Below are 72089 nucleotides of genomic sequence, written 5' to 3'. Positions count from 1 at the left end.
GATCTCCGGAACGCCTACCATCTCGTTCGGATCCGGAAAGGGGACGAGTGGAAGACAGCCTTTAAGACTCCCCGTGGTCATTATGAGTACCTGGTAATGCCGTTCGGCCTCACCAACGCCCCGGCGGTGTTCCAGGCACTCATGAATGACATCCTTCGCGACATGCTCGACCAATTCGTCGTCGTCTACCTTGATGACATCCTCATCTTCTCCAGGTCCCTCGAGGAGCATGTCCAGCACGTGCGGCAGGTTCTCGAACGCCTCCTTCGTAACCGGCTGTTCGTCAAGGCTGAGAAATGCCTGTTCCATTCTGAGTCAGTGGACTACTTAGGTTTTATCGTGGAGGGAGGCAAGACTCGAGCTGATCCTCGCAAGATCAAAGCGGTGGTGGAATGGCCGGATCCTAAGTCACGTAAAGAACTGCAGAGCTTCCTCGGGTTCGCGAACTTTTACAGGAGGTTCGTCCGAAACTACAGCTCTGTAGCAGAACCCCTCACCCGTCTAACCTCCCCCTCTCAGCCGTTCGTCTGGTCCCCAGCTGCTCGCTCTGCATTTCTGTCGCTCAAGGAGAGGTTCAACAGTGCCCCCGTCCTACTCCATCCCGATCCCAAGAGGCAGTTCATAGTTGAGGTGGACGCTTCGGACACCGGATTGGGGGCTGTGCTCTCCCAACGATCAGAGGCCGACCAGAAGGTTCATCCTTGCGCGTTCTTCTCCCGCCGGTTCCTTCCCGCCGAGGAGAACTACGATGTTGGTAATCGGGAGCTTCTCGCTGTAGTGGCTGCACTTGAGGAATGGCGCCATTGGCTGGAGGGGGCAGAGCATCCATTTACCATCTGGACTGATCATAAGAACCTGACGTTCATCCGGGCAACCAAACGTCTCAATGGTCGGCAGGCACGGTGGGCCAGCTTCCTCAGTCGGTTCGACTTCACACTGACTTATCGTCCTGGCTCCCGCAACACCAAGGCAGATGCTCTGTCTCGTCAACACCTTAAGGAACCTGTAACGGTGGAACCAAGTCCCGTCCTCCCTGAGACCAAGGTCGTTGGCGTGGTGACCTGGGGCCTTGAAACGGTGGTCAAGCGCGCCTTGCGCTCCAGTCCAGCCCCGAGCAACGTGCCGCCTCGCCGACTGTTTGTTCCGGACTCAGTGAGGTCTCGGGTCCTCAAATGGGGCCACACCAGTCAGCTCGCTTGCCACCCTGGAGTCCACCGCACTTTCACTTTCATAGCTCGACGGTTCTGGTGGCCCACTATGAGGAGGGACGTCAAGGAGTTCGTCATGGCCTGCACCATCTGTGCCCGCAGCAAGGCCTCTCACCAGGCACCGGCTGGTCTGCTGCAGCCCCTTCCTATTCCCAGTCGGCCCTGGTCCCATGTGGCGTTGGATTTTGTCTCTGGACTTCCTCCGTCTCAGGGCAACACAGTGATCCTGACGGTGGTGGATCGCTTCAGCAAGGGTGTTCACCTGGTGGCTTTGCCTAAGCTTCCTTCTGCTTCAGAAACCGCTGACCTCCTGATGAGCCACGTCTTCCGTTTGCATGGACTTCCCAAGGACATTGTGTCAGACAGAGGGCCCCAGTTTGTTTCCCGTGTGTGGCGTGCTTTCTGCAAGGGGTTGGGCGCCTCGGTCAGCCTTTCGTCGGGATATCATCCGCAGACTAACGGACAGACTGAGAGGATGAACCAGAGTGTGGAATCTGCTCTCCGTTGCGTCGCTGCCAAGAAGCCAACCTCCTGGAGTCAGTTTCTCCCCTGGGTCGAGTATGCGGTCAACTCCCTGGTCAGCTCCGCCACCGGCCTCTCGCCCTTTGAGGCATCCCTGGGTTACCAGCCGCCCGTCTTCTCTGCACAGGAGTCCGAAGTGGAGGTTCCCTCCGTGCAGACTCATCTGGACCGCTGTCGTCGTGTCTGGGAGATCACCAGGGCTGCGCTGCTCCGTGCTACGGAACGTGCCAGACGAGGAGCTAACCGTCGCCGATCCACAGCACCAGCTTACCAACCCGGACAGAGAGTCTGGCTGTCCACCAAGGATCTCCCCCTTCAGTCCTCTGCCAAGAAGCTGAATCCCCGGTTCGTTGGACCCTTCGAGATCCAGGAAGTACCCAGTCCTGCAGTTGTGCGTCTTAAGCTCCCGGCCTCCATGAAGATCCATCCGGTTTTTCATGTGTCCCGAGTAAAGCCTGTCTCCGAGAGCCCCCTTATGCCTCCGGCCCCAGCTCCGCCTCCCCCTGAGATTGTGGATGGGCATCCACAGTGGAAGGTCCGTCGGCTGATGGACGTCCGACGCAGGGGACGGGGGTTCCAGTATTTGGTTGACTGGGAGGGCTATGGGGTGGAGGAACGAAGCTGGGTATCCCGCCAGCTCATCATGGACCCTGGTCTGCTCGCTGAGTTCTATCGCCGTCACCCTGACAAGCCTGGCAGGTCGCCTGGTGGCTCCCGTAGAGGGGGGGGGTACTGTTAGGGCTCGGTCTGTTGACCAACCTGGCAACCAGCAATGAGAGCGGGGGAGGGGCGCGTCTGAAACACCTGCAGCCTGCCTACTCGTTTACCACTCTAGTATAAGTTTGTTTGCTTTCCAGAACTCGTCGCGAGTTCGTCCTGAACAGTCCCGTGAGTAAATTCTTCGTCTCGAGTTTTGTGACATTTCTGTGTCTCCCGGTGGAGTACAGATTGTAGTATTCTCCGTGTTTTTGCTTGTTTGATTATTCCCTTGTGTCAGTTCTCCTTGAGAGCTTGTTCGGAGAAGAACTCTCTTTGTGTTTTCCCCATTGGATTTTCCCATCGTGATTTTCTAGTTGAGATCAAGTTTTTGATATTCTAATTTCTCCCCTCTCACCGTGGATCTTATTACTCGGTTGGACTTCTACCTTAAAGGAGCAGTTTGTGTTTTTTCCCCATTCGGACTTTAAAGGAGCAGTTTGTGTTTTTTCCCTTTCGGACTTTAAAGGAGCAGTTTACGTTTTTTCCCTTTCGGACTTTAAAGGAGCAGTTTACTTTTTTTCCTTTTCGGATTAAGGGGGCAGTTTACGTTTTCCCATTTTTAAGAAGCTATTCTCAAGTTCCGCCTGAAGCGCCTCCCCCTTCTGTCCAGGCCCGGCCGGCTCTCCTCTACGAGTCCTGCCAGGTTGGTGCTTTACTTTGTCTTGTGTTGTCGCTATTGGGATCGTTCTACAAACCTTAACAGCAATTTTTCTATGAAACCAATCATTGGTTTCGGTCATTGTGCCATTGCATTGTTTATAAGGGTGGGGATACCTGCTGTCAGCTTAGACTGAAGAGGTCACTTAGATGAGTGATGAAATGTTTCTCTCTCAATAAATGCTGTATTCAGATGAACTGATTCACCTTTCTGTGATTTTATTACCTGGACTATTGAGCATGCATGAAGACAGGTTGTGAAGTATTCAATTTAAAGAGAACTAACTGTATTTTAAGGCAAAAAGATGAGTTTTGAGTTTGGATTTAAAGGACTCAACAGACTCTGATTGTCTGATGGCAGCAGGCAGGTTATTCCACAAGAACGGGGCCAATAGGAAAAGGCCTTGCCACCAGCTGACTTCTTTTTAACTTTGGATACACGCATGAGTCTTGTATTTTGAGAGTGAAGAGTTCGAGATGGAATGTACGGTTTAAGGAGATCAGACAGGCAAGCCCATTTAGGATTTTATAAGTCAGGAGAAGCCTTGGGGCCAGAAGCCACCCCGTGGACCCACCACCCATGGGGATGAGCATTGGGGTAGGGTGCAATGCAGGCCAGGCAGCACGCAAAGGTAGGGACTGGGGTGTGCTGACTTCCAGCATCGCAGACTGGTCGAGGAGGACCAACTCAGAACTCGCTGGAGGGACTACATGTCCATTCTGGCCTGGGAACACCTTGGGGTGCCCCAAGAGGAGCTGGAGGGCGTTGCTGGGGGATAGGGACATCTGGAGTGCCCTACTTAGCTTGCTGCCTTGCGACCTGACCCCGGAGAAGATGAGAGAGAAGTAAGCAGAAGCACCTTGAAGTCTGATCTAACATGGATAGGGAACCAATGAAGGGAGGTGAGAATTGGTGTAATATGGTCAAATTTTCTAGTTTTAGTTAGGATTCTAGCTGCAGCATTCTGAGTCACCTGAAGACTTTTAGTACTAGCATGTGGTAGACCTGAAAACAACATTGCAGTAATCAAGTCTGGATAAAACAAATGCATGTGTTAGAGTCTCTACAACAGGAAAGACCCAATTTTAGCTATGCTACGAAAGAGAAAAAAAAGGCAGTCTCAGTGATTTCTTTAATGTGCTTATCAAAAGAAAGGCTGGGATCAAACACAACACCAAGATCTTTGACTACCACATTTTGTGAAATCATTATGGACTTTAGATACAAGGAGTCGTTTACTCTCTTCTGAGGGGGTCACATGAGGTTTTCACATATTTTTTTCATTATAGTCTTTCTGACCTCTGATCATATCTTACAGCAAAGGGTCATGCATAGTAATAATAATAATAATAATAATGATAATAATCCATCCATCCATTATCCAAACCGCTTATCCTGCTCTCAGGGTTGCAGGGTTGCTGGAGCCTATCACAGCAGTCATTGGGTGGCAGGCAGGGAGACACCCTGGACAGGCCACCAGGCCATCAAAGGGCCCACACACACACACACACACACACACACACACACACACACACACACACATTTATGGTGTTAATAATCAGGTTTAATTCACATTTTTGAATTTTCTTTTCACATATTAGACGGATGTCACTTTCATTTTGATGGTTTACACATTAATTTACCTTGAAGGCCATTGGCAGTTCAACGATATATAGGTCAACATAATCAAGCTGCAACACCTTCAGAGTTCACTCTAAAGCAGGATGCACCAATTCCGGTGGAAAATAATAATAATAATAATAATAATAGTAATAATCTTCATTTGTAAATGGGTTGGGTCTTCTTTTAGCCATTAACATCCCAGGGTCGCCTGCCTGCCACCCAGTGGCTGCTGGGATAAGCTCCAGCATCCCGTGACCCCAACTGGTATAAGCGGCTTGGATAATGGATGGATGGATGGAAAATAATAATAATAATAATAATATTTATATAGCATTTTCTAAAACAATGTTACAAGACCTATAATATCATCTGACATGGGCATGAGTAGGACAAGAATATTAGGCCATCAATGGTTTAGTTTTCAGTTATGAAGTATCTCTACGAGCTGTGCAGACATTGATGTTGGGTGTTCCAGCACACAAGTAAACAGGATAACTTAATGCAATGGGGTTCACTGAGAAGTATCCATCTCCATTTGCATAAAACGTATGGCCGTACTGTTATAAGTAACAGCAGCAAGTATACACAATACAGAATTCTATCTGGAATGGTTTGTCTATGACATCACAAAGAAATTACATTTATATGGTTCCATTACACAAACTGCCAACCAGCTAAGACAGACCTGCATATCACACAGACCAGGTATGGCCCATTCTGGACACAGCCCTGTAGCTTCATCCAACTCACTTCCAACTTGTCCTCTGGAGATGGACGTGGCCGATGACATCTGGCAGCTTATCAAGAATAAGGTTAGATGAGCTGGGAGAAAATATTGTTCAGTTTCTCACAGTAAAGAGAGACCCTCACTGTGGAAGGGCTGGGCTCCCACAGCCAAGGTAGACCTGAAACGGCACAGATAGATGGCTAGATAGAGATAGATAGATAGATAGATAGATAGATGGATATAGTATAGATGGATAGGGAGGGAGAGAGAGAGAGAGGGAAAACAAGGTTGAATTGAAGTATTCTTCATGATGATTGCTTTCATTGTATTTGATACTTGAATCACTGTATTGTTTCCCAAAAGAGTATCGCGTACTCTTATTACTTGTAGAAGTAAAGTCAGTTTAAAAGTCTGTTGTTGCAGTGTGTACTCGTTCTCAGCGAGCTTCTGCTCACACATGCATGTAATTTCAATGCCTGGTACTCGAGTTCCTCTTCGGTTTAACTAAAATAAAAGTGCAATCGCACAGCCTCTTTTTTAGTCCCCTGGGATGCATTTAAGTATTTGTTATATAGCTTCTCAATTTAGAGCATTTTGCTGAAAATATAATATTTTCTGGATCTCCTGTAGTTATTTGTGTTCAATAAGTGGCAATAGTTGAAGAAGCACGTTGTAGGCTATCACGTTTATTGTGCACACATCAGAACTTATTGTTGAAAGGTTTGAATAATAACTGTAATTATCATCATTGTGCTATCATAAATATAACACAATCTTTATTTTTATAGCACTTTTCAAAACTAATATCCAGTGTTTCACAGTGAATATGCATAACCAAGTGCAAAGAATTTATGTCACTAAGTGTATTACAAGAAATAAAATCAAACAATCAAAAAAGCATATAAAAAGAGTTAAAACAAGAAAATAGGTTACAACAGTGTAACAGAAGACACTTCATAAAAATGCTTTTTTACACGAGACCTAAGAGATGAAACTGATTTTGGCAGTCTGGGTTGGTCCACAGTATCTACTCAACAGCAGGGAAAACACTGTTCTGTTAAATTGCAGACTAACCTAGTGAGTTTCCTCCACCTTTTTTTTTTAATGTTAACCATATTGTTTTCCAGGTGGCCCCTGCATTGTGTGGCCCTGGCGTTACTCCTGTACCTCACTTTTGTGATGCCCACATGTTCCACCCTCTGTGTGTGATTGGCAAGCAAGTGGAGGGCTCTCTACCAATGAGAAAGGCCCGCACCCTGTTCCCTCTCAGACGCCTGCGGGATCTGCTGGACCCTCGAGCGGGCGCTCTAGAGGCTTACCTGCAAGTGAAGGAGGCTTCCCGCTGTGACTTCATCTACGAAGAATTTGTGAGCTGGGCGGGGCAGGTGAGAAACTATTATCTAACGATGCTAATCCCTGTTGATTGATATTTCTCAAGTCTTTCTCAAGCCAATGCCTCATTGTTTGTTCTCCTGTGAACACAGCAGACATTTCATCTATAAACAAGGTGATTTATAGTACCAATACTGGAAAAAAACCTATTTGAAAGTAACTGGGTACCCACTGTATTTTAAAAAGCCTTTCACAGGGTGTCTTAGACAAACGGCTTAATCAGTCAGATGTATATACCATGTAGGATCAGGCCTGATCATAATGTCCCAGGCAATGTCCCAACTTTGCTGCAAGTTTCCACGATCATACTGGTTGGCTCCTTCCCTTTCATGCATGCTAGCGCCTCCAATCTGTGACGCGGGCTCCTACCCCTGTATGCAGGTTGGCCCCTTTCCCATTATGCTGCATCCCCATCTTGTAATGCGGGCTGGCCCTGTTACACTGACCCCTCCCCCTTTATGCATGTTGGCTCAACCTGTCACAGGCTCTGCATATCTTTCCTGCTCTCTTCAGCCTGTGTTGTCTATCTGCCCTGTCCAATAAAGGCTAAAATGCCTTGGGTCCATGTAGAACTTCAAATGACACTCAGTGGAGCTCGATTTTCACATTTCCTCCTTCCTTATTTTGTGAATTGTCTGATTTTTCTCACAATTAAAAAGTCAAATTCCCTATTCCCCTGGGGTTCCACCACTGCACAACTCTGATGGTGGTTTGAGAGGGTCTAGATTACCAAGCATCCACCAAACATCCTTAAGTACAGATGGGGCCAGCTGACTACTTCTTTTTATTAGCTACCACTTTCAACCTGAGCCATGAACCTCAGTTTTGGGACACTTGGGTTTCGTGCTTCCTAAGTTTTTTTTTTCAAAGTTAGTTTAATTGAAACAGTTAAATTTAAACTGTTTGACCCTTAGTGAACTTCTACAGTTATTGGTTAAGAAATATGCACTTGGTGCACTTTTTTTTTTAAAGTATTTTTTTCCTTATTAATTGACAGATTAGGTGACTCATCTTTTTCTTCCAATAAGAAACAGTTTTTCTGTGATAATCCTGAATAAAGTGAAATGGGATGCTTAGAAGGTGTTCGGAGAAATTTGAGGCCATACCACGATGAGACCAAACCCTGTTTGGAGTCAAATCTTGATTTATTGTGAAAAGATCAGGAATTCTACAAACCTCAGCAAAATGTCAGACCGGTTCTCTTCAGCATTTTAAGTGAGTTCAGCATTTTTCCCCCTCTCAACTGGTAGGTGAGGATGCAAATTGGTCATCTGCGTAAAGAGATGGCTGTGTGCCCACTGGCACCACATAAACAGCTGACCCTGAGGGAGAACTTGCCGTGGCTGGACTCGGTGCGACGTCTGTATGTGGTAAGAGACAGAGGGCAGATGTGGATGGGGTGGCATTAGTCCTGGGGTCAGAGGAGCAGGCTTGTGATGAGAACATTGTACACTCAGATGTTTGCAGGAGGCCAGCATGTAATTGCTTGAACAAAACCCCTGGATGCTACAGCGGGAAGCTGTGTCCTCTTGCCAGTAGTAGAAAAACTTAAGATTTACTGAAGTTGGAAGTTTCTGGGAGTGATTATGGGGAATGATAAGGAAGAGACTTGAAACTTTCATGCCCAGCAAAACTTGCCAGGGCAAATAAAATCTCTAAATGAATACGCTAGCAGCTAAAGTTTTTCTAAAGCGCAAACACACTGAGGATAGGTACCCTATGATGTGCAAACCTATAAAACATGATACTTAGCAGTATGTTACTGCAATTAGTAGGTTATTACATTTAGTGTTAATTTCTTCATCTGATGTGTGTTAGATGCCAGTCAAAGATTCAGATTACTCACCAAGGACAACACCTCAAAGCTTGACCTTCAAAATCATTTAACTCGGGGCGTCCGGGTAGTGTAGCAGTCTATTCCGTTGCCTACCAACACGGGAATCGCCGGTTCGAATCCCTGTGTTACCTCCATCTTGGTCGGGTGTCCCTACAGACACAATTGGCCATATCTGTGGGTGGGAAGCCGGATGTGGATATGTGTCCTGGTCGCTGCATAGCGCCTACTCTGGTCGGTCAGGGCGCCTATTCAGGGGGGAGGGGGAACTGGGGGGAATAGCGTGATCCTCCCACGTGCTACGTCCCCCTGGTGAAACTCCTCACTGTCAGGTGAAAAGAAGCAGCTGGTGAGTGACGTCTCCACATGTATTGGAGGAGGCATGTGGTAGTCTGCAGCCCCCCCTGGATCAGCAGAGGGGGTGGAGCAGTGACCGGGACGGCTCGGAAAATAGGGTAATTGACCGAGTACAATTCAGGAGAGAAAGTCGGGGGGGGGGTGGATCATTTAACTCCTAATGTATTCCCTGGTTTGCTTCACTATTTTGTGTGTATTGTCATTCGACTGATGTCAGGTAAGTCAGACTTACTGCAGTTCAGAGGCACGCCTGTGTGTGATGGACACAGATTGTAAGACGGAGCTGTGGCTGGGACCAAACACGCCACTTGCTTTCTCCTGCATCAGGCTATCTGTCTCTCCGTCGGGCCGTGTGGAGGTGTGTGACAGCTGCGAGGGCAAAGACCTCCACCCCAGAGCCACATGGGCACCTTATGGCTCCCCGGAGCACGCTCGTCTGCTGGCGGGCACACGCTCTGGTCAACCCAAGGAGATGGGGTTGCTCTCCAAGCTGGGTGAGTGCACATTTACACACACACACACACACACACACACACACACACACACACACACACACACACACACACACACACACACACACACTCTCTCTCTCTCTCTCTCTCTCTCTCTCTCTCTCTCCGTGCGGGGGGGTGGGGTGGTGGTAGGGCCAAAAGCATAGCATATTGATTTTCCAAAAGGCTGGCAGAGAAGTTGATGATGGAAGGCTGCTGTTTTTCTATACTTGTGAAAAACCCTCATTGACTACATTCATTCCCCAAACCCCTCACTCCTTACCATAGATATAACCTAATCCTAGTTCTAATTTAAACCCTAAACCAAAGCCCTAAACCAAAAATCAGCCTCGTAGTCAAGACCACCCTAAGTGAAACCAAGTCCACCCAGAGTCTTGAAGGGTGACGAAGTCCAAGTCAAGTCCAAGACGACAAGTCCAACTCAAGACCAATAGGGCAAAATTTATCTGATTGAAATGTTTCTTTAGGCTTTTTTCCCCCATTGTGGAAAGAATGTTTCAAATTTGCAGTGTTTCAGAGGTCTAGATTAATGATAATAAAAAAGAAACAAATTATATTGCCCTTTATTGATCTCCTAAGGGGAAGTCTGATGTTAATTTCAAACATGAAGAAAAAAAATCATGTAAAATCTTGTACTTTCCTGGTCTTGTAAAATTATCATGAGTCTGCACTGTGCGTGACCTAGTCAAGTCTGAGTCATTATGCTGTGAAGTCCAAGACGAGACCGAGACGCTCGAAATTTAGACTTGAGATCGAGTACATACTGGAGTACCATGACCCCAAATAAAATATTCTCTTGATAAAATGAAGACCGGCCAAAGTGCCCTCACTTTCAAAAAAATATGTCGTCACTGTTATCATTAAAAACTCAAAATGGTCCTCAGAAATATAGCTGAACAAGAACACACACACACACACACACACACACACACACACACACACACACACACACACACACACACACACACACACACACACACACACACACACTCATTAAAGTGTGGTTAGGTGCCAGAGTTTCAGAGAGAGGAATGCATATTATGCTTATATACTTATATATGCTCTCTCATATATTTCCAGCTTGGTTCAAATGTGCTCTTATGTGCAAACAGGGAGGACCTGCAGCAGCAGCCCAGGTCTGGAAACACTAATTTGTCATGACCTGCTCATAAGATCAAACGCTGTTCCTTCTCTTTTCTCGATCCAAACCTTTAGCGTTCAGAATCTCCCACCCAACACTTCTGCTGTGTCGCCCGGACTCCCACAGCCAGGAGCTGCACAGCACCGCCACGGAGCAGCAGGAGATCTCCACCGAGCCCCTCCTGCCCATAGACGAGGATGACAGCCAGGGGGGTGACTATGGTTCGGCAGAGGGCAGATGAGGAGTGTGGGTGACAAATTGAAGAAATTATAGGTTGAGCAGCAGGTGAAGAGATGGGGAATTCAGGGGGAGGGGAAAAGAAGAGAAACAGGCTTTAAAAGACTGTAATGCAGAGACGAAAATCACACTCTGAGAGGAGCTGCCATTGCCTTTACTGATGCTAAATAAAACCATTTGATGATGTAGTATATCAAGAAGCATGTGTATTGACCTATGGACACTACAGAGGCTCTGTGAAGACCTCACACAGGCCAATATATCCAGGTTGTTTACAAATCTTTGCGTCCGGGTGGCGTGGCAGTCTATTTCATTGCCTACCAACATGGGGATCGCCGGTTTGAATCCTCGTGTTACCTCCAGCTTGGTCGGGCGTCCCTACAGACACAACTGGCCGTGTCTGCGGGTGGAAAGCTAGATGTGGGTATGTGTCCTGGTCGCTGCACTAGCGCCTCCTCTGGTCGGTTGGGGCTCCTGTTGAGGGGGCAGGGGGAACTGGAGGGGAATAGCGTGATCCTCCCACACGCTGCGTCCCCCTGGTGAAACTCCTCACTGTCAAGTGAAAAGAAGCGGCTGGTGACTCCACATGTATCGGAGGAGGCATGTGGTAGTCTGCAGCCCTCCCCAGCTCAGCAGAAGGGGTGCAGCAATGACCGGGACGGCTCGGAAGCGTCGGGTAATTAGCCAAGTACAATTAGGGAGAAAAAAAAAGAATGAAAATCTCTCAGGGAGTCAATCAAGGTTGCATCTACTTTATGGTACGGCCACCCCATTTTTAAGTAAAAGAAGATGCCAATTTTGTCTTAGTGGCCAGATTACAACAATAAGCTCTTCATAATAACCTTAATGGTCTCAGATAAGAAATCCTGTAGTTCTTAAAAGAGACCTTACAATGACAGGACAGATGTTTCTTCGCAGATCTTCCAGCAGAGAGCTGTCTGCAAAGGCCATGAACCACCGTACAGTAATGAGGGGCATATTCTAAATTCCCCGACTTCACACTGGATTCTTATGGTATCATATGCAATGGGATTTGCACTGATTGACCAAATTGTCTTTTCATCCTCTTGACTGCATATTGACACAAGATTCACTTGTAAAGCATAATTGTAAGAACAATTTGAGCATCCCCCCCACCTCAAAAAAAAATATCACAGGCCTCTTTTTGACTGCCCTAGAAATGTATGCTCATACCAGCGGAGTGAACAAAACAAATGTTACTCACTGGCAGTGTTGTCGTCGTTGACTGTGATGCAGCAGGACTTGCTCCCCTTTGTCATCCATGTGCGAATGACATTCAGTCACCTGGCGCGACAGGAAGTGATGCAGGTGATGATGAAGATGATGAAAGGGGGGAAGATGAGGGGCGAGTTGGAACAAAAGTGACTCAGCTGCCACCATCTCCACACCTACATCAGCACAGAGAGCGGGAGGAGAGGATGGGAAGGACAAAAAGAGGATGGAGGAAGAAGGGAGAGCTCTATGGTGGGTAGGACATCAAAGGCGGGTCATAAATCCCCCCCCCCCTTCACACCAACACTGGGGTGAAAATGCTGGGTGGTGGGTCTCCTGGCTTTCATTTGCTAAATTTACCGATGGTGTGTGAAACTCCCAACGCAGCCTCGGGTTGGATTTTGTTATCCGCCCTCATCCTCTCCAGTTGGGGAGCACGGCCTGCGGCGCTTACCCAGCACGGATAAGGGACTGCACTCCTTTGATGTGCTCGGTGACCATCCTGAACGGCACGGTGGCGTTTGTACGGATTAACGGAGATCAGACAACACCGTGCTGTTCCTCTCTCATCTTGCTCAGGGTCATATCTGACCCACTTCAAATAGGGGGGGTGGGGTCAGCTGTCATTGCACCTGGAGAGTCCAAACATGCTCATCTATAGCACTCTGTCTAGCACGCTCCAACATAGCGTTCATGGTTGAGGGTTTGGCTCAGATTAGCTGCTCTTCTGCCTGCCGTCGTTTATCTAGATTTAAGTGCCGTCATTATGCAGATGACAAGGAGCATATGCTGCCTATACCTCAAGGGATCCCTTCCATTTTCAAATGTGGCCCTGTTTCATTAATAAACATGCTAATTACTCCTACGCCACTTGGAAAGCATAATTACACTTTACCGATTTAAAATACTGCTAATGGTTTTTGGCAATTTAGGTCCCTATGTAATAAGACTTCCTGTATTATTATTGGGAGTGACCAGTGTCAGTGCTTTAGGAAAACTTGCTCAACAGCAAGGAGAGCATCTTCTGCCCTTTTTTTCCCGAGAAAATTTTCTTTATACAGTATGTTGGGAGCCATGAAAATGAATTTGCCATCAGTGGTAAACTAGACCCTCTGATATGATCCTCTGGGCCCTGGAAGGCCTATCGGGAGCAACGTGATGCTACATGAGCTGATGGTAGCTTCAGAAACTCAAGGCGGGATTTGCGGCCTCTACAGTGGCACTGCTGGTCTGTACAAATCAATTCATAATCTGCAGGAAACATTTAACAGTAAAACGCTGTGCACTACTTCCTCCATTCAACCCAAGGAGGTTTTTTTTTTAACCATGTTTGCGAAAACAGTGATGAGCATGATGTATTTTCAGCAACCTTGGATTTGCCTCTGGTATCGAGTGATGCCAAACGTGGCTGGTAAATCCCTACGGCTCCGTACTTTCAACTAATAACCATTCAGCGGGGGGAGCAAACGGAATTACATTTTTCTACCTTCACACCCGTACTCTACCTCTAATTTCAGCACCGCTTCGCATCTCCGGAGCAACAGCTGAAAGAAGAAGAAAAGATCACGCCAGCACACCTTGTGTGAAGAGATGAGTAAAAGATGGAGGGTCGGGTATGGCTGATGGCTGATACAGAAGGTCTCTTAGCGAGACAGAGAACCGCAGCGTCAGCGTCCTTGATGTCGTGCACCCGTCAGGGCGAGCGGAGCGTTTGTTCTGACGCAAACGCACATGACAAAACCACAAAAAGAGGCCACGACAAAAGCAGTATTGCTAAGTAAAACATTTATAAATTAATAAAAACATTCCCTTTTTAGTGTTTCTTACATTTTCCCACATTGTATTTTTCTCTTTTTTTTTAATGATTTTAAAATATAGAAAAATATTTCTGACGACATTCATTCAGTCCGGTTGGTTAATTCGGCTTCCCCTGCACTTCTTAAATCCATTGGTTTGTACATTATTTACATTTATTACTCAGTCCATCTCTTCTTTCAGCATCAGCCGAGGACACAGAGCATGTGTTGCATAGATTCCAAGGAGGAAAAAAAAAAGAGAAATCTCCGGTGGAGTGGATTAAGCTTTTCAAAGCAAAAGAGACGTGAGAAGAGGAGGCATAAATTACATAACAAAAATCACAAATCAACACCTGAAAAAAAAATCAAAAAAAATCTTAAAATGGCACAAACTTAACATGTAGAATCAAACAGAAATCAAGACAAATCGTCACAACAAACTGTCACCGAGCACGTCAGAGGAATAACCAGACGGTAGCTCTCGCTGTGCTGCAGGTTAAAGTCATTTGGATAGAGAACGTTAAGACAGCAATCAGCTTTACAACTGGATGAACAGCACTCAAACGTTAAGTCTTCAGGAAGCGTGAGGGGAAGACATCCCTCATCTGAGATCACTTGTAACTCCTGAATTTTCTCAATTCTTTTTTCATGCAAATGACTATTGTTATGCTTTCGATAAACCATGTTGCTTGGCTCCGTCTGGGTTTCGCCTTCATTAAGAGATGCCACGCCCAAAACCAAATCTCATCTTCCTCACATGCAGTCTGTGAAGCTGGTTTTTAGACAGTACTGGACAATCGCCTTATCCAATTTCTGCAATGGTGGAAATCTGTCTGAGGCATTACCTTTGTATGAAGAGGCTTCAAAGCAACATTAATATGATCTGAAAGACAATGAGGGGACTCATTTCAGTTGCTAAACCAAGGATAAGCTGATCCTCATAATGGAAAAACTTTGGAAAAACTAAACTGAATTACATTGTTATTCATCTTTTCTATGCAAGTCATTTTTCAGGGTTATGATCTACGGTGAGGTTCTCTCGCAGGCTTACAATATTCACACTGCAATACTACTGATGTGAGTGATGTTGAAATCCCAGAGATTCCTGTCAAAACTGAAAATTTTCAGTCATGACAGGTCAGCATGTTTCCTCCAATTACACATGGCGTGCTTTATTCAGATCTTAGACCGCCACTGACGCCTTGGATTAACCATACAGTTTGCATGATGCCTACTTTCATTGAGCTGTATTTGTCGGTAGAACCTAATGATGCCCTCATAATATCACACAGATTAATGTTGCCGAGATAATGCCAAGGACCAATATCAAATTTCCTCCAGCGCTGTGTGGACAAAACATGGTGCCTAGTTATTGACCCCGCATGCATCTCAACTTAGTGGCTGAGCCGTCTCTCGATTCTTTAACATATACTGATCATTTTGAATCCACAACTTTGTAGATATTTTGGCGCCATCTTTGATTCGCACTTAATCTTTGAACATCATAAAAGATGGTTCAGGCAGATTTTTAAATCAGCCTAGCGTTTCTTTTAACAACATTGACACATGTACATACTTTTTCTTAACTATCTGTACATCTCTATTCTCAAATCTAAATCATTAAGAGCATGGTACAGCTTCAGATTGTGCAGAATTCTGCTGCAAGGTTAGTGATGCAGTGCTTAGGCTTATTTTATCATCTTTACTGGTTGCCTCTTGGCTTTGGAATTGACTTGAACATTTAACAGAGTTTTTCAGGCCATGCTATGCCTAGCACCAAGCCCCAGCTTAGATCTCGCAGTGGCTCGAGAGTCGGAGTGAAGCCAGAGACCCTCCAGCAAAATGTTCCTGGCAATTCCATAGATTTGAGCTGAAGTCCAAAGACTGGGCCATGGACGTCTGAGTCCATAGACGTGGGAAAGACTAGAGCTGATAAAACATACGTAGTATCTCTTGGGTTTTTTTATGTGCTGCATTTGTCAATCCCTTTTTAATTGGTTTCTTGAGGTATGGATTTTTTACTGTTTACCCTTTTGGATTTCCCCCCCCCAATATTTTACAACTTTGCAACACTATTTTAAAGCAATATATAATCAAGCCGTGTTTAAGTAGGCCTATGTATATTTGGATCCAACTTTTCATTCACAATCTATGATTATTTTTTATAAATTGCATCACTTGTTAGCACATCCTCAGGGTTTTCTTCATCCTTGTAATGGTCTCTGGTGCCCATGAAACAAATCAGTCACACATACCAGACGATATATCACTGAGAAACAATATAAAGGCTGAAGTATCAAACGACTGGTTAAAATGCCTGGCTGTATTCTCAACAAGATAACCGCGCTGTGACTTTATTCTTCAGCATATGATCGTCATTTTTCAATAACCTTCAAATGCTGTTGACCCCCCCCCCCTAAAACAAAAGGTACTGCTGAAAGCATCAGTGGATTGAGACTTTTCTTTAAAACGGTCAGACATCGTGTAACATGGGAACCGAGAGAACACAGCAAGGCTATCCGTTTCCATTTTCTCACTAGGCAGAATCGAGCCATGAGAGAGGTGAGTCTGCTACTGAACAGATGACAGTGTGGATGGAAAGATGGATGGACTTTTAGTGCTGGGGCAAAAAAAAAAAAAAACTTTTCTCCATCTTTAATTAGTCGGTAGTTGTGATTTAAAGCAAACCACATGCTCACATAGTGTCACTGGGGGCCTGATAGCAATCCACTTATTACATGTTATTTATCTAAAACAATAAAAGAGTTTTCTTTTCTCTAGAAGTACTGACTTATTTCTTTAAAAATTGAATTAGCATATATATGTTATGGTGGGGAGAAACCAGAGAGGATTTTATCTAAAAAGCAAATCGTTCCATATCACAAAAGGAGACTCCTTACAAAAATGAGTAACTACAGTAACAAAACAAGGATAGAAGAGCAGAGGACCATGGCTATGGCTTTTCTGAGAAACTGACAAAGCGTGACATCTATCAGAAAAATGTGATGGCATATCTAATTTCCGCTTCAAAAATTAGATTGTGTCGGGTGGCCGGCCGGCAGTGGTTGGCGCCGCTGAAAGAAAACAGAGTGGCTAGTATGTGCAAAAGTGGAATCCCTTCAGAGAGGCTGGGTCATCGATGGACTTTCACATGCAGTCACACAACACATGCACAACCAGCACACATCAATTTAAAAACTTAAAATGGTTTCTTGTTTAGAAAAAAATTAAAGTGATTATAGTGTTTTGGCAACAAAAAAAAACAACAAAAAAAACCCCCTCCAAAACAGTATAGGTGCAATTTCCCTTAACTTTAAAAACAAATGGTATAAAGTAGGGGTGGGACGATACTGGATCGAATTCCGAATCGTTCGATATGGCCGTCACGGTTCGAGACCCTCCCCATTTCGCGAGAGCATGTTATTAACACTAGAACGACCGGGATTTCACTCCTACCTAATGACTGCCGGTTTTTAAACTCTACATTCTGTCAAGGTAAATACCCAGTTGAGATATATTAATGCATTACATATGTTAGTATACCTGTTAGGAAGCGACTGACACCAAAATGAACATTTTAATGACTATAATACCATAGCGAATTCAGAGGGCAGCCGGGAACCGCCGCAGCCGAGACGCGAACCCGGGTCTCCCGCACCACGGACGACTAAAGGGTCCGACCCATTAGCCAACGGGCTAGCGAGTCGACACATCCGTGATCGTTACAATACTATTTTTTCAAACAATTTGAAATCGCTGCTGTCCAACGCCTGTAAATACTGCGACGCCTCGGTGGTAGTCACAGTGTGTCTGAAATGGCGTTTGTAACTAGACATGTTGGAAATAATACCTGAAAAACAAAACGGAAAACGCATATTGTTAATCTAACAAACATAAAACATGAAATATAAACAAAGAACTGAACGTTGCGAAGGAAATGATGCGAACAACACACGTACGTCATAGTGACATGACGCGCACAATGACACAAATTACGCACGATCATTTTGACTGGTCATGGTTGTTTTAGGTAGATCTTATCATAACTTTTTTTTGTGCAATTGATTTAAAACTCATTTTAATGCAAATGTATGCAATTTTAGGAGCATTCAGTGGGCGGCAGGTCTGTATCTTTTCCCCCCCCACAAAGTTATTAAACTTTGAAAATCCAAAACGATCAAAATGACCTTGGTCGTTCTACTAGTTTTTAAAGTTCAAAGTAAAGCAATTGTGAAAAGATGGCACACAATTTTGTTAGAACTTTTGTACTTGCATTACGTTCGAATACGTGCCTTGATAATGCCAAATTGTTGGGCTAATTCTTAAAATAAACGAAAAATAGAGAACTGCAATGGTGTTTCATCTCTTGCTTACCAAGGCGTCCACTGTATCGTATGGAATCGAAATTGTGAGCCCGGAATTGTGAGACGTATCGAACCGTGAGATCTGTGAATCATCCCACCCCTAGTATAAAGTATCCACCAAGAGCAACCCTGGCATGGCCAGGTGATACTGACACCAGTACGTCCTCAAGACACATGACTGACACTTGGTACCTAAGAGCGAAACAGCAGCAACAGCTGTTCCCCCAACTGACATTTGATATTAGTGTTACGGAGACATAGCAGCATGGTTAAGTAACAAGATGAATGCCTCGTCCGCCTCAACCATCGATTTGGTCTTTGAGACAAAACCTTGAAGCCGGATAAAATGAGAGTGGGGCTAATTGAAATGGTAAACGCTATTTAAATGCTCCCTTTCAAGCTCACTGGCTGGAGACAAACATCAACTTCAAAAATAATAACAACAAAAATAACCGAACGCCTCAAGAGATTTCTTTCCAAAGTGTCGATTCCGAGAGAATGCGTTGCTTTTTGTTCCAATATGAACTATAAACATTCAATCCTACTTCAGATCTCAGACTCCGAGTACTTTCCACAGCGGGTTGATAAAACAATTATGGACTGTGAGAGCAAATCCACACTCTCTTCTATGGCAACTGGTGCATGGCTTAGTAGCCGAGTAAAGAGTTGGCATCAACTCTTGGGAGTCATTCGTTTTTACAAAGGAAAAAAAAAATCATCCACACATCTGTAATAAAACCACACAGACAAGCTGAGGACCACCTGCTCCCAATATGTCACTGATATGTCTAGAAAATGGTCCACTTACAAAAGAAAAACGTGTGTATTAAAACAAAACACAGAGATGATATAAAATCAAAAGCTGAATTACCCAAAAGGTTTTTTTCCCCCCCAGTGCATATTGAGGTGGTTACCGACTCTGGGGGAGGCGGGGGCGAAGGTGAATGCATTTCTGAATCACCTTCAGCCTTTCTCTCTTATCTTCTATTTTCCAGTTGTCCCCTCCATTCAGTGACAACCAGTCTTTCCAACAAATGAGGTGATGCATTTTGAAAACTGAAAAAAAAGAAAGACCACTTGAGATGTTCCGAGGTTACTGGTCAAACCCAGTGCTTCCTCTTTCAACCGTGCTGCTTCTCATCTGGTTAGTCCATGATGGAGGACAGACGGCTCTGTCCATGGCTGAGGTGATGTCGTGTAAAAGCGCCTGACCTACAGAGATGATCAAAGCTGATTGGGTACATCCAGAAAGAGTTGATTGAATAGATTATATTGTCAGTGCTCTTTTCTGCCAAAAACAAAAGGAGAAAGGATTTTTGGTCTTTTTTTTTAGATTTCCTAAAGGGAAAACCCTTCTATTTCACTGTGCCTGAAATATCTCCTGCAAGCACTCAATTTGAGTTTAAATAAAGAGTGCAGACTAGCACCAAGTATGTGCACCTATTTCTCTTAACTGTGGCTTTATTGTGCCACACTATACTATGGCATGGTATGTGTATTTACACGCTCCCAAATCTACAGCATCTATAGGGATTTTCTATGTATAATATATTTATATATACATAAATACTACATACATGATATGCAGAGTATCATACGGTTTTACGGGTAGGATGCAGAACTCCTTGTGTAGATATCCCAATCTTATTATGGAAAGTTCCAATGTTTTCAACTATTCCTATGGTTTCTATGGCAGCTATTCATCTGATCTGACATCCAGTCTCAGTGCTCTAGTCTGCCCTCAGGTGGGGGGGATGATATCTGTGCAAGTTTCCAGGTCAGTTAGAGCCAGCACTGTAATTCCTGCCCACTTGTGCTTAAGCAACTCTTGGCGGCCACACAAATGGGCTACAATGGAGGCTAAGAATTAGTGTTAGGAGTCTAGCTTTTACTCTCTACTCCTCTGCCCCCTGGCTCTGGGGGAAAGGGAGGCTGACGGCGTGCTCTTGGGCCAGGGCGGCCAGCTCCTTTAGGAATTCGCAGAAGATGACTGCACAGTAAACAGCATTCTTAATCCGCAGTGCCTCCGCCTGCTTCTCCAGCCCCATGACTCCGCCCCCGCTGCCAGGGCCACCCCGGAACAGAGCACTGTGCAGTGACTGGCCGCCATCCCGAACATGTGCCAAGGCCAGCTGAGCGGCATGGCGTGCCCGCGTGGGGCTGTTGGTGTGCCGCAGGATCAAGTCGCCCAGGGATGGCTTGCGGCTCTTCACTGGAACAAAGAAGACAGAACTTTGTAAGTCCCTTGGGCTGCTTGCAAGGACACGCAACACAGCGAGTGGGAATGGTAAAGTGGTGGTTAGAATAGCTTCAGGTACAAAAATATTAAACCGTGACAAAGCTGATGTCTCATTTCCAACCTGTTTTTCAGACTTTAATTCACTCATCCAAGCACAGAAAGGCTCCATCCTAACATATGAGGGAAAGGAATGTGATTGGGTCCCCTGTGTGTGAAACGACTGACTATCCTTGCCAGGATATGATCAGCAAGCAGTCCTGGTCCGGCTGCCAGACTCTAATGACCAGATATCAGTAGCATATGACAGCTATCCTCTCTCCATTCCCAGCCATATCGCTTAGCTGCCAAGGCCCATACTCCCTCATTACTAAACCCAGCAGGCACAGATGGCCCGATTTCCCCAAATCAACTCAAATGGAGTTCTGGCAGTGCTACTCATTCCCTCCACCTCTCTCACGCGCACAGCTGGCTCCTCTGCTGTGCACGTTCGCATGTTTATCTTCTCGTGTCAATTTCACATGCACATCTACATGCAGGTTCCTCTGTTTCTGTGCTCACCCAGTGAGTCGGACCGTCGCAGAGGAGGGACAGCCACAGGTGAGTCACTCCAGTCCACTTTGCCCCGGGCCGCCAGGTAACGCTGGGCTTTCCGCAGCATGGCAGGGAAGTCTTCGTGCGAGGCCGCAAACGCCTCGATGCGGTTCTTAACAGAACCCAAGACCTGAGGCAGGTAAGAGGGCAAAGATTTGAGATCTAATATATCTTTCATCTCATTCAGTCCAGCAAATATCAATATTCTTCACCTTTCATATTACATAGACGATTACTACCTAAAAGTGAGTCAGGGGATAACAGACTGAAACAATACAGAGAGACAGATAGGTTATGTTACAGACAGATTATACTGGCTATTACAGATTTTACTGGCTATTAGATTGTACACACTACAGACTCATGTGAAAGGGAGTGTTTACAAAAGAAGACAAGTATAGGAAGTTTATCAGCTTTGTGTGCCTAAGGGGCATGGTATGGGGTCTCGTGTTGGATCACCCATAAAAACGTACAATATGAACCTGTGAGTAAAAGACAGAGAGACAGCTTTCTACTATACCACCAGATGAGGGCAACTGAGCATATATACTTCCCCTACTGACATTGTGAAAAGAGATACAGTCGAAAAGATGCAATTTGTTTTTTTGTTAAAACGATAAAAGTGTTGGAAATTGACAAGTTTGACTTCACCTACCCCCCCCCCTCCCCATTTTTCACCCCAATTGCACCTGGCCAATCACCCCACTCTCTGAGCCGTCCCGGTCACTGCTCCCCCCCCTCTGCCGATCCAGGGAGGGCTGCAGACTAACACATGCCTCCGCTGATACATATGGAGCCGCCAGCCGCTTCTTTTCACCTAACAGTGAGGCGCTTCACCAGGTGGACATAGCGCATGGGAGGATCACGCTATTCCCCCTCCCCCCCAAACAGGTGCCCTGACCGACCAGAGGAGGTGCTAGTGCAGCGACCAGGACAAATACCCACATCCGGCTTCCCACCCGCAGAAATGGCCAATTGTGTCTGTAGGGACGCCTGACCAAGCCGGAGGTAACAAGAGGATTCGAACCAGCATTCCCTGTTGACTTCACCTATCTTAACTTGTAATTGGGGAGGGAGAACTCAAAGTGACACATGGATAGCTCTGAGCCCACACAGTTGTTTAATACTGTGGTCTAAACTCATAGCATTTGAGGCACCATAATAACATTACAGCACCCCTGCTACAGAGCATATGAATGGTCTCATATACCTTAAAGGGATACCTTGACATTTGAATTTTATTGTTATTGTTTTTCCTTACCAGTTACACAGACATATTCTGAGCTATTTTTTAACATCTATCATAATAGGTAGCTGAAGATAAAGCTGAACCCACTTAAGTCAAATCCTGATAACTGGAACACCTTGACGACTTGAAGTTTTTTTTTTTTAATGTTTCAACAAAACTTGTATATTTTCACACTAATCCAACCTCGGATAAATCGAGGTCGGATTAGTTGAGAACCCCCCTAAATAGATCACTCTCGTCAGTCCAAAGCTGTGTTTCAATATTGTTTAACGTAGATTTAGTGATGTGCAGGTTCACTCAAAGTTTACAAATCAATCACGGGGAACATACCCACGACTTGTTCATGGCAGGTATTTGTCTGAAATGAGATTTATTTATAAACCAGTCAAATTAAGGGCAGATGTGAAATGTTTGGAAAATGGAATGACCTAGAAATAAGAGAGCTCTGCTCACTCTGTGCTGAGGATGAAATCAATAGTCGGCTATGCGGTACGGTTACATGAACAATCAAAAGAACAGAAATAATAGATAAATAAATAAAAATGTCTGTTACAGATGCTGTGGTTTACAATATAAAAAGCCACCCTACATGGAGCGGGGAACGAGATGGTGCTGTCATGTCATGTGTGAACAAAAAGCTATGTGTAAATCTTACAGATAGAAGCTGTATATGTGAACAGGGGGTCACTAGTGGTGCTAGAAAAAAAACAAAACAAAACAAAACAAAATGATAGATTAAAAGAACAATATCTTATGCAAAAAACCGACTTGGCGATGAGAAATGGCCATTGACACATGACGTCACGTATTACACATTTCTTATTTTCAAAAAAATAACAGTGGCTTAATAAGCCATAGTAAAATAATGGGGTTCATGTTTGACATTTATTAAAAAAAAAACATTTGTAATTTTTTTTAAACACAACCTGTCGGGTAACTCGCTGCCCTACCTCATGAAATATCAAATGTGAACTTTTTAACTACCTAAGTTCACTCGAGGTCCTGTTAAGACTATTTTTTTCCCTCCTCCAGTGGGACCGACTTAAGCAGGTTCAACAGTACATGTCTGGTAGCAAGCTAAAGAAACCACTGGGTTCGTTGAGGAATGCTGACAATGTCAGCAATCTGTTTTTCAAGTTATCAAAAGCGTAGATACAGAAACTCTTCATCTGAACCAAGCACCCAGTGAAAAGGCAGAGAGAATGAAAGTTTGAAATGTCAACGTTCCCCTTCGTCGGTTATTTCAAGAGGTGCCCGGCCTACCTGGATCAGTGACTTGACGCTGGGTTGGAAGACCATGTTGGTGTTGAGGAGGAAGGAGCGCAGCAGAGGCTGAGGGTAGCATGCCAGCTGGGCCACAATGCCTGTCAGCAGGACGTTGACATACAGGGAGTTCTGGAGCATGTTCTCTAGCTTAGCAAACAGAACTACCATGAACGGACCTGTGGATGGATGGATGATTGACAGGGAGGAAAAAGAGGATGTGGGAGTGACAGAGATACAATGAGAGAGATACAAAGATAAAAGTGAGTTACAGCAGAACAGAAGTGGAGAATATGGCTCCCCATTACAAGTACAACAAAACAAGCATGAGGAGCACTCAAGCAAGCACAAATAACTTTGGAAACAGAAGGCGAGCTCAAACAAAAGAGAAAGCATTTTAAGGAGCAACCCCCAACTTCCTCCGTGAGTGGTCCATAATATGTGTATGAATGTGCAGTTATTTAGACATTACTATTCGGCACAAAAACGCGAAGGACACTTCAAAATACATCTTGTCTGAAGATACCCAAATTAAAGTATCAAATGAAGGTTGCGGCTCGGCTGTGGTCTCATTTATTAGAGTAATCACAACATAATATCAATACTAATTTAGTGTAATATTGGCAGGGAATTCATATAAAACAGATTACTATATGAATGAGTCTTACCTATGTAAGGTTGAGACGCAGGCTGACCCAGGGGTCTGGCAGGACTAGAGAGCCCCATGACAGAGCTCTCTGCCTTGGCCTTGGTGCTGACTCTCGTGCCTGCCAGCTCACTGTCCAGGGGTGAAGATGGTGTAGGCTCATCGACCTGCCTCGCAGCTGAAGGGGGGACTCCAGCTGTCTCCTCCGGCTGGCGAGCTGCTCGACTCCGCTCCCTCATCCTATCCTCCAGTTCTCTCAGTTCCTGGGTGAAGGCCTCGATGCTGATGCCCTGGCCGTTGGAATCTCCAGAGAGCTGGTGGTCTCCCGGTGCCTGCTCCAGGAGCTCCTCGATAAGCCTCTCAACGGACTGCAGCCCTTGGTCTTTGAGGTTGGTGTCTGGGAGGCTGGATGGCACGCTGCAACGCTGTGAGCCATCGCTGCTTGGCATGCTGATGTCAGATAATGGCAGGCTGCAGTGGCTCAGATTATGAATCTGTTTGGGACAGAGAGGTTTTTCGTCGCTGATGTCACCATTATCATCGTTGTGCATAGGCTGAGGGGGATCGTTTTGGTTTGAATTTTCATCCAGATGGTGTTGCTCCCCAAGTTCTCTCTTCACCTTCTTCACCTCCATGCCTCTGTCCTGACTGTCGGAGCAGCTATCCCCCTGCCCCGTCATTCCATTGAGCATGGCCTGATGGGTAACCGTGAACGCAGAGGCGGGGAGATGAGGCACCGAGGAAGATGGGGTGTTGGAGGCTGACAGAGAGGTGGAGAAAGATGAAGAGGGGGCGGGGAGGAGAGGAGGCATGGGTTTTGGAGGCAGCTCCTCCCTCTGCAGGCTGCGCTTCTTGGAGCGTGGCGTGAGGCTGATACAGTTGTTCTTACCAATGGTGACGTCCCATTCCCCACTGTCCCGCTCTGAGCTGCTCCATTCAGAGCGAGCTGCTGCCACGATGGCTGCCCTCTGCTGCCCTGGAGGGCTATTACTGCTTCCGCTGTGCTGAAAAGAGAAGTGCTCAGGGAACACGGTCAGGGAAGGGTTGGAGGTGGGGGGTGGCGGGGGAGAAGGGGCCATGTTCGGGGAGGGGTTCTCTCCATCGTAGGGGGCTGACCAGTTTTGGCAGGCCCAGGAGCAGAGCTCAATGCCCCGCCGGGCGTCGTGGAGGTACTCCAGGTAACCTGATTCCCAGTCCAGACAGTCTATGGAGACCTGCTGCTGGTGCATGGGGCTGTCAGGGGACATGGGGTGGGAGGACGGAGGTCCACTGCCCCGGGGAGAAGATGGTGCTGGCTCGGTGCTTGTGGGAGTGGAGGGAACGACTCCTCCAGACCCCCCTCCACTGCTCTGCTGGCGGATAAAGAGGGCCAGGCGGGATGGGGTACTGGGTCTGGGCTGTACGGGAGACTCTGTGCTGGGGCTGTTCAGGACTGAAAACATACAGAAATGCAGAAAAACAGGTGTAATTTTTTTCACCTCTTTACTAACCAAAAAAAGCAATTATCATCACAGAAAATCAGCCCCGTTTCCTGCTGTGGAAAACCACATAAAAGTTATGAGTCCCTGTAAAAGTCCTAAGTCCTAGAAAAGGTTGCTGCGGTTGAAATGAGCCTGTAAATAATGACCTATAGAGGACTTAACGTGCAACTTAGATAATGAAAATTACAGCTCATCATTTTTTCTTTTTTTTTGACCCCCCCCCCTTTTCACCCCAATTGTACTTGGCCAATTACCCCACTCTTCCGAGCTGTCCTGGTCACTGCTCCACCCCCTCTGCCAATCCAGGGAGGGCTGCAGACTACCACATGCCTCCTCCGATACATGTGGAGTTGCTAGCCACTTCTTTTCACCTAACAGTGAAGAGTTTTGCCAGGGGGGACGTAGCGCATGGAAGGATCACGCTATGCCCCCCAGTTCCCCCCCCCCCCCGAACAGGCGCCCCGACCGACCAGAGGAGGCGTTAGTGCAGCGACCAGGACACATACCCACATCTGGCTTCCCACCCGCAGACACGGCCACTTGTGTCTGTAGGGGCGCCCGACCAACTCGGAGGTAACACGGGGATTCGAACTGGTGATCCCTGTGTCGGTAGGCAATGGAATAGACCACCACACAACCCGGACGTCCAACTCATCCTTTCCAAACACAACAAAAGAACAGTTTTACACAAATGCATCTGGCAAAGAAATAAAGAGATAGGTGTTTTTCTATGTTTTTGAAAAATCAACAATGACTGCCATGAATTTGTAATTAGTCACTATCAACTGTGTTGGAATCAAACTCTTAAAACATTCCCCTGGATAATTCTTCATCAATCATCTTTGGCACTGCCAGTTTACCTTTGCCCCAGAAAACAGTGTCATCCTCCCGCTCACCAGGCGGCACTGTACTGAGACGGCAGCACTCTGGGATGAGCGACAGGAACTTGTCTGCCGACTTCCCGTACAGATCGGTCTCCCTGACAGCACGGCGCTGACTCAGCATTACATGAGTGCAGGGCAGCAAATACCTGTTGGCCCAAACACACACATTAACTTCGTTTGCCAAAGACAATCTACTATAATCTAACCTAATTCAATCTAAAAATAAAATCGAAAATAATCTGATCATGTAAGCTTATAGCTTTTGTTTGAATACAGATTTTTAAAAAAAAACAGCAACTGAACAGAGGGGAAGTAATTGAATAAATCTTTCATGTGAAAAATTTGGCATGTAGTTGAGTTCTTTAGTTCCAAAATTCTTTAGAGATGGTAGCAGTTTCTTGCTGGACCATTTCGGAAACATCGCAATTATGTGGCAATGATAGGCTTAAGTAGGTGTGACACGCCCTTGGGTCAAACGACATTCACATGCATACCTGAGAACGAGCTGCAACATGAGGTCTTCACAGTTGAGGGAGAGAAGAGTTCGAAAGAGGCTCAAAGACACCATACAGAGCTGCAAACGAGAAACGAGAGATGAAGGACCGCCACCTCACAGAAATGATCTATCGATAGGTATTACAACTATATGAACAGAGTAAAAATCTTTGGTATGTTTACATGACATCCACAACCCCCACACAGGCAGGAATCATTAAAGGCAATATCTTCAAATTGTTTAAATTGTTTACATGAACACAGGTTGACACCAACTCTTCTGATAATCAGTCTAATATGCAATACATCCTGTTGTCACTGCCCCTTCACGGCCATGGCAGTCCTCCGGCAAGCAAGTAATTTTCTCTGCCTGTCTTTGTATTTTGCCGTTCTTTGGTCTGTGTGTGTAGCTACAGACAGTAAACCAATACAACCACAGCAAACAGCACTGCAGTCCATTGCGTTCACTGTACGCCACGCCAGCGTCCGTGATTCAAAAACTAAGTAACCTCTCTAACTTTTATCACAAATGAATGAAAATGAGTCAGATTAAACTGAGAGAGCCCTATTAATATCATGACAACATTTTTAAAAGCAACAACTGAAGGGATTTTTCTTTTTTTTGCATGGCCTCTCTTCAGTCATGCGTTTCCTATTCCTTCTTTGTCATAAAAGCAAAAATTATGTTGGTTCACTTGTTTGCCGTTTGGACTGACGACGCGGCAGGGCACACATTACCCACGGTGAACACAACTGATTACAATTACTCCGTTACTGACTGAACCGATTAATAGCATGTTTCAAGTCTCAGAGAAACAAGGCATTTTTCCATGTTTGTCAGCCCATTTACTGCAACCAATGACCTTTTGCATGTGCACGTTCAAAAAGCTGAATGAAAGCTTATTAAGCTATATACACATGCCAACCAACCAAAAGGTCGAGTAAAACTCTAGATGCTTTAAACATGTAACACTTACTACTATTTTGACCTTACACCAATAAAGATAAAGGGAAGACAAAATATGACAGGTTTATGGTTTGTTTATGATTGGTTATTAGTCTGTATGTTAAAAGTACAATGAATACGATTTTCCTCAAAATCAACATATAGACTCATACAAAAATAATTCCTCTCAGTCATCACTTATGACCTAGTAGATGTGTGTGGCAGTGTCTGTATCTGCAAAGACCCTGTCCTCTGCCTGTATTTTCTTATTTTGCTGTGTATGGGACATTTCTGGGTGTTAACCTTTGGGCAGCGGGATTCAATGAAGATGTAGCAACCAGGTGCCAGATCGAGATCGTAAGCACACATCCAAGAGGCAACTATGACAATGGTGGAAATATAGCAAGACAAAATGCTACGTGGACAAAGCTCATTCCAAATGGCGAGTGAATCTGGGGTTGGCTTTCACCCGCTGGTGAGTACTGAAAGAGAGTATGAAGATAAGGAGTGATGCAGAGTTGGCCCGTACACTGGAATGTGTTCTGGCAACTGCGGTCAAGGGGCACGCGCTTCTGGTGACGTTGAGCTCGGGAGGAGGGGCCAAATTTGAATGTTGTGTTTACAAACCGCAACCGACAAATCCTACTCATTCAACCTTTAACATGCTGAAGAATATCCTGCATGAACATGAGAGGATTTTGTTTTTTAAGAATGGATGACAGTCCACCAACCTAAGCATTTCCTTTAATATATTTAGAAAGCATGAAGGCTGTGAGAGAAGCAAAAAAGGACATTAAGTTCTTTGTGAATTTGACCCCTGGAAGGCAGGGGGTTCATGTCTGACTCCAGAGGCTAAAATATATCTGAGCACATGTAATGAAATGTTTTAATGGGGTTTGGTATATAGCTATTCTAAATGTCTCATATAGTCTAGAACTAGGGTTTAAAATCTTTTTATTTTTCACAACTCTATTTCATTCCATGCACACTTACCACACACATACTGTACACATATAAAAAAAGACACCCCACTGACCCTGGAGTTGCTGCTGATGCGTGTGAGCAGTGTGTCCAAGATGGTGTCATTGTCGTGGTGATGCAGCAGGAGAAAGCGCAGGAAGGTCTTGAGGAGGGCAGTCTCAGTCACACTGCGCAGGAATAGGTCAAGGTAGGCCGTGCTGGCGATCATCTCATCCACCGAAGACTGGCCACGTGACACATAACCAAAACGCACATAGGAGAGCATAGAGGAAGAACACACACATGGTAAGATTTAACATGCAGACTGTATGGCAATAATCCTTCTGATGGACCTTTTTCGCATCAGCACATCTAACTGAGTGTAAATGCGTGTATTAAAAATGCTGACTATGGTCCCTAACTGTGATTATGGTTCACATGTTTGATCCTAACAGCGCCGTGCCATCAGCTCTCTTACCTAGGCAATAGTACAGATAGTAACATTAGGTATTCCTCATGTTATTTTGCAATGTACCAAGAGGCACTGGCACTGATAACGATCCCAGGTGCATGTCCTCTATTGGCAATTCAACTCCTCAGCTCCCATCAGATTCCAATGGGGACTGGTTCAGTAGCAAATGCCCATAGGGATTAATTTACTTACTGATGCCAAGACATATAGTTTCCTTCCATTCAGTTTACTGCAGAAAGAGGCCTTAAGAATTTGAGTCAAGTTATAAAGTTACAAAGCCCATTTATTTCACTTTAATAATTAAACCCTTACAATTATTCACCTCCTCAAATAATAGTATTTATCTTTATCAAATATTGTTCAGAAGGCATGCAAGTAATTTAATGCATGAAATTAGCTCTGACAGAACTGCCATGTCTGTTAAAATGCAGCCATTCAGTTATTGCTTTGGCTGCAGTCCGCTGATGAGGAAGATACACTGACAGCTCTGGGTCCCAGCCCCAAAAGATGTGTTATTCATCACTAATGAGGGTACAGGGGTTTTGTGTTGAAGGGAAAACTGCTCTAAAAGACACATATTTCAAAGGGTAGTAAACCATTATTTTTCCAATTTCTGAGCTGAGAACAGATCTAGGACGGTGGAAGTGATTGTCCTTATGATAAATTCAACAAAAAACAAGACACACAGCTGCTTTGAGGAAGAATATATATACTTTTTCTTACATCTGGGGGAAAATGCACATTACAATCAATTCTTCTGAATGGCCTACCTAATATAGTAGAGGCATCAAAGATGCCAAGACCCATGTGACATGGGGGAGGCACAAGGAGTCCAGCACATTGGACTGATAAAATATGAGGCAAGCAGTAAAGGCAGCATGCCAGCATTACCCAACTACACTTTGGTTAGATTTGTGAATAGCTGGAGCAAGATGTTTTACTACAGTACTACAACACTGCCACCTTCAGTCTAAACCACAACACCATCACTGTCCTCTACATCTACGCCCCTTTACATCTTTTATACTTGGACACCACCATCACTATCTTCTACATCTACACCCATTTTTTCATCCTTTTTTTAAATGTGAGTAGGTAAAGACAGACCATCACTTATTTATAGCCTGTCTCCACCCATTTTGAAGCCTAAGCATCTGGGAAAAATTAATGAAAAAATAGAAAAAGTTGCTTTTACAATGGATGGAAGAAACATTGTGTTTAAATATATGTTTATTGGTGTATTGTTGGGGCCCAAAAAGGGGATATATCTTCAAGGCCAAGCAAAAAAATATGTCCCAAAGCAAGGGAATTTTGCTGCTAGACCCAATATGCAGTAATGTAAATCTAATGCTTGTCAAAATGCTTATCAGTGACGTGATATTCTAATTTTTAAAAATTGCAGACATTTAATCATACAAATGACCATATTCCCAGATTTTTGCTGGACTGAACCAGCAGAGTCAGGATCCACTCCTGTGTAAGTACATATCACATTATGGGATTACATGACCAGAGGCTTGGTTTTAATGCTATGATTACCTTTGATTGACAAAGCTGACAATAAAGGAAACAAACTACAGAAGAATGGCTATAAGAGCACAGACATAGTGATGTACATTAAATTGATCCAAGTCTAGGACTATCAGAAACGGCCTGCAAAATTATTTACTAAGCGGGTGTAGTCCTATGGTACTACGAGTGTAAATCAATAATGGCATAACATTTTTACTGGTAGATGCTCTTGCTAGCCAATGCTGCCTCACCTTGACTTAGTATAGGGTAGGGCAGAGCTCCAGTGCAACAATGACATCCCATAAAACGATGTAATAATAATGAAACAAGCTACCCTAATTTCAATAGTAGCAAGTCAAACCCTTTCCTACCTTGTGCAGGGCAGGGCTCATGACGGGTACCAGGAAGCCATTGTGGAGGTAGTCCAGAAGCTGGGAGCGGACCAGGGGGTGAGCCACTTGAACCACAGCGTTGCAGAACTCCAGCGAGTTCATGAACAGCACCAGAGATGAAACTCCCATCCAGTCCTCACGCCGCAGGGCGTGCCAGTCATCTCCCCGCACCTCAATCTTGCGGGGCAGGGAGGAGTAGAGGGCACTAAGGCCCGTTGCCAACACCTTGGGGCAGAGAGAGTTTTCATTCACTCCTGTGTGTTTTTAACTTCTCCAGTAGACTGCTCATTATCTAGCCTTAGAGTGCAGGAATGCTGGGCATCCTGTGAGTTCGAACAGCATGCTAAAAAAAGGGCTACATGACCAACTTTTTCTGGGTATAAAAAAAGATAAAGCGCATAGATTTTACTGCCACACAACCAAGAATGTCACTATTTTCACCACAGTGTTAAGAAGTTTAATTAGGAACAGGCTTAATTTATTAGTCTCTGGAAATGCAGGCCTTATAACTGTCTGGATGCCTCTTTCCACGAGGCCTCTGTGACCTATAAAAGAGCTTGGTCTGACTAAGACCAAGATACAGAGATATAGAGAGGAGCCATTGTCTGACACCATGTGGGAGTACCCGGACAAACACAATGTGTCCTGTTGTCCATCAGACAGGCAACATCCACATTACAGCCGCCCAAACTGGAACTGCTCTGCTCCGCAATAGCATCTCGTTCTCTGCCTCACTCTCTCTGCCTAACACAAACATATAGATTTTTGCCTGTTGTGTAAGCTCATCGGCTTCCAATGTGCCTGCGTCCAGCCCAGCTCCAACAAGTGACACATCATCACCACTACGGGTGAGGAAAGACAGCCCAGCAGCACAGCAAGCCAAACCACATGACCATGTATCTTGAGCCTCCAGCTCAGCAGTGCTGCCCCAGCCTCCTATGTAATGCAGTTACAGTCACAAACACACACACACACACACACACACACACACACACACACACACACACACACACACACACACACACACACACACACACACTGTACTCACTGATATTGATTTGACCAGCATAATGGATAATTCCCCACCGGACTAGTTTCAGTCAATAGCTAGTACCTGGCACTGTTGTGACTGTATATGCCTAAGAGAGTCAAGCTACATGATTTATTAATGTTTCTCAATAGTTATTACCTAAAAGAAAAAAACAAGAAGTGCAGATCCCCACCAGGCATATCTCCCCTTCTCTGGTACTCGGACTTGGTGACAAACCATCCCTTTTTTCACCTACCAGGAGAAGGAACAATACGGAGGCACTGCCTGTGTATCTCCCCTTCTCCAGTGCTCAGACTTAAAGCATAAAACCAGCTGAGGAGTTAGCACTCAGTTGTGGTATAAAACAGGTTTTTCACAGGTTTTGACTCACCGCAACCATGAGAGGTCCTTCATTATACAGTCATAACTGCACAACAGTTATTAGGCTGACATGCCCAGTAGTATGTGAGATTATCAGTGGACAGAAACATGCACACGTGGACACAAAAATCAGTGTTTTTCCTGCCATTATAAGACTTTTGCACAGCACCCAAGTTGACTGAACAGGAAATATATATAGGGAAAAAAAAGCTTTTAATATGCAGCGCTCAAGCTTAAAAATCTACCTAATAAAAATGTTTTGCCTATCAGTCTGTGGATGTGCAGCTTCCTAGGCGGACCCTCGCACGAACGCCACCAAGTCTAATATGAATTTGCACTTTCCAAAAAGAAAAGGTTTTCTATTTGACCCTTTTGGTCTGACCCTAACCCTGTCTTTATTTTAATAATATAATAAAAGTGGGTAAACTGTTTATGCTCGTGCATGCACGACTCACATCTACGGTTGACTCGGACCGGGCAGCGACACTTCCTGTTTTGATCGCAACATAGAGGAAGTTGGTTCTTTATAATTTTTTGCATTTTTAGATTAACCAAATTCTTTTAATAACTTTTGATCACATCGCTACCTGATCAGTCAACAGTCTGTTGACTGCCCAGATTGGGCAGTGACAGAGAGCAACATTGGTCAAGCAAGCTAGAGAGTGAATGAAGTGAGGGAGTGGCAATAGCGAGAACAAATGTTTTTCGAAGGTTTTGAATCACCACAACCATGAGAGGTTCTTCATCATACAGTCATAACTGTGCAAAAAAATATTTTAGGATGATAGAGCCAGTAGTTTGCGAGATTAGCCAGACACGCACACGCGCACACGCACTCACTCACTCACACACACACACACACACACACACACACATGCTTGACCAAACGTGTGATCCACTGGCGGGAATAATTACAGAATTAGGCAATTTATCTCATCTTTGTACTTTGCTAGGTGTCCCAATGTCATTGCATGCTAAAGGAAATGTGTAAGCAAGTGAGCTAGTTTTGATTTGATGCTGTTGAACCAAACAATGCGAGGCAGGCAGGCAGGCAGGCAGGCAGCCAGCCAGCCAGCCAGGCAGCCAGCCAGCCAACCTACAGAACCAAAACCCCGTCACATGAGGAACAGTGAATCACTTCTCTATCTCAAGCTACCACGTTGGCCTCTAACGGTTCTTTACACAACAGGGTACGTTTGGGTCCCAAGTCTTGCAGGTTTGGCAAACAGAAAATAAACGGCATAGCGCCATACCCTGGGGATGTTATTAGATGACCAACAAAGAAAAAAAAATCGTTTTCCCGAGTGGCCAAAACATTGTTAGGGTTTGATAGCAATGTACAGCCGGGACCCTCACTGTTTACAAAGACAGAAGGTGCTATCAGTAACATGATTAGACTTATGTTGGAGTCCCCTGTATCAGAAATCAAAGGCAGGAGGGGGGGCTAGACACAGAGATAGGGTATGGGAGGAAGCAGAGTATACAACAGCACTGTTGGAAACAGTGCTTGTCACACATAGAGACTTCTCAGCTATCAAAAGGATTCATCGCTCAATCAGAAGATGTCATCGTCAAACATGACAGATTACCATAAACAATGGTGAGTGTGCATGAGTAAGGGTGCGACAAGATTTAAAAAGGAAGACTGAGTTTGAGAGAAAGAGGCAGACTGCGCCAGTAAGCAAAATGCTCCGATGCTCGGTCCTTGATGCCACCTCCACTGGTCCTTCTACCCGTTAAGTAGGTCACACTGAAGCTCATAAATTATTCCAAAAGGGTGGGGTGTGGGTGGGTGGGTATGGAGTTGAGCTCAGTTGAGCCAGCTCTCCACAGAGGCACAGAGAGGGGGTTGGAGAGGAATACATACCTCAACATTTCTCCAACAGTACAGACATACGCTATGCCATACAGACAAAACGTGCAGGTTCTCTGGCCAAGGTAACTTCTAACAAGATTATCTGGGCTAATTTGAATTGAAAGCAATAAAGAAATGCTGAACCAGAGGTCTTCATCAGGGAACTGAAATAAACGTGGGTTAAGCTTACCTGCCTCTATCTCTTTCAAGAGATATGAACCACAAAAAGACGGCGGATTATTTGCCTAACAAGCTGGTAGCATAATCACTATCTACTCGTATTTGGATGGGGAGATATTTCCAACACTCAACATCATGTAAGCAGCTAAAACCAACTATATTAGATGCACGGAAAAACACAAACATGAAGACTAATCAGCCACCACAGGGAAAAAAGCTTACATAAACTACTGGCTCAGCACACTGTAATATAGCCCATTAGTAAATAAAACAATGACAATAACAAGAGTGCACAGACTTAAGGAAATAAGCCCCTTGGGTGGTCATAAGGACTAAACTGCAAAAAATAAATAAATAAAAATAAAATGAAAAAAACAATAACCATATGAATCTTTGGGTTTTCCTCCCAGAAATATCTGCCACATCTCTATTCCAGGGCTCAATCTTTTTTGTCTATGTAGGTATCCTAAGAGATCAGAAAAAAAGAGAACATTTTTTGTCTATTCATTGGCTGGTACATCACAAGATTCACCGGCCACTATCACACCTTTACCAATCCACTAAATTTCACAAATAACAATGGATATGGAACGGTTAGCTACCTGCAAATGTGACTGGTAAAGTAAAAGCAGAGACAGACAAAACCTTCCTGCATTTGACAGGTAATTGGTATCATGTTTCCAATCAAATTGAAGTCTAATAGAAGAAACAAAACAGAGCTGAACCAAACTACTGTGACGTCTCCAGATCCTCAAACTTGGCAGAATTGCACTGAAGTGGCAGCGCCAATGACTCAGGTCAATATGACAGATAGCTTGGAGATAAGTCGCTGATGGGAACCCTTAGAGACAGAAAGACAGTGGACAGGAAGTAGATAGGGCTAAGTGTCTCTCTTCTATATCTGACAGGGTGTACACAAATCTCCTTCCTCTTCAATCCCTGATCTCACACCATCTTTGCCACATCACCATGCATCAGGGAGAGAAAACACACACGTACACACACGTACACACACACACACACACACACACACACACACACACACACACACACACACACACACACACACACAGCATTCTTTCTCAGGGGCGTCCGCGTGGTGGTCTATTCTGTTGCCTACCAACATGGGGACTGGCAGTTCAAATCTCCGTGTTACCTCCGGCTTGGACAGGTGTCCCTACAGACACAATTGGCCATGTCTGCGGGTGGGAAGCCGAATGTGGGTATGTGTCCTGGTTGCTGCACTAGCACCTCCTCCGGTCGGTCGGGGCACCTATTCGGGGGGGAGGGGGAACTGGGGGCAATAGTGTGATCCTCCCACGCGCTACGTCCTCCTGGTGAAACTCCTCACTGTCAGGTGAAAAGAAGCGGCTGGCGACTCCACATGTATCGGATGAAGCATGTGGTAGTCTGCAGCCCTCCCTGGATCAGAAGAGGGGGTGGAGCAGCGACCGGGATGGCTCGGAGGAGTGGGGCAATTGGCCGGATACAATTGGGGAGAAAAAGGGGGCAAAAAAATTCTTTCTCAGGAATAACACTGAAAGACAAATAAGTTTAAACATTTTACTGTATGTCACATTATCTAATTGTGCTTTGCACTCCATTTTTCACACCTTAACTAGGTTCCATACTACGTCCTTGTCAATACATTTCAGAAGCAGCCAACTCTGAGGAGTGATGCTTCAACTGGGAAAACACTGCAATCTGTCCACACCAAAACGTACTTCAAAACTTAAAGTTAATGGCTGACGGCCACCTCGAGCCAAACATGACTGTTTAAGCCCTTACTAAAATCAATCATATACTGTATTGTTTACTTGTTGGGAGTAACCTTTGGTATTTTTAAAGACCACAGAAAGCAGCCATTTTTTAACATGAGGCATAAAAGGTTATTCTGTTTGTCCTGATGAAAAAGGAACGTTACCTGAGGGAACCTGGGAACTGCCAGCTGACACGTAGGTGACTTCAGCAGAGACCATCATTTTTACCCCCAACAAAATCTATTTATCTGGTACATCAGTTTACCATTTGGCTTGCAGTAAGTGAGCACCCTGCCAACCAACACAACCATCACTCATCATGCAGGGGGAACTGAAGTCTTTGCCAAGTTCTATTGTGGGTCTTAAGAGACCTTCATAATCCCAGCAGGACTTATTCTAGGAACAAGTCACAATGAAAATATCGAAAGTACAAATAAAAACAGTATTCCAAAGAGAAAGCAGAAAATAAAAGATGTGGAGCGAGATAGGGAACCTGGGTGTTGCTGTATTATGTAGTAAGTATCACACGCCCGTCTGGGTAAATTGCCAGTTTGTGACAAGGAGATAGCAATTTGCTGCACACAAATAGATTTATTCCACTCAGAATAACGTTCATTATTCAAACAGTTTTTAGTTTGTGTTCCCTCTGTGCGTACCCAGTGGCAGCTTTATATCTCACTGTATTTTGGTGGCTAGTGGTCATTGCGCTAGGTAGTCCATTATCACAGCTATTGCTATGCCATTACGAAGTTTAATATTTTGCTTTTTGAAATATAAAACCTAAATGACTGTTTCTCTCAAAAATATTCAACACAGAAATCAATAGAGAAGTTTCAATTATAAATTTAACTTCATGAATCTGAGAACTAAACCAGGCAACATTTAAACCGGCAGATTACAACACAGAAACAGCTGTAGATGCAGGACTACCTCCATGTACTGTATAGTCAGCAGTGATGGGCCATTGATAAAATAAAAAACAATGCCAGAAAATCTAATTTTTTTTTGCTTTCCCAAAAACTTCCCCAGTACTAAAAAGGTTGCAGTGGGGCTTGGTTAAATAAATTTTTACATTTAAAGACTTCAACCTGTTTTATATTTGCTTTTTCAGCCTTGGCCACTAACCGGACAGAAGTAGGAGTTCTCAGTGATGTAGCGTGCCACGGCCTCATGGCTGGCTGAGGCGGCCATTACCAGCAGAAGGGCATCCCGGGCCTGCTGGCCGATGGCCCCGTCACGGTGGATGAATGGCACCAAGAGGGAGAAGATCAGCAAGTTGGTGGGACCCTGCTGGGCTGGTGTGCTCCGGAACAACATCTCCAAAACCATTGGTTGTCGGGCCATGGACACACACACCTTGTTGGATTTTATACAAAGCAATTAAAGTCCAGAAATGTATAAAGATAAGGGATTCCGCTATAATTAATCACCATTCATCATTGTGATACACAGTGCTGTAAAAATTCCATTAGTCTATTTTTACCCATTTTTTTGTGTGTGTTTAAAGGTAGAACGAGTAGGATTTTCCTAAAAATCAATGTATAGATTCATATAAAAATAATCCTGCTCAATCATCATTTGTGACCCAGTATATGTGTGTGGTGGTGTCTTATCTACAGAGACCCTGGCCTCTGTGTTTTCTTATTTTTCTTATTTTGCTGTGGATGGCATGTTTCTGGGCGTTAACATTTGGGCAGTGAGACTCAGTGAAAACGTAGCGACCAAGTGCCAGATTGAGATCATAACCAAGCATCCAAGAGGAAACTACAACCACAACGGACACGGTGCCGAAAAGATGCAAATATAGAGAGATGATACGCCAAGAGGACAAAGCTCGTTCCAAAATGAGAGTGAATCTGGGGATGGCCTTCACTCATTGGTGAGCACTGAAGGAGAGGATGGGAATGAAGAACGATGCGGAGCTGGCCTCTACACTGGGATGTGTTCTAGCAATTGTGGTCAGGGGGCGTGTCTTTCTGGTGTTATTGAGCTGGGGGGAGGGGCCAACTTTGAACCTTGTGTTTACAACCCACAACTGACAAATCCTGCTTGTTCTACCTTAAACCAATATTTTGTGTTGTATTTGTGTGGATTTAAATGCTTGATGCTACAATGGGCCATGCTAGTGCTGTGCTTAATAAGAATGTAAAAACTTTTGGAGAGATTAAAAAATGCACTGTATTCATACTGGAACTTCATGTGCACCTGTTGGCAATAGAAAGCAAATGCAAGCAGCCTACTTTACCCAACACAGCAAAATAACTTCCATCACGTAGACTACCTTTTGATAATGCTTTAACAAAACTGTGATATTCACCTCTCATTTGTGTTTATTTTGCCATGCAATATTCATTCTGCTCCGCTCCAGTGTTTCCACACCATAACACAAGGAACATAAGTCAGAGTTTTCACAAACGTTAACAAAGCTGAAACCTTATGCTGATTTGATAAAAATAACAGATGGAATTTAGAATTGTCTATCAATGCTTTTAAAACACTGAATAACAGAAAATTCTCAGTATCACCACCCCTGATAAGGATGGTATAAAACTGCTGTTAAAGACTTGAAGAATTTAGAACAGAGATCCTGGATGACTATATGGACACAGAGCGACTGCTTTGAAAGTATGCGATGATGTGGACAGAGAACAATTACAGTGCATCCGGAAAGTATTCACACCCCTTCACTTTCCCCACATTTTGTTATGTTACAGCCTTATTCCAAAATGGATTAAATTCCTTTTTTTTCTCATCAATCTACATACAATACCCTATAATGACAAAGCGAAAAAGGTTTTGTAGAAATTTTTGCAAATTTATTAAAAAATAAAAAAACTGAAATATTGCATGTACATAGTATGTAAACAGAGTGTGCATATTTGCACATTAGTGCAAAGAGGGGGACGATTTAGATTATGTAAACCGTGCATGTACCTGGTTGAGGAGCAGCACCAGGCTATTTTCCAGGACAGGAGGGCAGCCAAGCTGTGGGTCAGCACAGGCTCCCAGCAGGCCCAGCAGTGGCTGGAGGACAGCTCTGTGCTGCAAAAGGGGCTGCTGGGACTGGCCGATCAGCATCTCAAACAGCTTGAGCAGCGCCCCCTGGCTTTCGGAGTCCAGGCCGCGGCGGAGATGCCACTGAACCAAGTGCTCCAAAATGTTGTCGGTGACCACCAACTCCAGGATGGGGCCCATGTTGGGGCTGCCCTCTGAGCCCTCTCCGAGCCGCTCCTCTGCCAGTAGGCACAGCATCTGGTCAGTGTGGTTCCTCACTGCCGTCAGGTCGTCGCTGGAGGAAGACGGCTCTCGCTGCTCCAACACCCAGGACACCTAACACAAAAACCAAGACAAACAAATGAGTTTTGAAATGTTATCAAGGAATGGGAGGGAGAGAGAGAGGTATAACAGGCAACAAAGGTTGCTGGCTGGAATCGAACCGACGACGGTTGTGATCATGTGGTACGCGCTGTAACCATTCAGCTACAGAAGCGCCCCGGAATAATCATCTTTAATAAAGTGGAGAATTTCTAAATAAATTTGGAAAAAAATCTGAACAGAATTTCTAAGCATTATACAATGGATTTCATTCAAATTTCATTTTTTTCCTAAAAAAAGAAGAGGGAACACACTGTTAGGCACGAAGGTGAGCTGGGGCTATTGTGAAACTCAATATCGGCTCTTGCCGAGTGTTTATTGACAATTCTGTGAGCTGGTGTAACCACAGCGATGAATTTGCAAAACTGCAAGGCAGCTTGTGTAGATGGAAATCTCTCTTTGTAATGTAGCAGCTTGCTGCACCTTGTGCGGTAAACAGTATTGGCCACAAGCCAGAGCCCACTGGAAAACACTGCCGTCCTCAGTGGGCAGCCGTTCAGCTAATGCTGCACAATGCCCCCCCCTCCCCACACGCACACACACACATATATACACACAGTCATAACTTCATCCATCTTCTCAAATGCACTCAAAATTAACTGACAAGGGCATCCGTTTTTATCCAATATACACCCCTTTCTCTCTCTCGCACACATGCGCGCGCGCACACACACACACACACACACACACACACACACACACACACACACACACACACACACACACACACACACACACACACACACACAGAGTGCTGGTAGGGTCAAAAGCATGGCATATTGATTTTCCAAAAGGCTGGCAGAGAGCTTTCTGATGGAAGGCTGCTTAACTGACACAACTATGTATTTAGCATATGAAAATGCGTTAAAAATGCTTCGGAGTAGATAAATAACTGAAGTCTGCTGCCAATCCTTCCACCAGAACACAGCCAAAAAAGTCATGTTTTCACCTTTCTGAAATTCAAATGTTGTTACAGAGTTCACTGTAAGCACAAGGTAATACAGCATATTACATAAAGGATGCAGCACTGCTTCATGCTACAAATGCCAAAATGGAAATCTTGAAAAGGTCAGGATAGGTCTCAAGGTAGTAAACCAGTGCTGTGTATAAAGAGAGCCCAGCCATCCTTTGATTTTTGCAACACGTGCTGTGATTGGCTGAGAGCCTGTCACGTGCTTGACAGGCACCATGTTGCCTACCAATGTCTGGCTCTGTCATCATGATGTTTCAATGATTTTTCCTGCATTTTCGGCCCATTTCTCGTCGATTTGTAGCAGTTCAAGGAGAAATGGTGTGTTGTGCAGCTTGGGGCTGTTCTGTTTGGCCGGGACAAGGCCGTTTGATGCATCGATTTCCAAAGGATGCACAAAGGAGGGCAGTTTGGACCGTGAAGATTCGCAGGCTGGGCTGGTCCCCCTCAGCTTATTCCTACTTGTGCTCGGTGAGTTCATTTCAGGATTTATGATTTTTCGATAAACTAACTTCTTCAGAGCAATCGGAGAGTCTGTAAGGTATTGATGTGTAGAAATCAGTTGTATAGCACATCCAAGCCATGTATAACCGCTGACAGAAATCAGGCATATGTAAACAGTGTCAGATTGTCATATGGGATGGATTGAGTGACAGGCCTGAGCCTGAGCCGAGGCAGTGTGTGGGTAGTGTTGAGATAAACTAGACAAGAGCCCCGATACAAAACTGACGCTGCACTGGCTAAACCTCCAAACAGGTGGGCCTAATATTTCTCAAGTGTCCCTGATATTATTGCTCATTCACTAGTAGCCTACTGAATGGTGCAAAATATGTAATACTGGTACTGATCATTAATTTACCCACCACACCAGTAGTGTAGTGGATAAAAACTAAAGTCTCTGGAGTAAATTCTTTGGGTTGAAATCTACATGTATGCAGCAGAGGTCCCTGCTCAGTGCCTGCAACTGTGTTATGACCGCTGGTGGGTTTCTTCCTGATCTCATCACCTTCATCATGGACTGAAAAAGTGAAACACGTTATTACCATAGCCCCTGCTCCTGATCTGGTGTTAAACCACCTAGTCTGACAACTGGCATGCAATGATAAAAAGAATTCTGGTTCGCTGAAACTGGGATTGAAATGATGGAAAATCCATAATTTCTGGAACCCTAAGTACTGGTACTGAATGATGTAAAATACATAAAGTGCCTCTCAAAATTATTTACACAGTAGTGTGGCCTTAAAAGGCCAAACCCCTTTCTCAATAGCTTCAATATGTTGTCTAAATGTTTAATCTAACAAATTCTTGTTTTCTCTAAATTGGGGTCAAAGTCTAGTAATAGAAATTAACAGAGTGATCCATTGATGGTACATTACACCCACAAAACAGGGTAAGCTGTGAGCCTTATTTTGCCATGTGACCGATTAATAAGGTGACAGACACAATAGTCATGTTAAATTCTTATTTAACAGTAGTCAAAAGTGAGGCGACTTTCGGTCAGTTACCTCATTAAGCTTACATAACAAGGGTCATAGCTTACCCTATTATATGGAGTGCTTCAATCGTCCTCTTGATTTCTATTACTGCACTTGATCTGTGACCCCTGATTTACAGGAACATGAATTTATTAGATTAAAGAATTAAGAAAACATTTTGACACTATTCAGAAAGGCTTTTGAGCTTTTCTGAGGCTGTCATTAGCATCTTTAAGACTTGCATACCACTGCATAAATACTTTTGTGAGGCACTGTAATTTCTGGTGCGTACTGGTGTTGAATGATGGAAAAGACATAATTTATGGTACTCTGAATACGTGACTGAATGTTGGAAAATTAAAAATTAATGGTACTCTTTGGTACTCAGTGATACAATATACACAATTTCTGGTATTCTTCATAACATGTAATGATGCAAAATACATTCTGCATCATTAAATCTTAAATTGTGTACAGAAAATACCATAATCTCTTATTTCTACAATGTATTCAGCGCTATATGACTGACACATGGTAGAAGGTGTGACTGCCTACCAGCTGGTAGGCATTATGGCGCCTGTGTAGCCAGTTGGCCAGACTCTCTCTATACACAGCGCTGTAGTAAACACTTGAAACGCTCTTGTTAAATTAATAAAGTCATTTTTCCCGATCTTCCATTTGGTGCAGTCTCTCCAACCTCCAGTTCCCTTTTTATCTGTTTCTACTAAAAAAAATCATACATTTCTAATACAAAATAAATAAATTCTCATTTAAGGTCATTTCTATTCCTCTGTTGGTCTTCCATCCTTGTCTATCCCTGCCTAATCCCTCTTTAAACACTGTGAGGGGTGTCTCTGCCTCACCTGTCTCCAGTGGTTCTCAAACACCATGAGGCAGGTCTCTGGGTCGGCAGTACAGGGACCAGAGGGTGCCGCGCTCCGGCCGGCCCGACTCCCAGGAGCCCGCGGGTTCAACCTGCTCAGCCAGCTCATACTGGACACAGTGGGGAGGGGGTTTCGAATGGTCAGGGGGACTCAAAAGCAAGGGAGGGAGCTCTGGCACACGGAATGGAAGGTCGAAGCATGGAGAAAGAGAAGGGGGGGGGGGGAGTAGGAACAAGAAGAGGAAGTGGAAAGGGGGGGGTGGAGGGTAGGGGACCAGAAGTAAAAAAAAACAAATAAAAAATGCAGGTTAAAGGATTCAGATGGGCAAGGAGGAAAAGGAGGAGTGGGATTGCAATGCGGTCGGCTGGCCAGCGAGTGAGCTGTCGCTGCGAGTCAGTGTCACTCCGGCTGAGGCCGACTGCTGTCTTAGAAGTTGTGCGTCCACGCAGGATGCGTGTCAGCTCTCCGTGGAGACCCTGTCATCCAGTTTGAAGTCGACACCACTCCATAGCCAGCAAGGGGAGCCACCCGAAGCTGTGGGAAAGGAGAACATGGCACAGTTTAATGTTTACATTGCCGTCTAAAAGTGAAAAACCCAAACCATACTAAAACAAGGGCTTTGCTCAACTACTGTACTTGTAGTGTGCCACAGTCAGTATTTATCTAATCCAGAGGAATGGATATTTATATATATGTATGTATGTATGTATGTATGTATATATATATATGTGTGTGTATGTATATATATACACTACCGTTCAAAAGTTTGGGATCACCCAAACAATTTTGTGTTTTCCATGAAAAGTCACACTTATTCACCACCATATGTTGTGAAATGAATAGAAAATAGAGTCAAGACATTGACAAGGTTAGAAATAATGATTTGTATTTGAAATAAGATTTTTTTTACATCAAACTTTGCTTTCGTCAAAGAATCCTCCATTTGCAGCAATTACAGCATTGCAGACCTTTGGCATTCTAGCTGTTAATTTGTTGAGGTAATCTGGAGAAATTGCACCCCACGCTTCCAGAAGCAGCTCCCACAAGTTGGATTGGTTGGATGGGCACTTCTTGCGTACCATACGGTCAAGCTGCTCCCACAACAGCTCAATGGGGTTCAGATCTGGTGACTGCGCTGGCCACTCCATTACCGATAGAATACCAGCTGCCTGCTTCTGCTCTAAATAGTTCTTGCACAATTTGGAGGTGTGTTTAGGGTCATTGTCCTGTTGTAGGATGAAATTGGCTCCAATCAAGCGCTGTCCACTGGGTATGGCATGGCGTTGCAAAATGGAGTGATAGCCTTCCTTATTCAGAATCCCTTTTACCCTGTACAAATCTCCCACCTTACCAGCACCAAAGCAACCCCAGACCATCACATTACCTCCACCATGCTTAACAGATGGCGTCAGGCATTCTTCCAGCATCTTTTCATTTGTTCTGCGTCTCACAAACGTTCTTCTTTGTGATCCAAACACCTCAAACTTGGATTCATCCGTCCACAACACTTTTTTCCAGTCTTCCTCTGTCCAATGTCTGTGTTCTTTTGCCCATCTTAATCTTTTTCTTTTATTGGTCAGTCTCAGATATGGCTTTTTCTTTGCCACTCTGCCCTGAAGCCCAGAATCCCGCAGCCGCCTCTTCACTGTAGATGTTGACACTGGTGTTTTGCGGGTACTATTTAATGAAGATGCCAGTTGGGGACCTGTGAGGCGTCTGTTTCTCAAACTAGAGACTCTAATGTACTTATCTTCTTGCTCAGTTGTGCAACGCGGCCTCCCACTTCTTTTTCTACTCTGGTTAGAGCCTGTTTGTGCTGTCCTCTGAAGGGAGTAGTACACACCGGTGTAGGAAATCTTCAATTTCTTAGCAATTTCTCGCATGGAATAGCCTTCATTTCTAAGAACAAGAATAGACTGTCGAGTTTCAGATGAAAGTTCTCTTTTTCTGGCCATTTTGAGCGTTTAATTGACCCCACAAATGTGATGCTCCAGAAACTCAATCTGCTCAAAGGAAGGTCAGTTTTGTAGCTTCTGTAACGAGCTAAACTGTTTTCAGATGTGTGAACATGATTGCACAAGGGTTTTCTAATCATCAATTAGCCTTCTGAGCCAATGAGCAAACACATTGTACCATTAGAACACTGGAGTGATAGTTGCTTGAAATGGGCCTCTATACACCTATGTAGATATTGCACCAAAAACCAGACATTTGCAGCTAGAATAGTCATTTACCACATTAGCAATGTATAGAGTGTATTTCTTTAAAGTTAAGACTAGTTTAAAGTTATCTTCATTGAACAGTACAGTGCTTTTCCTTCAAAAATATGGACATTTCAATGTGATCCCAAACTTTTGAACGGTAGTGTATATAACAAAACAGGCTTGTACTGCTATGTATTAAAACGTTTTTTTCCTGCATCTGTATTGATATATATATATATATATATATATATATATATATATATATATATATATATATATATATATATATATATATATATATATATATATATATATATATTAGGGATACACCAATACTGATACAAATGGAGTACAAATGGCTTGATACTGCATTTTTGGCATGCTGAAACCTGTATTTCCTTAATGATGAAAAAAACTGATTCTATCTCAATTATTTTTGCCCACTGACCCCAAACTAATACTCTAAGTCTGCCCTGTTCAGCCAAAGTAATGAATGGGATCAATACTCAGCATCGGCTGATACTTAAAAGTACTCAGAAATGGTATCAGCAGTGAAAGGGTGATATCAGTCTATCCCTGTATACATTTCCATTTTTCCTAAAAGCTTTATTTTGTCCCTGAAGTTAGAGAGAGCTGTCAACCCTGTTGCCATGCGAAACACAACACGAAGCGCAAACCCCCCCCCTTTTTATCCCCAATTGTATCTGGCCAATTACCCCACTCTTCCGAGCTGTCCCGGTTGCTGCTCCACCCCCTCTGCCAATCCGGAGAGGGCTGCCTACTACCACATGTCTCCTCCGATACACGTGGAGTCACCAGCCACTTCTTTTCACCTGACAGTGAGGACTTTCGCCAGGGGGATGTAGAGCATGGGAAGATCATACTATTACCCCCAGTTTCCCCTCCCCCAAAACAGGCGCCTTGACCGACCGGAGGAGGCACCAGTGCAGTGACCAGGACACATACCCACATCCGGCTTCCCACCCGCAGATACGGCCAATTGTGTCTATAGGACGCCCAACCAAGCTGGTGGTAACACAGGGATTCGATCCAACAATTCCTGTGTTGGTGGGCAACGGAACAGACTGCTATGCTACCCGGACGCCCTGAAGAACCTTTTTCACCAACAGGTACAATACGTTAAGTATTTAGTAATGCCTGAAATGTCCAGCTAAAGTTTATACCTCACGTTAGTGATTTGCTTTAGAAATCAAATCTAGGTGAGAGGTACTGAGAAATTAACCTTCGTCCTTTTCTACAGCATGAAGCCAACCAAAGGGACAGAAATGGCATCTAAACATTGACAGACGATGGCAAAAACAAAAGCTTTCCATAACCGGAAAAGTATGCTGGTGCCAGCAAATACAGGGGCAAATCAACTTAAAAAGGTGACTTGCTGTGGATATGAATGAGAAAAAGTCAACCCCCCCCCCAACTAAGCTTCAAACAGACGTGTTCCCTTTGTTTACATGCACCAAATGTGCGTGCGCCGATTGTGAGGCAAAAAGGGGCCATAAGTCTTGTGTTTGTAAATGTTACTATGTTCATTTTGAAGAGATCATTACAGAGAAATTGATTTAAAACAAAACGAAATGCCTCACAGCTGTTGCGCTGTCTGTTGTACAAATCGTGAAGATGATAAAAACAAGCATCTGCACATTTATTGCATGCCGAAAGCGAAAACTCCAATCGAAAAATTAAGAAGACAGGCATGGATTCATGTGATCCATCGGGCGGCCTGGAAGACATGGTCAGAAGAGCAAATATCAAATGCAAAGATTTGCGGAAAACGTTTCATATCTGGTATGTATCCGTTTCTTACACAAATAAGTATTGTGATTGAACATCCATGTAAGTAACAGCTCTAAATGTGATACTGTCCTAGTAGAGCAACTGCCAAACCAAAGTTTGAGTTGTTAATGCCTAGCCTTCCTCAAGTTTGACAATGATTCCATCAGCTTTCTTGTGTCGTGATCTTTGAGGTCATAATTTGACTTTATACGCTTTCATCTGTGAGTTTCATAGGTATGCACGTTGTTTCTCGGCCATGTTTCACCACATGTTCTGCATGAATCTTGTTTACAATACAGCTTTTATGTCATGCGATAAGGGGTCTATATAATTTCTTCAAGAAATACACTTTCATAACACTTATGTCAACAAAATCCAAAAAAGCTGGGTAAGGAAGGTTTTTCATTCGAAATTTAATTCAAGGGCCAGGGAAACTGCTATAATTATACACAAAGATATTTCATTTGAAATTGAAAAAGTTGTAGCTGACCCGAATGGTAAATATGTGATAGTTTCTGGCAAACTTTTAAACAAACCCATAATCCTAGCAAACATATATGCACCTAACTGGGACAACAATGTTTTTATTATATATTTTTTTCAGCTCTACCCAATGCGGACAACCATTTTTTAATTATTGGTGGAAGCTTTGTGTCCTCAATCCCATGTTAGATCGCTCCACCACCAGACCTCTACCACTGTCCAAGACAGCCAAAGTAATGAATAACTGCATTGAACAATATGGGTTATTTGAACCCTGGAGATTTATTTTCCCAACCAGATGAGAATTTTTTTTTTCTAGCTGGTTCACCACAGCTATTCCCAAATTGATTATTTTCTTCTTGACACTCGGCTTATACCCGTCACTGACCACATTAAGTATCATAGTATTGTCATTTCTGATCATGCCCCCCTTTCTTTTGAATTTTCTTTACCTGAACAACCCACGCCACACCATGCAGAGCATGGCACCTGGACTTTCTTCTACTCTTAAGACTCTATATTTGTTAGGTACTTGAGCACCCAGATTAAGTTTTTTATTGAAACAAATGCTACACCAGCACCCACAGAACTCTCTGGGAAACTCTGAAAGCCTACCTGTGTGGTCAAATTATTAATTTCGCCTCACATAATAAAAAAGAAAATATTTCCAAACTAAAGGACCTCAGTGATAACATAGCCCAATTGGATGCACAATATGCACTTCACCTACCCCAGAACTTTACCAAAAGAGGATGCGTCTTCAGACAGAATTTTACTTAGCTTCAACAGCTAAGGCTGAACATCTTCTTTCAAGGGCTAAATACACTACCTACGAATTTAGGACAAAACGGGCAGACTCTTGGCTCACCAGGCATGCCAAGCGTACATGTTGCGTCAAATTACACAAATACAGACCACTTCAGGTTCCACGGTTACAGACCATATACAAATTAATGATACATTTGCTGAGTATTATGGTAAACTTATACACATCCGAGTGTAATAACGGTCCTGATGAGGCAGATTCCTTTTTTCAAGAACTGAACTGACCTACACTTAGTGATACAGAGAAGTCCCACCTTAATAGCATGTTTGATGATGAAAGAGGTTTGGGGAGCCATCAAGTGAATGCAGTCAGGGAAAACACCTGGGCCAGATGGGTTCCCAGTAGAATTTTTTAAGTTCTCAAATGAACTCTCCCCAATACTCCTGAAAATGTATAATCCATCCCTCTCAGATGGTCAGCTACCACAAACACTGAGGCAAGCCTTAATATGTCTCATCCCCAAAAAAGATAAAGATCCTCTGTGCTGTGCATCCTATCATCTAATCAGTCTCCTTAATGCAGATTTTAAAATTCTTGCGAAATTTTAGCCAAGCGCCTTGAAGGGGTTCTCCCAGCCCTTATTTCACCCAATCAGTCAGGATTTATTCAGGGCAGGCACTCCTTCAATAATACTCGTAGGCTTTTTGATAAAATATACTACACCCAGTCGAAATCTGCTTCACCTGAAGTTGTAGTTGCCTTAGACGCGAAGGCGGCTTTTGATCGGGTGGAAATGGAGTTTCCAAATGCACTTTCAAAATTCGGTTTTGGACCCATCTTTATTTCTTGGGTTAAATTATTATATAACCTGAGCGGAAGAAACAGCCGTTCTTGCAATCTGCTCATCATGCGGCTGGGAGGTTCGTATCCCAGACTCGCCGTAACCGGTAACCGGTCACGGCCAGAGCGTCCACGGGGTAAGGCACTCATTAGGCTACCCTTACCCGAGGGATACTGGGTGTAGATCGGTGTAGTGTTCGGGGACTCATCGTTCTCCAGCGACCCCTCTGGCCCATCCAGGCACCTGCAGCCAAGCAACCGAAAGCATTCTCCCCACGTCTCCTTCGTAGCTTGAAGGTAATGCAATCCAAGCGAGGCTTCAGGATGTAAAATAGCGAGAGCAGCCGACACGAGTTTGAAGGAAGCTGGTGTTACGACTATCTCCTTCCTGTGGAAACGTGAGCCAGGGGAGTTATTCGACAAGAGTTCCAGCCATATGCCAATGGGTTAACCGGGTGGGATAAGGGGAAAAACTAGAAATACATTTATAAAAAATAATTCTATAACGACCCCTTAGCACCGGTTCGAACTAATAAGGTACAATCAAGATAATTCCCTCTACATAGGGGAACAAGACAGGGTGGTCCACTCTCCCCGTTGCTTTTTGATTTAGTGATCGAGCCACTTCCAGCTTCCTTACAACAGTGTGGCTCCTTTGAAGGGATAATCCGAGGTGGTAGGGTAGAAAAGGTGTCATTGTACGCTGATGACCTTCTCTTATATATCAGAAACCCTACACTATCTCATCCCTCTATCCTATCTAAACTGGAACAATTTGTGAATCTCTCCAGATGCAAGTTGAAAGTGCAAAAAAGCGAAGTTTTCCCATTGAACCCTATGGTCCTTGGTATCCCTGCCTCCATGTTCCCCTTCAGGCTATTGACCTCAAATTTCAATTATTTGGGGATTACGGTTCCTCGCGCCTATCAGCTTTTACACAAACAAAACTTCTCCCCTTTAACTGACAAATTCAAACAAAATATGAAGCACTGGCACACATTACTATTATCAATGGCTGGGTGCATTAGCTTGCTTAAAATTAATATTGTCCCGAACTTCCTGTATCTTTTTCAGAACATTCCTATATCCATTTCGAAAAAAACAGTTTAGCTTTCTTGACAGGATGTTCTCTAACTTTATCTGGGATGGCAGACAGCCCCAGATACGTAAGGACTTCCTACAACATCCCAAAGCACTGAGAGGGATGGCTATGCTCACTCTTCTTTACTACTATTGGGCTAGTAATATCCAGAAGGTTGCCATGCATGTTCAAAGCAGCTCGCTTGAGCACACACCTGAGTGGGTGAAGATAGAATCACATGATCTTCCGATTCATTCCTTAGTCACTTCCCCACTACCAATGGTAATTGGCACGCCACACAAAAATCCGGTTACAGCTCATACAATCAGAATATGGACTCAAGTTAGGAAATCTGGTCTGTAAAAAGCCTCCTTAATGACAAGTTAGATATGGCTTTTTGAGCATAGCATGGGAATGGAATTCGATTTATAAAGGAGTTATACTTTGATGGGATATTTGCTTTATTCAATCAATTGGTAGAAAATTTTAACCTACCCCACTCACACTTCTACCACTATTTACAGATTAGGCATTTTGTTCAGAAGGGTTTCCATCCTTTCCCTGAGATACCTCTGACAACATCAATAGATACACTTTTAGCCAGAGAGGCGAGTCTCAAGGGCACCATCACAAGGCTCTATAATAAACTAGCCACAATAATTCCTCAGCCAATGGCTACTCTTAGAAATCTCTGGGAGCAGGATCTTGGTACTTCTCTCCCTAGTGTTCTGTGGGATGCAGTTTTGGATCAGGTACACTCTTCCTCTTCATGCAGTAGACTTGGGCTTATTCAGTTTAAGATTGTTCACCGTGTCCACCTTACCAAAGCTAAATTGGCCAAAATCTACCCCAGCATCAACCCCACTTGTGACAGATGTAAACATGCATCAGCTACCTTGCTGCATATATTCTGGGCATGCCCTGATCTACATATATTTTGGTCAGCAATATTTAAATCCTTAATCAAAATTTTCAGTACAACTATTGATCGCATCCTTTAATTGCCATACTTGGTGTGAGACCGGAACACTGTGACTGGCCATCTAATATGTATAAATTGGAGGCCTTTACTACATTACTAGCTCGGCACCTAATACTCTTAAATTGGAAGAGCTCAAGACCCCCATCCCATGTGAGATGGATCAGGGACATTATGTTTCATCTTAAGTTGAAATAGATAAAATGTACCTTAAGGGGTAACAGGGACAAGTTCAAGAAAGTCTGGATGCCTTTTCTGACTTACTTTGACACTTTAACCAGTATAACAGACTGGGATGCCTCTTGACTCAAGTCAGGAATGGCCCAATTAGTATAGATTGTAAACCGAGAGATTTTTTGTGTATAGGTGAACCATGCTGATTATTTATTTTCCTTGAACTTTTTTTTTTTGCCTTTGATTTAGCTGTATGTGATTTCATTATTTCTTTAATCTGTATTTCTCCTTGAGGATATGGGAATGTCGGGAGGGGGTTGGGGGAGGGGGTTAATTGTGTTAAAATTTTCATTATGTGACTTGTCCATCCAGCCATCCATTGTCTTAACCGCTTATCCTGCTCTCAGGGTCGCGGGGATGCTGGAGCCTATTCCAAGGAGACCATGGGAAGAGACGGAATAACAATGAATGAGAGAAATACATCGAATCCTCTGAAGGAGGCCCCTAAATAAAATGATGAGGGAGATTGGACTACAGGAGATACAGGAAAAAGCAACAGTGAATAACTCACTGAAAACCATTCAGAAAACCATACCAACCTATATTACCATTTTTTCCACAAATATGAATGGATCTGACAGCAGCCTAGGCGGTAAGTCCAGCAACAAAACTGTATGAGATAACTCCCCATTGTTTCTTTGAGGAGAGAACATGACTCAGATTTCATCATGATTATGCTACAAGTTCAGAATTCTCAGGCTTTTGGAGAGGCTTAGGTGGTGATGTCGGCCAGGTCCTTTTTGCTTAAGATAATAATAGAGACTCTCAAAAAGCTTAGGGAAAACACCAGAAGCAAACATACCACTTTAAATCTCATTAAGAATGGTATATCTAAATAAAAAAAGAATATTCAAACTCGTGGAGAAGTCTTATTAAAATAACAAACAGACAACAGACACACACACATCAAAGTGGATGGTTCACGTAGTCTGGAAAAGAGTTAAAGAACATGAACGGCAAGAGAGACCTGCACGTTTCTAAAACAAAAGACCTAACCACACCACAGTTCCACTTTCACATGCCAAGCAGTTTAACATCATGATTTAGGCTTGGCGGGACATGAGGATTTTTTTCCCCTTGCTTAAAGTTGGTGGAGCGCAACAACAATCCCAGAATGACAGAACAAACTGAAAATCCCTTCTGCTCCACCCTTCCTTCAACCCAAAACATCCTCGAGCTGCTCTTCAGATAGCCTCAGATTGGTTCTTTTTTCTTTTTCTTTTTTTTTCTGACATCATTCCACTGGGTGGGGTACCCTGTTCACAAATTGCCCCACCCCAACTGAAGAAATACAGACACTTAAAGGTATCTAAAACAAACTTGGACCTCCTCTTCACCTCATTTCATGGAAAAAACTGCTTCCCTTCATGTCGAGTGCCCAGTTAATAATTGTATCCTGGGCCTTTGTGTGTGTGTGTGTGTGTGTGTGTGTGTGTGTGCAAGGGGAGGAGGTGAATGGGTCTTTGTGTGTTGCGTGTCTGCCTGTGTCTGTGTGTGTGTGTGTGTGTGTGTGTGTGTGTGTGTGTGTGTTTAGAGGCTTGGAGGGTGAGTCATCATTCCAACACACACACACACACACTTTCCCTCTCTGCCTCTTTTTCTTTCTCGGTTTCTTCTGGCTGACACAGGCTGGTTCCACATATGCACAACTTTCCATGTATTTATACATGACAGTTAGCCCATCCCCTCAGTGCAGACATGGACTCATTAGGTAAGGACTATTTGGGATTTTGAGAAGTTTAACATCAGTAAGCGAGATAGCCAACTTAAACAATCAGAAAAATTCCTCTAAAGTTGTTAACGATGGGGCAAGACGACAACACATCAATGACATTATCCATGTTGAAGCTCACAAGGTATTTTAAACATCAAGAATGACACATCAGATTTTTCTACAGATGAATAACACCATGAGCGCCTGACTTCACTGACACTTCAAACTTTGGCATTCTCCTGTAAACGCTCACTAATGATTAATGGAACTTTATGAGCCTAAGGCGTGTTTAAGAAAATGAGGATGAGATAAATGGATTGTGTGACACAGTAACACAACACTACTATAGTTTCAGAGTTCCACTCACCTTAAAGGTCTAAAATCCTTTTGTCAAAGACAGTCATGCCCCCAGGTAGCAGTCCTTCTACAATCCAGGCCAAAATCAACTATATGAGCTAATCTGCACCACATACCCCCCAAAAAAAAACAACAACAAAAAACACACACACACACACACACACACACACACACACATTGTGTTACCCAGTCTAAACCAATGATAAAAAAAACATGCCAGTAGTCATTACCTTCCTTAAAGTGACAATGACCTTTGGACACACACTGTGACTAAAGCGTCACATTTCTTTCCATTTCCGGATGGCTCTGTTGACCCTTTACTCAGAATACAAGGCAAGGGAGAGCTGAGCACAGGGACTACTGGAGATTCATAGCGTGGGAGCTTAGGGGGGACTTAAGTTACAATTCTTCTTGTGCAACATGCCAGACTTGTATAGCCAAATATCACATTTTGGCACTATTGCTGAGCCAGTGAGTCATCACAGTGACTAGAGGCAAATGTAGTGCTGGGTTATTCACTTCCAATGATGCAAAGTGACCTTGCTAATATTCTATGGCGCTGCTATTGCTTGGTGTTCTAGCAGATCACAGAAAACTTTTCTTGAAGAAAATTAGACCAGATTAGCGGAATGCACAAGCACCCATCTTGGGTCGATCTCTCACTCATGACTGGCCTCAGAGCTGAAAGCCTGGATAAGGAGGGGGCTGGAATCCATCCAAGCTGACTTCAGGTTGCGATTCAGAATATAGTTTCACTTTCAGACAAAAGGAGCAATGAACATTCAAATAAAATAAAACAGCAAACAATACTGTTTAAGTAATAATGTAATATAATCACTGGCATATATCCATGTATCTCATATGGCAGTGATGTATGCTAGGGATGGTCCTTTTAACTACCACGTTTCAGCCTTCATGATAGATCTATCCCTCACAACAGCAGTGTGCCATTTCAATCTGAAAATTACACTTAAGCTATTTGTATTTTGTACAAAAAAAATCCAACGCAATGTGATTTACATAATTAGTTAAAAGTACATAGAAAATAAAAGTACATGAAAATACATAAAATAAAATAAATAAATTTAATTTAAATCAATATTAAAACAATTGATTGAATCAAGGAAAAAAAATAGTACCATATAAACAGTACCAACTAAAATGTCACTAATTATAATCAAAAGTAAAAAAGTCCAAGTTTTTTAGTGAACATGATTTAGGTCTCCTCAAATCCACTGAGAGGCTGCTCCAAAGTTGGGATCTAAAGAATATAATAGCAGCCTCGCTCTAAGTCTAAATCCTTGTTTTAGCAGTAGTTGAGAGGGGAGACTAGAAATTCAGAGATTTACCAGGATACTCTGATTTCACTGATATACTCAGGTGAAATCCAATTACTTCAGTGGACAAAGCACAGCAACACCATCCCTGTATTGGCCCGCGACAAGATCTGAGGCCAGAAAGCAGGTTTTCGTCACGCCTCAAATCAGCGTGGTGATTTAAGTTGATTCGCATCCACCTGTCTATCAACTAGACGAACAAAAAGAGAGACTGAGGGAGTGAGCAGGTCTATAAATAACACCTTCTTACCTGATCAGTGGCTTGTGAGCATCGAGGCTAAATAGCAATGCTGGCTCTGGTCCATGAGCAGAGAGAGCCCTGGCACTTGGCCCCCACTGTTCCAAAGGCTTGCAAGTAAAAGTGGCCAGGAGGGAACAACTTAGCCTGAGAGCCTTTCACCTTTGGCTGGACGTCAGCCACAACCTAGGGAGGTAACAAGAGAATTTGGCTTTAAGCTCTGTGGTAGTTTACACTGCACAGGTCATGTAGACAGCTACAGGGTTGTTGGGTTGTGAAAATTTTGTGGATGGAATCTTGGAAGCTGGGTCGGAAAGGAAATTAGGACGTGACATCTGAACAGCATGTTATTGTAAGGCTTCAGGGAAATTGTTGTGGAAATACTTAATCATGCATTCAGTAATTTTTAAGCTTAATAAATGTATTCTAGATATACTGTGTGTGCAAGAGACCAGGTGGAAGGGGAGTAAAGCCAGGAGCATCAGAGGTGGGTTCATACTCTTCTACCATGGTGCGGATGGGAGGAGAAATAGCGTAGGGGTAATTCTGAAGGAAAAGTATGTCAAGAGTATGTTGGAGGTGAACAGAGTGTCGGAGAGAGTGATGAGTATGAAGCTGGAAATCGAAGGTGTGATGGTGAATGCTATCAGCGCATATGCCTTGCAAGTTGGGTGTGAGATGGAAGTGAAAGAAGCATTCTGGAGTGAGTTGGATAAAGTGGTGGAGAGTGTACCCAAGGAGGAGAGAATGGTGATTGGAGTAGACTTCAACGGGCATGTTGGTGAAGGGAACAGAGGTAATGAGGTGGTGATGGGTAGGTATGGTGTCAAGGAAAGGAATGTTTAAGGACAGATGGTGGTGGATTTTGCAAAAAGGATGGAAATGGCTGTGGTGAATACATATTTCAAGAAGAGGGAGGAACACAGGGTGACGTATAAAAGTGAAGGAAGGTGCACAAAGGTGGACTATATCTTATGCAGGAGCCACGATCTGAGAGAGATTGGAGACTGCAAGGTGGTGACAGGGGAGAACGTAGCTAGACAGTATCGGATGGTGGTCTGTAGGATAACTTTGGAGACAAAGAAGAGGAAGAGAGTGAAAGTAGAGCCAAGGATCAAATGTGGAAGTTGAAGAAGGAAGACTGTTGTGTGAAGGTCAGGGAGGAGTTAAAACAAGGCACTGAGTGGTAGTGAAGAGTTTTTAGATGGCTGGGCAACTACTGCAGAAATAGTGAGGGAGACCTCTATGAAGGTATTTGGTGTGTCATCTGGACAGAGGAAAGAAGACAAGGAGACTTGGTGGTGGAATGACGAAGTACAGGAAATTATACAGACGAAGAGGTTGGTAAAGAAAAAGTGGGATAGAGAGATGAAGAAAGTAGACAAGAGTAAAGGAGATGCGGCGTAAATGAAGAGAGAGGCGGCAAAGGCAAAGAAGTACGGCGAGTTGTATGAGAGGTTAGACCCTAAGGAAGGAGAAAAGGACTTGTACCGATTGGCTTGACAGACAGACCAAGCTAGGAGGGATATACAGCAGGTTAGGTTGATTAAGGATAGAAATGGAAATGTGCTGACAAATGAGGAGAGTTTGTTGAGAAGGTGCAAGGAGTACTTTGAGGGGCTGATGAATGAAAATAAGAGAGAGAGAAAAGGTTGGATGATGGAAGGATAGTGAATCAAGAAGTGCTGTGGATTAGCAAGGAGGAAGTGAAGGCAGCTATGAAGAGGAAGAATGGAAAGGCAGTTGGTCCAGATGACATATCTATGGAGGCAATGAGATATCTAGGAGAGATGGCAGTGGAGTTTTTAACTAGACTGTTTAACACAATCTTGGAATGTGGCACGATGCCCAAAGAGTGGTAAAGAATCATACTGGTACCGATTTTCAAGAATAAGGATGATGTGCAGAGCTGTAGTAACTACAGATGTATAAAGTTGATCAACCACAGCATGAAGATATGGAGAAGATTAATGGAAGTTAGGTTAAGAGGAGAGGTGATGATTAGCGAGAGCAGTATGGTTTCATGCCACGAAACAGCACTACAGATGCGATGTTTGCTTTGAGAATGTTGATTGAGAAGTAAAGAAGGTGTTACACTGTGTCTTTGTGGATGTAGAGAAAGCATATGACAGGGTGCCGAGAGAAGAGATGTGGTATTGTAGGAGCAAGTCCAGAGTGGCAGAGAAGTATGTAAGAGTGGTGCAGGATATGTATGAGGGCAGTCTGACAGCGGTGAGGTGCGCGGTAGGAATGATGAATGGGTTCAAGTTAGAGGTGGGATTACATCAAGGATCGGCTCTGAGCCCTTTCTTGTTTTCAGTGTTGATATACAGGTTGATGGACGAGATCAGGCAGAAGTCTCCATGGACTATGATGTTCACAGACGACGATTGTGATCTGAGAGTAAGGAGCAGGTAGAGGACAACCTGATCGGGTGGAGGTATGCACTGGAGATAAGAGGAATGAACGTCTGTGGGAGCAAGATGGAATACATGTGCCTGAATGAGAAGGAGGACAGAGGAATGGTAAGGAGTCAAGGAGTAGAGGCGACAAAGGTGGATGAGTTTAAATACTTGGGGTCAACTGTTCAAATAAACGGGGAGTGCAGAAGAGAGGTGAAGAAGAGAGTGCAGGCAGGGTGGAGTGGATGGAGAAGATTGTCAGGAGTGATTTGCAACAGAAGGGTACCAGCAAGAGTTAAAGGGAAGGTTTACAAGCTGGTAGTGAGCCCAGCTATGTTGTATGGTGGCACCGACGAAAAGGCGGGAGGCGGAACTGGTGGTGGCAGAGTTTATAATGTTAAGATTTTCATTGGGAATGATGAAGAACAGGATTAGGAATGAGTATATTAGAGGGACCGCTCAGGTTGGACGGTTTGGAGACAAAGCAAGAGAGGCAAGATTGAGATGGTGTGGACATGTGCAGAGGAGAGATGCTGGGTATATTGGGAGAAGGAAGCTGAAGATGGAGCTGCCAGGCAAGAGGTAAAGAGGAAAGCCAAAGATGAGGTTTATGGATGCGGTGAGAGAGGACATTTAGGTGGCTGGCATGACAGAGGAAGATGCAGAGGACAGGAAGAGATGGAAATGGATGATCCACTGTGGCGACTCCAAATGGGCGCAGCTGAGAGTAGTAGTAGTAGTAGTAGTAGTAGCGGTAGATTCTGTTGGTCTATGTGTTTGCCTGAACATGTCGTACATATCAGGAAAATATGAAAAGCTTGGTTTATAATGTGGACCGTGGAGGGAGAATAACAGCTTGACTCCCTGCTGGTTGTGATAAATCTTGAGAAAACCATTATTTAGGCCTAAATCCTCACCAAAACAGTGTTTTTTGAACTATGTTAATATGTATAACTGAATATGGAGCTGCCAGGGAAGAGGAAAAGAAGAAGGCCAAAGAGGAGACTTATGGATTAGATGAGAGGACATGCAGGTGGCTGGTGTGACAGAGGAAGAGGCAGAGGACAGGAAGAAATGGAAACGGATGATCAGCTGTGGTGACCCTTAACGGGAGCAGCCGAAAGTAGTAGTAGTAGGCTAGATGGAAGCCACTCGAGTGAAAGGCATGACAGCCCGCTTGGAGTTTGCCAAACGACATTTAAAAAACTCAGAGCATGAGGAAAAAGATTCTCTGGTCTGATGAGACCAAAATTGAACTCTTTGGGTAGAACTCCAAGCACTATATCTGGCGAACACCAGGCACTACTCATCACCTGGCTAATACCATCCCTGTGGTGACGCATGGTGGTGGCAGTGTCATGCTATGGAGTTGCTTCTCAGCATCAAGGACAGGGAGACAGGTCAGAATTGAGGGAAGGATGAATGTAGCCAGATACAGAGAGGTCCTTGAAGAAAACCTGCTCCAGAGTGCATGTGACCTCAGACTGCAGTGATGGTTCACCTTTCAGCATGACAATGACCCGAAGTGTACAACCCGAAGCATACAACGCTGAAATGGCTTCGAGACAAGTCTCTGACTGTCCTTGTGTAACCCAGCCAAAGAACAGACTTAAACCCCATAGAACATCTGGGGAGAGACCTGAAGATGGCAGTTCACAGATGCTTCCCATCTAATCTGATGGAGCTTGAGCACATCTGCCAGGAAGAATGGGATAAAACAATCTAATCTAATCTAAATAAACTGCCCAAATCCGGGTGTGCAAAGCTTGCAGACTTACCCAAGAAGACTCGAAGCTGTAATTGCTTGCAAAGGGGCTTCTACAAAGCAGTGAATTAAAGGTCTGAATACTTTTATAACTGAGAGATTTCGGGTTTTTGATTTTTAGTAGATTGGCAAAAAAAATAAAATCTAAAAACATGTTTTCACTTTGTCAATAACCACTTACTATAATATTAAGTCAATATAATTAGTATAGACTTATGGGGAAAAATGGCAATTTTATCCATTTAAAATTAATTCTACATCACAATCAAGTGTGCAAAAAGTCAAGGGTTCTGAATACTTTCTGAAGCCACTGCATAATGGCCTGCTCCAGTTTGCCCTGTATCTGTACATGGATCAAGAAAAGCACAAACAGTGAAAAACCAGGCCATGGATGAGCACCTGCACAAGCACAGTTCAAAATAACTACCGGCAGCTCTGAACAATGACTTTAAAACACTCTACATAATGCACATGGCCATAAAACAGTCATCTTTTAGGAATTGACATACTATTTCTATTCTATCTGGTGTATGACTTGTTTGATTTTAACAAAAGGCATTGAATATTCCTGTGTTAAATTCGATCAAAAATTGTATTTACCAATAACCCCAAAAAAGAGGGGTGCAAAGTGGTCAACAATATTCGTTGAAAATATAAAATACTACAAGATATATGTTCTATGCTTAAATAAAGAATATAAAGCATGTTGATTAACTCAAGTGACTGTGATTAAAATCCTTTACACATTTAAAATGCATATTAACATGAAAATCAAAGCACCAGAAAAATATTTTTAAAATGAAAAAAATGTGGTGTTTGGTGAACATGTGTATTAATTTCAAAGTACTTCATGAAGATTTCCCAATCTGACAGGGCTGTACTGGTATGACATGGTGGGTAGATCTAAGGATCAGTATCACAGACAACAAATACAAATCTCCAGCAAACAAACTCCAAAGCCAAGAACCATTTCCAAAATTGGATCAACAACTCAATACATCTGTCTTTTCCATATTAAAGTATTAAAGATCTCTCTTATGGAAAGCAATTATTTATGTTCATCCAGTAATCACAGTGTGGGTCTCAGAGTCAATCTCAGCAGTGAGAAAGAGGAATAGATCCCTACAACCCACTGCTTGTAAAAAAACAACCCATGTCACTTTCACATGTCACTTTCACATAGTGCTGGGCAATGCAGAAAATATTATCATGATAATGTGAAATTTTACACTATATTGACATACATCAGGATATCTGCTTATACGCAGAAAATTACCATGTTAAGAATTCAACTATGGTTCCACACAATGAACTTTTTGGTAAGGCAAGGCAAGGCAAGTTTATTTCTATAGCAAACTATAATATCAAACCAAAATTTAGTTTACAAATAATACTCCCTGAAATTTTGTGAGAAAACAGACTCTCATTGTCATACATTTTGTCAACAAAATTGAGTATCACAGTATGACAATCTCTGAATTTCATACTGATACAATACCCCTGAAAGACAATGAATTATAATATTGAATTATTGCCCAGCCCCACTTTCAAACCAACATTTTTACAAAAATACACCAAGTGGTCAGATCCAAAAGTAAACTAAGTGCTGCTTTGAATTAAATAGAGCCACGCTTGTACAAAGAACACCGTTGTTTGGGCCGCATGAAACCACAGAAACCACCGGGCCACAGGCATTGCAGGCATGGTTCCAGGATTATTTAGAGAAGTGCTAAGATACACTCCTCCTCATTCTTGCTTTACTGTCCATTTTATGGAAGTGAAGACAAACACATTGAGCATTCTGATGGTATAGCCATCATGTGACCTGCTTTTATTTGTAAGGAGGTGGAAAATTAAGCAATAGCAACAAGGACGTTCAAGGTAGCAGCAGAGGACCTGGCAGAATTACCTCGCCTGCATCTCAGTTAAGAGAAGACAAAGGAGCACACACCGTAAAGGATGGGCTCACTTTTTTTTTTAACCTAGACCTCATTAAACATTGCCATGCATCATTTAGAATCAGAGACGAAAACTTCACAGACTGTTTCAGAACTGATCATGTATGCAATAATTTATGCCTTCAACAATCATTTATGCTTTCAAAGACCATGGTAGATCTCTCAGTCCTGAAGCTCTGAGCAAAGTTTTAGTTTCTTTGATTCTAAATTATGCCTGCAGTGTTTTGATGAGGTCTGGGTTCAAAACAAGTGAACCTATCCTTTAAGAGAAGCCAAATACGGACCTGCTTTTATGCTTGATGTGAGGCTAGGCAAGAAAGGATGCCATCATTTCTTTGAAATGACAGGGTTACAGTTTGACATACCTAAGGTCGTATTTTGACAGCTTTCCTTAATCTATCTCTTAACCACAAGTGCACCTTGACCTTACCTGCTTAGGCTCTAACAAACTGCAATAAAATGTTTTTCCCCCACAAAATAAAAATTCAATGATTTTCTTAAACAATACCATGTGAATCATTGTTCACCCATGAGCAGAAATTCATCTGCAACAAAATTATGGCACTGGATCAATCTATTTCCAACTGACCAACACAGACTCAAAGTCTCAAGTAGAATGTAGAAGTAAAACATTTTTATGGTAAATTTAGCAAAATAGTCCACTAGGCCTTCAACAGACTATGGTCCAGGTACACACAGACAACGATCTCCCTGCAAATACAGCCTTCTTCTGTTGTTGCTCGACAAACAACAGTTTGACAGAAAAGGAGTCTCAGCATTTCAGGCTTAATCTTTTAATTCCAAATATGTATGGGGCATCCATCCATTCCATTATCCAAACCACTTATCCAATTTAGGGTCGCGGGATGCTGGAGCATACCCCAGCAGTCATTGGGCGGCAGACGAGGAGACACCCTGGACAGGCCGCCAGGCCATCACAGAGCCGACACACACACACATTCACACCTAGGGACAATTTAGCATGGCCGAGTCACCTGACCTACATGTCTTCGAACCGTGGGAGGAAAGCGGAGCACCCGGAGGAAACCCACACAGACACGGGGAGAACATGCAAAACTCCACACAGAGGATAACCTGGGATGACCCCCCAAGGTTGGACTACCCCAGGGCTCGAACCCAGGACCTTCTTGCTGTGAGGCGACCGCGCTAACCACTGCGCCACTATGCTGTGCCCTGTGTATGGGGCACAGTTCTGAAAATAAAACTGATCAACTTGTGACATTCAAAATACCTTTCATTTTCAGGTCACATTCTTTGTGGTCATAAATGCCAGTAAAATAAACGCAAAGTTCAGCAGATTACAATGCAGGAGGTAAGCCTCGAGTAAGATAAAAATAGTATGTCAGGGGTTAGCAAATGCTCAGTCCCAAAACTCTTGACTGTTACAGTCTAAGACTGCAGCATCTATTCTACTGCAAGTCTGCCAGTGAACTACATGGGACCTCTTGGCAGTGCATGACCCTCGATCATTGGAGCTGCCTTAGAAAAAAGCATTGATATGCTCTAGTTAGGATGGCCTGTACTGTCTGTCAGCTTTTAGATTTCAGTGACTCCATTCTGTCCAGTGAATTGCAGCGAGGTGGAGTGAAAAGGTTCATTTCACTCATGCAAGACCTGTATAGTTTCCCTTGGGCAAAATACTAAATGAATAGTGTTTGGTCAGTAGAGGGGTGTTGAATGAATTCAAGTCTGCATTATCATATCAATGAAAAATACCCAGCATGAGTATTGAATGAAGTACTGTAGTGAAATGCCAATTCCATTTTCTCCTATGGATGATTATGGTCACAGTAATTTATTTGAGGTTTGGAAAGTAATCTATCTACCTCTACACCTCAAATTACCCAACCAGGCTGCATGGTGGTTTAGTGGTTAACACTCACCCAACATCAAGAGGGTCTTGGGTTCGATTCCAGCCCATCAGGGTGGTGTTTGCATGTTTGCTTTTGTTTGTTTGCATTTGCTCCCACATTACAAAGACTAGGTGAAAGAGTATCTACACAACACCATAGACGTGACTGTGTGTGCGTGTTTTGATAAACTCGTGATCGGTGCAAGGCGTCTCCCTTCCTTCTGACTGATGCCTGCTGGGATAGACTCCAGTCCCCTACAACCCAGAATTAGATTTAAACGACTATATAGATGGAAATGAACAATTCTGGTACAGGTCTTTTATCAAGAGAATTCCTCAACTGTTCATGTGTAATTCAAAAAGGTGTACTCAGAAAGACGGTGCAGGACTGGATCAGTTTAAGGTGGAATGGGTCCGCCAGCTTTGATGGGCTGGTCAAAGCTTTGGTGCAGTCATCTGCCACAACTCACAAGGAGAGAGACAGGTGTCAAGACATTCCCTAACCTTTACATGTTTGACATGATAAGAGATATTTCACTCAAACATAAAAGGTACCTAATCGTGTCACGGTGGGAGTTGATGTTTTGTTTTAAGGTCGGGTATCCCATCCATTCAGTATTTAGTGGTATAAGAAATACCCGATAAAGCTAACCTAACGCTAGCTTGCTTGCGAATACATCACTTGATGTTATGGTTTCGGTGACCTTGCTGGAACCTGGTTCACTTGCAAACCGAAAGGCAGGGTTGTGCTGGATTTGGGACTGAACTCTTCAGCATACACACTTGCACGTTATCTACACCGACTACAGAAAACGATCAACACAACATATCCACGGTGCGCGGGTTTACAAAGCTTGTTGTTGCTAAAATAGCTAACTAGCAGCAGCTCATAACCGCGGACTGTTTCCCTCATACTCCTGACGTGACTAGTCAAGACGCCGAGACGCTTGAACACCAAGTTCCCATGCGGCCGTCTTCGCCGGTCCGTCACGAAGTACTCACCTCGGATATCTGCAGGATATCTGCGATAGCTTCGGCTGCTACGAGGCAGTGATTCCCCCCAGCTACCAGCTAGCTTGTGGCTAGCCGCGCTAACAGCCAGCTAACGCTTAGCCGCTGGTCAAATCCAAGGCAGCGCAGTAGGCGGGTGGTAATTGGACAAGTTGCCCCGAGACAAGTCGTCTTACTAGAAAAATGTCCGCTTGAGAGGCAAGGGAAATAACTACTTCTTCGTTTGACGTGCCACGCAGCCTGTGGATGGATATTTCAGATTTCACAATCACTATCTCCTTCCAGCAGCCATCTTACTCGAATTCCACTGTCACACACCCACACGCAAGGGACGCTGTGACGAACCGCTACCACAGCACACAGCCCATTGACAGCCCTGCCAAGAGACTGCACACAGTCACCCTCACGCGTTTATTTATTGATCAGGTATTTCCCGGGAGAGTTTTCTGTGTTGCGCGCCATGGCAATACATACATTAGACCATAAAAAAAACTTACAGTGAGGGAAATACTGCAGATGCAATCGCTACTTGCATTGTATTCAGTCATGTCATTTCACTCTTGAGTGGCCTATCTCATTTCCAGGTTAGGGATATTCTCGGTTTGGTCGGGGCCCCATTGCATTTGGGTGGGTGCTGATGCGGCAACATGTGTGGCATGTTGTAAGTGAAACTGGCTCCAAGAAGCATCGATGGGTTACGGTACGGCCTGCCGGGCACAGACCCAGGGGCCCAAAGGGTCAGGGGGCCTCTAAGGTAGAGGGAGCCCCTAAGCTTTACTGTGTGAAGTGGCTGATATTAACTTTTCTTTTCTCAAAGAATGAATAATATTAACAGCTTGTTGTCACTGTTTTTTTTTATAAGTTTCCTTGGTCAACATTAAAAGTGGCATTGACTGATCTTATGTATTTGTGGTTGGGAAAGGTACAGTGGCTTGCAAAAGTATTCATACCCCTTGAACTTTTCTACATTTTGTCACGTTTCGACCACAAACATAAATATATTTTATTGGAATTTTATGTGAAAGACCAACACAAAGTGGCATACAATTGTGAAGTAGAAAGAAAATTATACATGATTTTAAAACATTTTTACAAATAAAAAACTGAAATGTGCGGTGTGCAAAAGTATTCAGCCCCCTGAGTCAATACTTTGTGGAACCGCCTTTTGCCGCAATTACAGCTGCAAGTCTTTTGGGGTATGTCTCTACCAGCTTTGCACATCTAGGGACTGAAATTTTTGCCCATTCTTCTTTGCAAAACAGCTCAAGCTCAGTCAGATTAGATGGAGAGCGTTTGTGAACGGCAGTTTTCAGATCTTGCCACAGATTCTCAATTGGATTTAGGTCTGGACTTTGACTGGGCCATTCTAACACATGAATATGTTTTGTTTTAAACCATTCCATTGTAGCCCTGGCTTTATGTTTAGGGTCGTTGTCCTGCTGGAAGGTGAACCTCTGCCCCAGTCTCAAGTCTTTTGCAGACTCCAACAGGTTTTCTTCCAAGATTGCCCTGTGGCTCCATCCATCTTCCCATCAACTCTGACCATCTTCCCTGTCCCTGCTGAAGAGAAGCACCCCCAGAGCATGATGCTGCCACCACCATGTTTGACAGTGGGGATGGTGTGTTCAGAGTGATGTGCAGTGTTAGTTTTCCACCACACATAGCGTTTTGCATTTAGGCCAAAAAGTTCAATTTTGGTCTCATCTGACCAGAGCACCTTCTTCCACATGTTTGCTGTGCCCCCACATGGCTTCTGGAAAACTGCAAACGGGACTTCTTATGGTTTTCTTTTAACAATGGCTTTCTTCTTGCCACTCTTCCATAAAGGCCAGATTTGTGCAGTGCACGACCAATAGTTGTCCTGTGGACAGATTCCCTCACCTGAGCTGTGGATCTCTGCAGTTCGTCAAGAGTCACCATGGGCCTCTTGGCTGCATCTCTGATCAGTGCTCTCCTTGTTCGGCCTGTAATTTTAGGTGGACGGCCGTGTCTTGGTAGGTTTGCAGTTGTGCCATACTCTTTCCATTTCCGGATGATGGATTGAACAGTGCTCCGTGAGATGTTCAAAGCTTGGGAAATATTTTTATAGCCTAACCCTGCTTTAAACTTCTCCACAACTTTATCCCTGACCTGTCTGGTGTGTTCCTTGGACTTCATGATGCTGTTTGCTCCCCAATATTCTCTTAACAAACCTCTGAGGCCGTCACAGAACAGCTGTATTTGTACTGAGATTAGATTACACACAGGTTGACTCTATTTAGTCATTAGGTCAACATTCGATCATTCAGCAATCATAAGGCAACTTCTGAAGGCAATTGGTTGCACTCAGAGAAAAGAGGGCTAAATACTTTTGCACACCGCACTTTTCAGTTTTTTATTTGTAAAAATTTTTTAAATCATGTATCATTTTCTTTGTACTTCACAATTGTGTGCCACTTTGTGTTGGTCTTTCACATAAAATTCCAATAAAATATATTTATGTTTGTGGTCGTAACGTGACAAAATGTGGTAAAGTTCAAGTGGTATGAATACTTTTGCAAGCCACTGTATATTTTGTTAATGTGCTGTTGGCTTTAATTGAGTATACTTGTACTGGGGAGGGGGCGGGGAGCTCTTAAGCATCCATGCCCAGCGCCCCATTGTTTCATTATCCATCTATGCCAGGAAGAGAGAATACATTTGGATCCTTGGCTTCAAATTCTTCGGTAGGCCAGAGCCATAAATCATATGGCCATTATGAAGAAGACAATCTCTTCAAGGCCTTTGTTTTGTTTTGTTCTGTTTTTTATTTTATGTTTTGCTTATTTCATTTCAGGCAATCACAGTAATGTACAGCTCATCCCTTTTTTTCAAGGGAAGAAAAAAAATCTCCAGAGGATACTGAGCATTTGTTGTGCTTTTCTTCCATGGAGACCAGCATCTCTAGGTGATGCACAGGTACACTCGATTTGTTGTTATGTGAACCAAGCTATCCAGCCTTGTACAAGTCAGCGAGGTTATTGCAGACAGCTGTTACTCATCCACATCCAAGTCAAGTACAACTCTTAGCGAGTTAGGACACAGGAGGGAGAACATGATCAAGAACAAATATCATTCCCACTTAAAAAAAGATATGTTAGTCTAAATCCCAGCATAAATCTGGGAAAAATGGATAAAAAAGGTAACATTATCATCAGGCCCAGTCGATGGCAGAGGTTGTTCGGTGGGCATCGGATGCAGAAAGTCAATGGGGAGGACGAAGATAAGAAGGAAGAGGGGAAAGATAACAATCCTCGGAAATTGAAGCTCAAACTGAAGTGAGTGATTGATGGTACTGAACAGACTTTTTTTTTGTGCAATATTTAGAAAATACCCATTATTTATATTAACTCATTGAAAAGTGCATTCCAATTTCAACTGGAATTTCTGACATTGTTCTGACATACTTTCTTGTTAGGGTATGGGCGTTGTATTAAACTCTACAAAAACTTACATATCAATTAAATTAAATCACAGGGCTATTTTACAAAATGTTGACAAATATTTTTAAAACTTACTGAGCCAAATTTAGAATCAAACGTCTCTATAAATTGTCCTTTTTTTTACAACTAACGATGCACATTAAATCTATATTACAGTGTAAGCACATATCTTGTGATTGATTGATTGATTGATTGATTGATTGATTGATTGATTGATTGATTGATTGATTGATTGATTGATTGATTGATTACATATGCACTATGATATCGGCTATACAAATAAAAGTGACTTGACTTGACTTAATCCTTTTTTGCCTCTCCTTGTCTCACGTCCCATTTTCTGCTCAGATGGAAAGAATGGGTAGTTGATCCGTCAGAACAATCCTATTACATATGGCTCCAGATCATGATCGTTCCCATTTTCTACAACTGGGTGATTATCATCTGCAGGTACACGCATAGGCCATAATGAATAAACGTAATATTGACTTTATTGAATACTATTACTCCTTTTTAAAAGTGCAGTTATGGTGGTTTGTTTCAACATTTAACACAGACAGTGTCAACACATTTTGAACAGCAATTCTGATTTGACCAGAAATGTAAAGCACTTTGAGTGGCTGTTGCAGCTAGAAAAGCGCTATATAAAATGCAACTTGATTGATTGTTTGAAATCAAAGAATTGCTGTGTTCCAATGAGATTAAGGGTGTTCATTTGACTGATAACACAAAATACTATTCCTACTGAATTTTTAGGACATGTTTCAACGCGATTGAAGTGAACTACCTCGCAGTCTGGCTTACACTGGACTACCTCTCAGACCTCATGTATGTGGCTGACACGATTGTCAGAGTTCGCACCGGTAAATATTTTGTTTCAGCCATTGGTTTATTCAGTGTTTCCCAATAGAACAGAATAGAAAAACATTTTCTAAGCCAAACAGCAAACCTTGATTCTATCATATCTTCATCATGAATCATTGCACTTTAAACTTCAGACCGTTTTTCCACTGTCGTTAAACTTTGGCAAGGGGTTTGTGATATCAAAGGGCAGCAAATTTGCTGCGGCTCTGACAAGTCCTGTGCTGCCCTCTACAGGTTACTTGGAGCAAGGCATCCTCATCAGGGATGTAGCGCAGCTGAAGAAACGTTACCTTCACTCCTCCCAGTTCCGATTGGACCTAGGCTCCCTGCTGCCAACTGACCTGCTTTACTTCTCCTTTGGCATCCACACGCCTCTGGTGCGGGTCAACCGATTTCTGCGCACGTCACGGCTCAACGAGGCCCTGGACCGTATGGAGACCCGCACCTCCTACCCCAACACTTTCCGCATTTCCAAGCTCATGCTCTACATCTTTGTGTTGATCCACTGGAACGCCTGCCTGTACTTTGCCCTGTCCAACTACATTGGCTTTGGGGCTGACCGCTGGGTCTACCCCAACATCACCATCCCGGTGTTTGCCTCCATGCGCCGTCAGTACTTCTACTGTTTCTGGTTCTCTGCCCAGATCTTCACCACAGTGGGTGACACACCCCTCCCAGACAGAGAGGAAGAGTACCTGTTTATGATTGCGGACCTGCTTATAGCTGTGCTGGTGTTTGCATCAATTGTGGGCAATGTTGGCAATGTCATCACTAGTCTGAGGGACCGCGATAATGTATTTTTCCCCAACCATGAGCTGGTGAGTAGGCCTAGATTGACACCTAGGCAAAAATGGCAATATAAAAGTGTACTACACATAAGACAGCTATGCCATAAGGCCCCCATTTTGTAAAATTGTGAACTGCATAATCCATAGTGGGAAAAGTCTCTTAAGCTTTAATATGTCCCATGAACCTTCACTTTCCTTTGGATCCTTTGAATTTGACTACTGAAAAGAACAGGTTTTTCTTCCTTTTCTTCCTCCTGTCATTTCAGGTGAAGGCCTACCTGCGCAACCATCACATCAGTAAAGAACTGCGCAAACGTGTCAGTGACTGGTACCAGCACCTGTACATCAACAAGAAGATCACACGAGAGAATGAAATCCTGCAGCAGCTGCCTGTCCAATTGCAGACAGAGATCGCGGTCAGTGTTCATCTTCCCACGCTGTCCAAGGTCACCATCTTCCAGAACTGTGAGACCAGCCTGCTGGAGGAACTGGTGCTCAAACTCACACCTCAGGTCAGGGGGTCATAATGGCTCACTGAAGGCACAGGGGATTAAGTCAGGCTCATAATATGTGAGGGTGGCGAACATTGAATGACATGGTTTTGAATGCAGTGGATAACTATTGTGTCATTGCCCCTTCTTCATTTCTTCCCACACTGCTTTGTGTATTATCTGATGAAGTGGGAATGCTTTCAGGAATACTTTCAGTAAACTGGATGTGAGATAATCCATGTGTGATTTACCCTGTCCGCAAAAATTACTATGGTCACCTGTGTGAGCAGTTGTCATTCAAGGTTAACTCTCTTTTGACATGTGGTCATTGTTATACTATGTAGTCCATCAGCTGTGTCAACCTGCAACATGTATTTTGACAACAGCGTAGGTGCGAGGATCTTTGAATTTTAATATGTCATCAGGGCTCCGTAACTCAATAAATGTTAGACATGCTCTCTGTTGGTCAAATACTCCTCTTGTCTCACAGGTATACAGCCCAGGAGAGTATGTCTGCAAGAAGGGAGATGTGGGCCATGAAATGTACATCATCAAAGAGGGAAAACTTGCTGTTGTAGCAGATGATGGGGTCACACAATATGCTGTGTTGGGTGAGGGGAATTTCTTTGGCGAGATCAGCATCCTCAACATAAAAGGTAAATAAAGATTTCAGTCATCAGTATTACCATGTGTTAAATGCAATATTTATGTCTTCATGTAGCTGGCCAATGCTTTCTCTGGCTGGGAATATTAAATTAACATTTAACACTGTAGCTCAACTGAACACACGAATGCATACAAAAATACTGCCTCTCTCTGTCTCTTGTGTCTTTCTCTTTCTCTCAATGACACAAACACATGCACACCAAACAAAGAGAGAGCAAAAGAGAGAAGCCTAATGCTTACAGGAGTCTCTACATGTTCTCTTTAAGGCAACAAATCTGGCAATCGTCGCACTGCCAACATCCGTAGCATCGGGCACTCAGATCTGTTCAGCCTGTCCAAGGAGAACTTGATGGATGTGCTGTCTGAGTTCCCTGCCGCCAAACGCCACCTGGAGGAGAAGGGCCGACAGATCCTAGTCAAGATGGGCATGCTGGAGGAGTGTGCGGAGGGCCAGAGGGGAGAGGTGGAGAAAGTGGAGACCAAGCTAGACAGGCTGGAGAGCAACTTGGATACCCTGCGAACCAAACTTGCCAGACTCATGGTGGAGCTGGAGTCCAGCAACCGCAAGATGCAGGCCAGGGTGGAGATGTTGGCGCTAGAGGTAGAAGGGTTGGAGAATAAACTGCCAGTGGGTGAAAGTGGAAAGAGAGAGGTAGGAGAAGGAGACAGAGAGCTGGAAAGGGGAGAGGGGGTGGGAGGGGAGGTTGAACTGGAGAGAGAAGAGGCAGAGGGAGAGGAGGTTGGAGCAGAGAGGTTGAAAGAACAAGGACAAGATGAGGCTGGCGAGGATGTGACCAAAGAGGGAGATGGAGAGAGCACTAAAAGCAACAAGGAAGAGACAAATGAGGAAGCACATGGTATGGAGGTAGAGGGAGATGGAGGCATGGACCAAGCTTCGGATGAAAGAGAAAAGAAAGGGGATGATGGAGAAAATAAAAGAAATAAAAGAAATTGACTGACCTACTAAAAGGGGACTGAGTTCAGATTGAAAAATGAAGGTGAGAAAGAGGAGATAAATGTAAAGAGCAAAAACAGGCAGCAATGACAAAAGTTGTGAGAAAGAGGAGATAAATGTAAAGAGCAAAAACAGGCAGCAATGACAAAAGTTAATTGAAGGAAAGAGAAAGGACAGACAGAGGAATTATGAGAGAAAGTCAAAGGGTAATGAGACACACAATGAGACTGAAATAGATTTAAGAGTGATTAGCTTACTATCAATTTTTTATCAATAACGACATTAAAAACCATAACACTCTTTGCTGGTCTTGGCATTTTTCATAAATCATCATGCAGTAGGCATTATAACCTTAAATGATAGCAAACACCCTATCAAAGTATTATGTACATATGGGTTCACAGATTTCTGAATGAATATAATTTCAT

The 72089-nt window shown here is 43.7% G+C and overlaps 2 protein-coding genes and 1 long non-coding RNA gene across 3 annotated transcripts; 1 reads left to right on the top strand and 2 right to left on the bottom strand.

Moving 5' to 3' along the window:
- Positions 1 to 19985: 19985 nt before the first annotated feature.
- fhip1b (FHF complex subunit HOOK interacting protein 1B) lies at positions 19986 to 43610 on the bottom strand. The gene is made up of 11 exons (XM_056289844.1): positions 43383 to 43610; positions 39634 to 40029; positions 37825 to 38055; positions 31473 to 31718; positions 29194 to 29361; positions 27211 to 27290; positions 26693 to 26862; positions 24374 to 25783; positions 23706 to 23884; positions 21161 to 21323; positions 19986 to 20575 (listed from the first exon to the last, which is right to left on the bottom strand). The coding sequence occupies exons 1-11, from the start codon at positions 43509 to 43511 to the stop codon at positions 20259 to 20261; spliced, it is 3489 nt and encodes a 1162-aa protein (XP_056145819.1). The 5' UTR covers positions 43512 to 43610; the 3' UTR covers positions 19986 to 20258.
- A 53-nt stretch (positions 43611 to 43663) lies between these two features.
- LOC130121291 (uncharacterized) lies at positions 43664 to 64579 on the bottom strand. Its single transcript, XR_008811033.1, has 4 exons — positions 64428 to 64579; positions 55440 to 55613; positions 53863 to 53955; positions 43664 to 43937 (listed from the first exon to the last, which is right to left on the bottom strand). It is a non-coding gene; the product is annotated as an uncharacterized LOC130121291 (long non-coding RNA).
- Positions 64580 to 68288: 3709 nt separating this feature from the next.
- On the top strand, positions 68289 to 71661 carry cnga4 (cyclic nucleotide gated channel subunit alpha 4). Its single transcript, XM_056288907.1, has 6 exons — positions 68289 to 68347; positions 68654 to 68760; positions 68996 to 69579; positions 69816 to 70061; positions 70531 to 70696; positions 70973 to 71661. Exons 1-6 carry the CDS (start codon positions 68304 to 68306, stop codon positions 71659 to 71661), a joined length of 1836 nt encoding a protein of 611 aa, XP_056144882.1. The 5' UTR covers positions 68289 to 68303.
- Positions 71662 to 72089: the final 428 nt, after the last annotated feature.

Source organism: Lampris incognitus, chromosome 11 (assembly GCF_029633865.1).
Source record: "Lampris incognitus isolate fLamInc1 chromosome 11, fLamInc1.hap2, whole genome shotgun sequence".
Lineage (NCBI taxonomy): Eukaryota > Metazoa > Chordata > Actinopteri > Lampriformes > Lampridae > Lampris > Lampris incognitus.
The sequence above is the reverse complement of the archived record's forward strand: the minus strand, read 5'-3'. Positions and strand labels throughout refer to the sequence as shown.

Excerpts from the sequence above, each read along its gene's own strand:
- cnga4 (XM_056288907.1), top strand. The coding sequence starts at position 68,304 with ATGATCGTTCCCATTTTCTACAACTGGGTGATTATCATCTGCAG. Across the intron at positions 70,062-70,530 it reads TGCTCAAACTCACACCTCAG|GTATACAGCCCAGGAGAGTA; the intron begins GTCAGGGGGTCA and ends CTTGTCTCACAG. Across the intron at positions 70,697-70,972 it reads CAGCATCCTCAACATAAAAG|GCAACAAATCTGGCAATCGT; the intron begins GTAAATAAAGAT and ends GTTCTCTTTAAG.
- fhip1b (XM_056289844.1), bottom strand. The coding sequence starts at position 43,511 with ATGAGCTGGCTGAGCAGGTTGAACCCGCGGGCTCCTGGGAGTCGGGCC. Across the intron at positions 40,030-43,382 it reads TTGAGAACCACTGGAGACAG|GTGTCCTGGGTGTTGGAGCA; the intron begins GTGAGGCAGAGA and ends TTTTTGTGTTAG. Across the intron at positions 21,324-23,705 it reads GCGTCAAGTCACTGATCCAG|GTCTTGGGTTCTGTTAAGAA; the intron begins GTAGGCCGGGCA and ends TACCTGCCTCAG.